This window comes from Homarus americanus, unplaced genomic scaffold (genome assembly GCF_018991925.1).
Source record: "Homarus americanus isolate GMGI-L3 unplaced genomic scaffold, GMGI_Hamer_2.0 scaffold1024, whole genome shotgun sequence".
In the NCBI taxonomy this organism is placed as follows: Eukaryota; Metazoa; Arthropoda; class Malacostraca; order Decapoda; family Nephropidae; genus Homarus; species Homarus americanus.
The window spans coordinates 8,256,400-8,328,488 of record NW_024715228.1 but is presented as its reverse complement, the minus strand read 5'-3'; the positions used below and the strand labels follow the sequence as shown (position 1 = coordinate 8,328,488).

The window sequence follows — 72,089 nt, the reverse complement described above, 5'->3', positions numbered from 1 at the left end:
CTGCCCGCCCGCCCACACACACAGTCGCACGCCCACACACACAGTCGCACGCCCACACAAGAGAAAGAGAGATGTACTCTACAACTGTACTCTACAACCTCGTACTTAGTGATTACTGTACTGCACTAACCTAACCTAACCTACGCATAAGCTACCTAACTCTACCTATTTCTTAACCTAACCTAACCCAAACCATGACCTGACCTGACCTGACTTAATCGAAACCAAACTTAACCTAATCATAACCTAACCTAACCTAACCCAACCTAACCTAACCCTAACTGATACAGGAGTGAGGGATAAAATTTTATTCTCCGTTATTTTATTTCTCTTCTTCTTCTTTCTCTTCTCTTCTTTCTCTTCTCTTTCTTACGTTTCCATGTCTCCATATAATATCTTATTGTTTGTTTGTTTTTATTCCTCTTTATTCGTTTCCACTTCTCATTTTTGTTTCTTCTTCCTCCGTTTTCTAATCTTTCCTTTCTCCACTTCCTGTTCTCTTCCTCCTTCTCCACCTCCTGTTTCTTCTTCCTTCTCCACCTCCTGTTCTTCTTCTTCCTCCTCCACCTCCTGTCTCTTCTCCTCCTTTCTCCACCTCCTGTTCTCTTCCTCCTTCTCCACCTCCTGTTCTCTTCCTCCTTCTCCACCTCCTGTTCTCTTCCTCCTTCTCCACCTCCTGTTCTCTTCCTTCTCCACCTCCTGTTCTCTTCCCTCCTCTCCACCTCCTGTTCTTCTTCCTCCTTCTCCACCTCCTGTTCTCTTCTTCCTTCTCCACCTCCTGTTCCTTCCTCCTTCTCCACCTCTCTTGTTCTCTTCTCCTCTCCACCTCCTGTTCTCTTCTTCCTTCCACCTCCTGTTCTCTTCCTTCTCCTATCATATCTTTCTATTCTCAGTATTTGTTCCTTGTTGTGTGTTCTTGTCCTACTGTGTTCTTCTCTTTGCTTTTCTTCCTTTCCCCTCGTTTATCTGTTTCTTCCTTCCGTTCCTCCTTTTTACTTTCATGTTTTTCATTTTCCAATGCCTTCTTTGTCCTTCTTCTTTATTCATCTTTCACTCCTTCCCTTCTCTTTCCTCACCCCTTTCTTTCCCCTTCTCCCTCATCGCCTATTTTTTTTTGTTTTCCCATTTCTTTTCTCCTTCCTCCTGCTCCTTCTATCCTCTTTCACCTTCTTCCCCCTCCCTGTCCTTCCTTCTTCCTGTCGTTCCCCTCTCCTCACTCGCGTCTCCTCCTCCTCTTTTCCACCTTCCCCTTCTTTTTCTTCCTATCTTCCTCCTTCTCCTCCTCCTTCTCCTCCTCCTCCTTCTTCCAGCATCCCACGGGATAGTATCAGTGTGTCACGCCAGGACGGGATTAATCAAGGATGGAGGAGGGGGTGGTGAGAGGCACTCTGTGTCCTCTCCCCAACCAACACCTCCCTCCATCTCACCACTACCCCTCCCATCTCTCCCCACTCCCCAACCCTCCCCCACTCCCCCCCATCCCCCCACCCCCCAGCCTCTCCCAGCCTTCTCCCCCCTTCCCCACCACGCCATCACTAACACCTCGTCCGGGTGTTCGTCTCTCATGGTGTCCGAGGGAAAGGTATTGTTGGAAGACCAGTCAGGGGAGAGGAAGGATATATATATAGAGATTACAGGAAGTTGTTGCCTCTTTTTGGCGTGTCTGTCTTGTTGAGAGAGAGAGAGAGAGAGAGAGAGAGAGAGAGAGAGAGAGAGAGAGAGAGGACAGGTGTGTGTCATGTTATGTCATGTCAAAAACAGAAGTCTGACAGAGCCGACAGTCATCCCAGAATGAAGTTATCAAACAGCTAGATGGACAGTGTGTGACAATGGTTGTATTGTAGCAGACATACACCCTTGTCTTGCTGCCCTCCCCTCCCCCTCCCCTCCCCCCACACGCATATATAATCCTTCTCCTTTGTTCGTTTAGTAATTATTGTATTTATCTATTTATCTCTTTGTCATTTATTAATTTTCCTCAGGTATTTCTGTATTGACGGGGCTAATAACTCTAATTAGCTTACCTGGTTTACATGACTGTTACCTGTGTGGATATGTAGGTCATGTGGTGTACCTGTATGTGTGGTGGACCTGAGTCTTAATTTGCTTCTTTTCTTGCAGGTGAGGAAGACAGTGGCGGGTGTCTTCAGGATCCGGTGTACCTGTGAGTGCTTGTCTTCTCTATTGTGTGGTCTTGTTAGGTCCTTTTTCCTCTTCTTCTTCTTCTTTGTGTGTATGAATGTATGTATGTATGTCTGTATGTATGTATGTATGTATGTGTTGTGTAGTGCATATATTTGTTTTATGTATAAGTGTGTGTGTGTGTGTGTGTGTGTGTGTGTGTGTGTGCACATAAGAAAACTGTCACGCCCTTCAACCAGTAAATAAACACTGAAAAAAAATAATAATAATAATTGGTAACAAAAATTTCACATGCCAAATTGTTCAGTGTGAGAGAGGCTATGAACTGTGACACTCGCCCACCCCGTGTATGTCCCCGTGTTTCTGGTAGCAATTAAAACCATCTCATTCTTTCCTAACTTGCATAAAAAAAAAAAAGATTTCACACTGGTATTTCAGCTTAGCTCCTCATGAAGTACAATATGTCAGTTTTAGACGGTATTAAGATTTACTTATTCATGTGGCTTAATGTTATCACTAAGTATATTTTATGGTGGTGTCGTGAGTGTGTATTCTAAAGGTCATATTCAACCATCACTTATCTCTCCCAGGAGTGAGGTCTCGTTCAGTCATCTTACACAAGTGGTCCAACTCCCTATATCTTGACATTTATTTATTTATTTTTACCTGCAAATATTCACATAAATTCGTCTATTCATTTTATTACTTTTTAACTGTGGGTGATATTAAGATAAGTCTTTGCTTTACGGCATCGGTGTGAACTCTGCGATGGTAATAGTTCTTGAGGATTAATGAGAATCAAGTCTGGATGTGTCTCTAGCCAGGAGGAGCTGTGTGGTTCAATAATTACTTCAATGTTGCTTATTGCCTTACACCCACCTAGTGACACCCTGCCCCCCCCCCCTTACACCCACCTATGGTTTAAAAGTAACACCCTCCTCCCTATGTAACCTGCCCTTCAAACCCCCTTAATTCTGTACCCTAACCTAACCTAACCTAACCCCCTTAGTTCTGTAGCCTAACCTAACCCCCTTAGTTGTAACCTAACTAACCTAACCTAACCTAACCTAACCCCTTAGTCCTGTAGCCTAACCCCCAGTTAGCCTAACCCCTAACCTAACCTAACCTAACCCAGCCTGTTATCTGTAACACCTCTGACCCTAAATTAGAGAATTCCTTGATATAATGAACCTCTCTTACTTCCTCCCTCTTTCCTCCCCCCCACCTACCCCCTCTTCCCTCTTCTCCCTTCCCTTCACGTCCCCCATTCTTCCCCTCTCTTTCGTTCTCTTCCCTTCCTTCCTACCCTTCCTTCCTCTCCCCCATCCCTTCTTACCTTCCCTTCCCTCTCCTTCCCTTCCTCTCCCTTCTCTGCCTCTCCCTCTCCATCCCCTCCCTTCCTTCCCCTCCTTCTCCTACCCTTCCCTCTCCCTTCCTTCCTCTCCCTTCTCTTCCTCCCTCCATTCCATCCTACCCTCCTCCTCCTCCACCCTTCCTTCCCAAACACAACTCGTCGGACAGTTAATTAGCACTCCTTATACCCCTTGAGAGATCAGCTGACACCCCCCCTCACCCTCTCTCCAATTCCCCCTACCTCCACTTCTCTCCGCCACTCCCGCTCCCTCCCTCTCCCTCACAATCTTACCACGCTTCACTCTCCTGCTGGACGCTACTGAGAAAGGTCATTTTATCCCCTGTGACTAGAGAGTGAACTTGTGATAGGAAGCGAGTAAGGTGTCAGTGAAAGCTTTGAACCTCCTTGGGGGGTGTGGTGAGGGTTTTTTCTTTTTACGTGGAATTTGTGAGGTCAGTTCCTCTCGGCTGATGGGGAATCTTGGGTCATGGAAGGTGAAGGAGGTGATATTTTTCTTTCTTATTTTTTCTTTTCCTCTCTCTCTCTCTCTCTCTCTCTCTCTCTCTCTCTCTCTCTCTCTCTCTCTCTCTCTCTCTCTATTATATTTATTTATTCATTTATTTTTATTTATGTTTTCATTTATTTTAATCTGGGGTTGATTTTTTACGAAACATTAATATTATTTTAAAACTTTCCCATTATTATTATCTTGGCTTGGCTGTGTGTGTGTGTGTGTGTGTGTGTGTGTGTGTGTGTGTGTGTGTGTGTGTGTTGGCGCGTATATATGGTTAATTGTTTTGACATGTTTGTAAAAAACAATAAAAATAATGTATACTGTATAATGTTAACATTATTTCCTGTTCTTCATAAACAACGGAACAATAACACGTTGAAAATAGGTTTGTTTTGTAAAATTAAATATACATGATATTTTTTGCGTGTTGGTATTAAAAAATATATATATTTCTTTAATTAAATAAAATTACATCCAATATTATTTTATTTTATTTTTTTTATGGATTGGGTTGGAAATGTATATCAGTTATTGATGGTATGATTACGTCAATACACACTCACACACACACACACACACACACACACACCGTTAACGGTCAATAAACCGTTAATTATTATTATTATTACACAAACAATACCACATGTTGTTATGTTCCTTAAGTTTTACGCCAGACAACTGAAAAAACAGACAGACGGACGGAATGACGTACGGACTCTCCCCAAAATTGATGTACCGCCGTATTAACAGACGCACTGACATGATTACTTAAATATCCCTCATTATTGAAACACATTAAAAAAAAAATATTGAAAATTAGAACATTAAGCTCGAATAAAAATCATATACCCCTGTAATCCTTCACTATATTTTTTGTCCTGCATAAGACAAGTGCCAACTGTGCCATAAAATACTAATAGTGCCACAGGACCAGTTGTTAGTGCCACCGTAAACTTCTTTTTTTAAGCTTAGGTCGTCCAGAATCACCACCCCAGCTTATATCACCTGAAGATTAATCACTCTAACTCTAATTTGGGGGATGAGGGTAGGTTAGGTTAATTGAGGTTAGGATAGGCTAGAACAGTTTAGGATAGTTTAGGTTAGCATTGTTTAGGTTAGGATAGGATAGTTTAGGTTAGGATAGGATAGTTTAGGTTAGGATAGACTAGAATAGTTTAGGATAGTTTAGGTTAGGATTGTTTAGGTTAGGATAGAATAGTTTAGGTTTGGATAGTTTAGGTTTACATAGGATAGTGGTTAATCTTCAGGTGGGGTAAACTGGGGTGGTGATTCTTCAGGTGATCCAGAAGATCTTAATCCTAGTACCCAGAGACAAGAGAGAGACGAGGGTGGAAAATGAGAGATTTTTTTAATTGGCCGGAACGACTTGGTGTGTTAATGAGCTGGTTAAGGATGGTTGTCTAGCTGGTTTGGTTGTCTACTCTAGCTGGTTGTGGTTGGGTAGGGTTAGGTGAAGTGAGAATAAAGATGGATTAGGTTAGGTTAGGTTATAGTGTCGTCATAATATGTTAGTAGGTCAGGTTTGGTTAGGTTAGGTTAGGTGTCATAGCGTTTGGTTAGGTGCTATAGCGTTAGGTTAGTGCTATAGCGTTTGGTTAGGTTAGGTGTCATAGCGTTAGTTAGGTGCTATAGCGTTTGGTTAGGTTAGGTGTCACAGCGTTAGGTTAGGTTGTGTCATAGCGTTAGGTTAAGTGTTACAGCGTTTGGTTAGTTAGGTGTTATAGCGTTAGGTTAGGTGCTATAGCGTTTGGTTAGGTTAGGTGTCATAGCGTTAGGTTAGGTGCTATAGCGTTTGGTTAGGTTAGGTGTCATAGCGTTAGGTTAGGTGCTTAGCTTGGTTAGGATTAGGTGTCATAGCGTTAGGTTAGGTGCTACGTTGGTTAGGTTGGGTGTCATAGCGTTAGGTTAGTGTCAGTTAGAGGTATAGCGTTAGGTTAGGTGCTATAGCGTTTGGTTAGGTTAGGTGCTCATGTTAGGTTAGGTGTTACAGCGTTTGGTTAGGTTAGGTGTCATAGCGTTAGGTTAGCGTTTGGTTAGGTTAGGTGTCATAGCGTTAGGTTAGGTGGTGTTACAGCGTTTGGTTATTGGTGTCATAGCGTTAGGTTAGGTGCTATAGCGTTTGGTTAGGTTAGGTGTCATAGCGTTAGGTTAGGTTGGGTGTTACAGCGTTTGGTTAGGTTAGGTGTCATAGCGTTAGGTTAGGTGCTATAGCGTTTGGTTAGGTTAGGTGTCATAGCGTTAGGTTAGGTTGGGTGTCATAGCGTTAGTTAGGTGCTATAGCGTTTGGTTAGGTTAGGTGCTATAGCGTTAGGTTAGGTGCTATAGCGTTTGGTTAGGTTAGTGTCATAGCGTTAGGTTAGGTTGGGTGTCATAGCGTTAGGTTAGGTGTTATAGCGTTTGGTTAGGTTAGGTGTCATAGCGTTAGGTTAGGTTGGGTGTCATAGCGTTAGGTTAGGTGTAGCGTTTGGGTTAGGTGTCATAGCGTTAGGTTAGGTGTTACAGCGTTTGGTTAGGTTAGGTGTCATAGCGTTAGGTTAGGTGCTATAGCGTTTGGTTAGGTTAGGTGTCATAGCGTTAGGTTAGTTGGGTGTCATAGCGTTAGTTAGGTGCTATACGTTTGGTTAGGTTAGGTGCTATAGCGTTAGGTTAGGTGCTATAGTTGGTTAGGTTAGGTGTCATAGCGTTAGGTTAGGTTGGTGTCATAGCGTTAGGTTAGTGTTAAGCGTTTGGTTAGGTTAGGTGTCATAGCGTTAGGTTAAGGTTAGTGTCAAGGGTTAGGTTAGGTTGGTCATAGCGTTAGGTTAGGTGCTATAGCGTTTGGTTAGGTTAGGTGTCATAGCGTTAGGTTATGACAAGTAGCAGTCAAACCAAACTTCTCGCTTAGTATAAAAAGAGAAATAAAATTCACTATTACAATAATCCGCCTCCATGTTTGTGTTGACCTATGACTCTCCTCACATTGGTTAACGTAACAGCCAATCAGACATCTCCATCGTTCCCCCTAGTTGATACCTGTTGTCCTGGAGCGCTCATGATAATAGGGAACCAGTCAACTGTAGGGTCGCGTGTACTTTTTTTTTCTTTTTTTTTTAAGTAAAGGACATAGTAGTGGAGTTTTTTACCCCACGTGATTGGTTCTCAAGGTGTGACGTCACCATGGTCAGGTAGGCGGGCTCAGGACAGGTAAGTTACCTCCTGGCTGGCGGCTCCAACGTGACCAGCTGACGTCACTCTCTCAGAAACCAACCAGGTGTGCTCTTACTTGAGGCTCCACCATTACTGTGAGGGAGAACTAAGGAGGCTCCACCATCACTGTGAGGGAGAAATAAGGCTCCACCATCACTGTGAGGGAGAAATAAGGCTCCACCATTGTGAGGGAGAAATAAGGCTCCACCATCACCGTGAGGGAGAAATAAGGCCCACCATCACTGTGAGGGAGAAATAAGGCTCCATCATTGTGAGAGAAATAAGCTCCATCACTGTGAGAGAAATGACTCACCATCACTGTGAGGAGAAACCCACAAAAACAAAACCCACCACCCCATCACTGAGGGAGAAATAAGGCTCCACCATCACTGTGAGGGAGAAATGAGGCTCCACCATCACTGTGAGGAGAAATGAGGCTCCACCATCACTGTGAGGGAGAAATAAGGCTCCACCATCATGAGGAGAAATGAGGCTCCACCATCACTGTGAGGGAGAAATGAGGCTCCACCATCACTGTGAGGGAGAAATGAGGCTCCACCATCACTGTGAGGGAGAAATGAGGCTCCATCACTATGAGGGGGAATGGAGGCTCCACCATATGTATGTGTTGACAGACTATATATTAATGTAATATGTGTTTACATATATTATGTTGACATTGAGTGGTGTATATGTATATTAATGTGTGTGTGTGTGTGTGTGTGTGTGTGTGTGTGCGCTTAAGTGGAATGTAGCTGAGTGTTGGGAATGGTAGAATTAACTTAAGGCACAATCTTAGCTCAATTAAGGAGAGGTGAGGGAGATGGATGAGGATGGTGGTGATAGTGAGGGAGATGGATGAGGATGGTGGTGATAGTGAGGGAGATGAATGATGATGGTGGTGATAGTGAGGGAGATGGATGAGGATGGTGGTGATAGTGAGGGAGATGGATGAGGATGGTGGTGATAGTGAGGGAGATGGATGAGGATGGTGGTGATAGTGAGGGAGATGGATGAGGATGGTGGTGATAGTGAGGGAGATGAATGATGATGGTGGTGATAGTGAGGGAGATGAATGATGATGGTGGTGATAGTGAGGGAGATGGATGAAGATTGTGGTGATGAAGATGAATGGTGAGGTTGATGGTGATGGTGAGAGATGTGTGGTGAAGGTGGTGAGGGAGTGTGTACTGATACACATGGTGGTGGTGCAGGTGTGGGAAGGTGTAGTACAGGTGTGGGAGGGTGTGGTACAGGTGTGGTTGAGAGGGTGTGGTGCAGGTGTGGGAGGGTGTGGTACAGGTGTGGTTGAGAGGGTGTGGTACAGGTGTGGGAGGGTGCGGTACAGGTGTGGAAGGGTATGGTACAGGTGTTGGAGGGCATGTCGCAGGTGTGGTTAAGAGGGTGTGGCGCAGGTGTAGGACTTAGATAATGTTGATAGTGAATGATAGATCAAGTATGCAAATTATACATAAGCATTATATTAAGTAGTCAGGTTATAAAGTGATATGTGGGTGTATAACTGTATTTGTTATTCATTGATTTCTTTGTTTGTTTACTTATTCATTGTATTTTTCTTTGTTTTTTTATTTGTTTTGGATAAGGAATTTTTTTTTTGATCCGGTTCCCTGACGCATAACGTATGGATAGCTGGTATCTCTCTCTCTCTCTCTCTCTCTCTCTCTCAGCAAGGTGATTGACGTCTTCCCTTCCCCACATACACACACAAAAAGCGAGTGACGTCCCGCTCTCACACACAAAGGAGAGAAAGATAGAGAGGGAGAAGTAGGAGGAGGTCTCTGTTGTCAACTGGTCACTGGCATGTCCCTCACTAGGAGAGAGATTCCCTCAACACACCACTGGCGATTTTATTTCCTCTCTTTGTCCTCTGAAAATAGACCACCTTCCTGGATTTTAAAGTATGAATGTTACTCTGAATGTTGGTTACGTGTGAATGTTGAGTGTGAAGAATGTTGCTGTTGAATGTTGTCAGTGTGAAGAATGTATAGATTGTTAGTGGTGAAGTAGGAGTGTGAAGGGTGTTAGAATGTTAATGTGCCTCTTGAATGTCATTAATGTGATGAATGTTTTAAATTTGTGTGAATGTCGGCAGTGGGCGAAGTTTGACGACGTTCGGACAAGACACACCCAGACCGACAGACAAACCCAGACATCCTAGACATCCACACAGACATACATCCAGACAGGCAGACATCCACACAGACATCCACACAGACATCCACACAGACATCCACACAGACATCCACACAGAGAGACAAACGTGTAGTCTTCCTATTTTAGTATGAACGTCATTGGGTGTCTAGACGCATAATGTTTGTTTGGTTTGCTGTAACAAGGGGCAGGTGTTACAGGTGGGCCATTACAGGTGTTACAGATGGGCCACGACAGGTGTTACAGGTGGGCTACTACAGGTGTTATAGGCAGATCACTATTGAAGGTACAGGTGTGCCACGACAGGTGTTACAGGTGGGCTACTACAGGTGTTATAGGCAGATCACTATAGAAGGTACAGGTTGGCTATTTGTGAGTTACATTGTGAGTGAACATCAAACGCGCTTAACGAGGATAATTGGGGTGGCGCGAGGTGATAACGAAATCATTAATCACGACATAAACGAAGGTAAATGACGGATAGTGATGGTGGCAGGTGGTGATAGTACTACTGTAACGGCAAATGGTGGTGATAGTGAGAAATGGCGGTGGTGATGGTGGCATATGGCAATGATGGTGGCATATGATAGAGGTGGTAGTGGTGGTGGTGATGGTGGCATATGGCAATGATGGTGGCATATGATAGAGGTGGTGGTGGTGATGGTAGCATATGATCGAGGTGGTGGTGGTGGTGGTGATGGTGGCATATGGCAATGATGGTGGCATATGATAGAGGTGGTGGTGGTGATGGTAGCATGATAGAGGTGGTGGTGGTGATGGTGATGGTATATGGCAATGATGGTGGCATATGATAGAGGTGGTGGTGGTAATGGTGATGGTGGCATATGGCAATGATGGTGGCATATGATAGAGGTGGTGGTGGTGATGGTGGCATATGGCAATGATGGTGGCATATGATAGAGGTGGTGGTGGTAAGGCGATAGAGGTGGTGGTGGTGATGGTAGCATATGATCGAGGGGTGTGGTGGTGATGGTGGAAATGATGGTGCATATGAAGAGGTGGTGGTGATGGTGGTACAATGACTGAGGGTGGTGGTGGTGGTGGTATATGACCGAGGTGGTGGTGGTGGTGGATGGTGGATATGGCAATGATGGTATATGGTAGAGGTGGTGGTGATGGTGGCATATGATAGAGGTGGTGGTGGTGATGGTGGTGATAGAGGTGGTGGTGGTGGGATGGTGGCATATGATAGAGGTGTGGTGGTGGTGATGTGGCATATGGCAATGATGTGGCATATGATAAAGGTGGTGGTGATGATGGTATATGATAGAGGTGGTGGTGGATGGTGGCATATGATCGAGGTGGTGGTGGTGGTGGTGATGGTGGCATGAAATGTAGGTGGCATATGGTAGAGGTGGTGGTGGTGATGGTGGCATATGATAGAGGTGGGTGGTGATGGTGGCATATGATAGAGGTGGTGGTGGTGGTGGTGATGGTGGCAATGATAGAGGTGGTGGTGGTGATGGTGGCATATGGCAAATGATGGTGGTATATGATAAAGGTGGTGGGTGATGATGGTGGCATATGATAGAGGTGGTGGTGGTGATGGTGGTATGATCAAGGTGGTGGTGGTGGTGGTGATGTATATGGCAATGATGGTATATGGATGTGGTGGTGGTAATGGTAGCATATGGTAGAGGGGTGGTGGTGATGGTAGCATATGGTAGAGGTGGTGGTGATGGTAGCATATGATAGAGGTGTGGTGGGATGATGGTAGCATATGGTAGAGGTGGTGGTGGATGGTAGCATATGAGAGGTGGTGGTGATGATGGTGGCAGGTAGAGGTGGGGTGATGATGGGGCAAGGTAGAGGTGGTGGTGGTGGGACAGGTGGCGGTAGAGGTGGTGGTGATGGTAGCATATGATAGAGGTGGTGTGGGAGACTGGTAAGCGGTAGAGGTGGTGGTGGTGATGGCATGATAGAGGTGGGGTGATGATGGTATATGGTAGAGGTGGTGGTGATGATGTGCATATGGTAGAGGTGGTGGTATGATAGTAGCATATGGTAGAGGTGGTGGTGGTGATGGTAGCATGATAGAGGTGGTGGTGGTAATGGTGGCATATGATAGAGGTGGTGGTGGTAATGGTGGCATATGGTAGAGGTAGTGGTGATGATGGTAGCATATAGTAGAGGTGGTGGGTGATGGCTGCACATGATAGAGGTGGTGGTGGTGATGGTGCACAATGATAGGGGTGGTGGTGATGATGGTGGCATATGGTAGAGGTGGGTGGGTGATGGCATGGTAGAGGTGGTGGTGATGATGGTAGCATATGCAGAGGTGGTGGTGATGGTAGCATGATAGAGGTGGTGGTGATGATGGTAGCATATGGTAGAGGTGGTGATGGTAGCACATGGTAGAGGTGGTGGTGATGATGGCAGAGGTGGTGGTGGGAGGGCACATGATAGAGGTGGTGGTAATGGTGGCATATGGTAGAGGTGGGATGGTGGCATATGGTAGAGGTGGTGGTGGTGATGGTAGCATATGGTGGGGTGGTGGTGGTGATGGGCATATGGTGGGTGGTGGTGGTATGGTGGCATATGATAGAGGTGGTGGTGATGGTAGCATATGGTAGAGGTGGTGGTGGTGATGGTAGCATATGGTAGGGTGGTGGTGGTGATGGTGGCATATGGTAGACGTGGTGGTGGTAATGGTAGCATATGGTAGAGGTGGTGGTGGTGATGGTGGCATATGGTAGAGGTGGTGGTGATGATGGTGGCATGGTGGGGTGGTGGTGGTGATGGTAGCATATGGTGGGGTGGTGGGTGATGATGGTAGCATATGGTAGAGGTGGTGGTGGTGATGGTGGCATATGATGGTGGTGGTGGTGGTGATGGTAGCATGCATGGTGATGATGGTGGCATATGGTAGAGGTGGTGGTGGTGATGGTGATATGGTGGTGGTGGTGATGATGGTGCATATGGTAGAGGTGGTGGTGGTGATGGTGATATGATAGAGGTGGTGGTGGTAATGGTGGCATACGGCAATGATGGGTGATGGTATGGTAGAGGTGGTGGTGGTGATGGTGGGTAGAGTGGTGATGGTGCATATGATGGTAGCATATGGTGGAGGTGGTGGTGGTGGTGATGGTGGCATATGGTGGGTGGTGATGGTGGCATGGTAGAGGTGGTGGTGGTGGTAATGGTGGCATATGGTAGAGGTGGTGGTGGTGATGGTAGCATATGGTGAGGGGTGGTGGTGATGATGGTAGCATTGGTAGGGTGGTGGTGGTGACGGTGGCATATGATGGGGTGGTGGTGTGGTGGCATACAGCAATGATGGTGATGGTGGCATATGGTAGGGGTGGTGGTGATGGTGGCATATGGTAGGGTGGAGGTGGTGGTGATGGTGATGGTAGCATATGGTAGAGGTGGTGGTGGTGATGGTAGCATATGAGTGGTGGTGGTGGTGGTGATGGTGGCATATGGTGGGGTGGTGGTGGTGGTGGTGGCATGGGTAGAGGTGGTGGTGGTGGTGGTAATGGTGGCATATGGTAGTAGTTGTGATGGTTACAAGTAGTGGTGGTAGTGATATTACTGGTGGTAGGTGGTGGGGATAGTGGTAATGATGGAAGGTTAGTGTTGGTGGTACTATTGGCAGGTGATAGTAATAGTTCTGGTGGGAAGTAGCAGTGATGGACTAGTAGACCCAGGTGAGTGAAGGTAAGGAAAGAAGTTAGCGTCGGCTCACCTGGTGGCTAATGAGGTTAATTAGGCCACCGACTGACGCTATTGTTAATGATGATAATGAAGGAGGTCACCTTGTTAATGAGTAGATAACGGGGGAGTCTACTGGCGAACCTCCTCCTCCTCCTCCTCCTCCTCCTCCTCCTCCTCCTCCTCCTCCTCCTCCTCCTCCTCCTCCTCCTCCTCTAACCAGTTCATTGACCCTATAATCCTGCATATCAGCCTGTGAACCTCCTCCCTCCTTCCCTGCCCTTCCTTCCTTCCTCCTCCTCCCTCCTCCCTCCTCCTCCACTCTCTCTCTCTCACGTGTCGTTTCCTTCCTTATCTTTTTCCTCCTCCCCAACCACTCTTCACCAACCACCCCCTCCCCTCACCCATCTTCTGGGTTTTCTGCTGAGGTAAGCAAATGGAGGAGGAAAAGGAAGGAAAGAGAGAGAGAGAGAGAGAGAGAGAGAGAGAGAGAGAGAGAGAGGAGAGGAATGGAAGAAAGGTCGAGGGTACAATTGACGCACACACACACACACACACACACACACACACACACACACACACACACACACACACACTCCTCCGCCCGTTCCTTTCTTATAATTATTTGGTCAAGATAAAGAACTAATATTTAGGATCTTATCTTTTATCAGCCTTTAGTGACGTCATTACCCTTAGCAGACGTAACTCACGGATCACTTAAGGACATATTGTGCAGCTGGTTGTCTGGAGCTTTTTAAGGGATAATTATTGCACGCATGTAAATATTTTCGTAGGCTTCCACCATCAACGAAAGGTCGGGGGTCACTTTTTGTCATATACAGTACAGCACTGGATTAATTTTGTCTCTCTCGCTCTCTCTCTCTCTCTCTCTCTCTCTTTATTTTTCTTATCTATCCTCGCTTTTCTAACTTCGTGTAAAATAAGGCTCTCGGTTGATGTCGCTGAATTATCTGTAATTGTAGGCACTGATGCTTCTCTTGGTAGCGAAGTTGTGAATATTACAGGAGGCCGTGGCTGGAATCTGTGAGATCGTATTACAGGAGTCCGTGAGGTCGTATTACAGGAGTCCGTGAGGTCGTATTACAGGAGGCCGTGAGGTCGTATTGCTGGTGAGTTGTGGGAGGTCGTATTACAGGAGTCGTGAGGTCGTATTACAGGAGTTGTGAGGTCGTGGCTACAGGAGTCTGTGAGGTCATGACAGGAGTTGTGGAGGTCGTGCATTACAGGAGTCTGTGAGGTCGCTGGACAGGAGTCCGTGAGGTCGTATTACAGGAGTCCGTGAGGTCGTATTACAGGAGTCAGTGAGGCCGTATTACAGGCGTCCTCGTGAGGTCGTATTACAGGAGTCCGTGAGGTCGTATTACAGGAGTCTGTGAGGTCGTATTACAGGAGTCCGTGAGGTCGTATTACAGGAGGCCGTGAGGTCGTATCAAAGGAGACCTTGAGGTCGTATTACAAGAGGGCGTGAGGTCGTATTACAGGAGGCCGTGAGGCTGTATAAATTTCTAGGTTGTTTAGACTTGAGGTTGTTTAACCTTCATGAGGTCGTTAGCAGCTCTTGAGGTCGTTAACAGCTCTTGAGGTCTTTAACAGTTATTGAGGTCGTTAACAGTTCTTGGGGTCGTTAACAGCTCTTGAGGTCGTTAACAGCTCTTGAGGCCGTTAGCAGCTCTTGAGGCGTTAACAGCTCCTGAGGTCGTTACGAGCTCTTGGGGTCGTTAACAGCTCTTGAGGTCGTTAGCCGCTCTTGTGGTCGTTAGCCGCTCTTGTGGTCGTTAGCCGCGCTTGAGGTTGTTAGCCGCTCTTGAGTTCGTTAGCCGCTCTTGAGGTCATTAGCCGCTCTTGAGGTCGTTAGCCGCTCCTGAGGTCGTTAACAGCTCTCTTGGTCATTAACAGCTCTTGATGTCGTTAACAGCTTTTGAGGTCGTTAACAGCTTTTGAGGTCGTTAACAGCTCTTGAGGTGTTAGCCGCTCTTGAGGTCGTTAGCCGCTCTTGAGGTCGTTAGCCGCTCTTGAGGCCGTTAGCCGCTCTTGAGGTCATTAGCCGCTCTTGAGGTCGTTAGCCGCTTTTGAGGTCGTTAACAGTTCTTGAGTTCGTTTTCCGCTCTTGGGGTCGTTAGCAGTTCTTGAGGGCGTTAACAGTTCTGGAGGTCTTTAACAGCTCTTGAGGTCGTTAACAACCCTTTGAGGTCGTTAACAGCTCTTTGAGGTTAACAGTTATCGAGGTCGTTAACAGCTATTGAAGCCGTTAACAGCTCTTTGAGTTCGTTAAAAGTTCGAGGTCATTAACAGTTCTTGAGGTCGTTAACAGCACTCGAGATCGTTAATAGTTCTTAAGGTTGTTAACAGTTCTTGGGGTCGTTAACAGTTCTTGAGGTCGTTAACAGCTCTTGAGGTTGTTAACAGCTCTTGAGGTAATTAACAGCTCTTGAGGTCGTTACCAGCTCTTGAGGTCGTTAACAGCTCTTGAGGTCGTTAACAGCTCTTGAGGTAATTAACAGCGCTTGAGGTCGTTACCAGCTCTTGAGGTCGTTAACAGCTCTTGAGGTCGTTAACAGCTCTTGAGGTCGTTACCAGCTCTTGAGGTCGTTAACAGCTCTTGAGGTCGTTAACAGTTTTTGAGGTTGTTAACAGCGCTTGAGGTCGTTATCAGTTCTTGAGGTCGTTATCAGTTCTTGAGGTCGTTAACAGTTTTTGAGGTCGTTAGCAACTCCTGAGGTAGTGAGGACCTTCCAACTTCAGAAGGTCATGTGAGGTGTTTGGGAACTTTTGAAGCCTCAGACATTTCCTCTCATCCGTCAATTCGCTTAATTAACCCTTGGGTACTAAGATTTTAACCCCTTGAGTACTAAAACTTTAACCCCTTGTTTACGATGCCTATAACCCTTTGAGTACTAAGACTTTAACCCCTTGAGTACTAAGGCTTTAACCTCTTGAGTACGATACCTTTGACCCCTTGAGTACTAAAACTTTAACCCCTTGAGTACTAAAACTTTAACCCCTTGTTTACGATGCCTATAACCCTTTGAGTACTAAGACTTTAACCCCTTGAGTACTAAAACTTTAACCCCTTGTTTACGATGCCTATAACCCTTTGAGTACTAAGACTTTAACCCCTTGAGTACTAAAACTTTAACCCCTTGTTTACGATGCCTATAACCCTTTGAGTACTAAGACTTTAACCCCTTGAGTACTAAGACTTTAACCCCTTATTTACGATGCCTATAACCCTTTGAGTACTAAGACTTTAACCCCTTGAGTACTAAAACTTTAACCCCTTGTTTACGATGCCTATAACCCTTTGAGTACTAAGACTTTAACCCCTTGATTACTAAGGCTTTAACTTCTTGAGTACGATACCCTTAACCCCTTGAATACGATGCCTTTGACCCCTTGAGTACGATGCCTTTAGCCTCTCAGTACGATACCTTTAACCCCTTGAATGCGATGCCTTTGACACCTTGAGTATAATGATTTCTTAACGCCCATCAACTTCCTTAATTTATCGTACTCAAGGTTGAAAGTCCTCGTACTCTTGGTGTTAAGAAGACTAATATAATCCTCTATCGACAAGTTTGATTTTGGGGAGGAATACAAAAATGGCGTCCAGATTTAGCTGACAAGTATCGTGGTATAATGAGAGGAAGAATTATCGTGGCTAGTGAGGTGTAGTGTAACCGATTGTAATAATGAGGTCTCGTGTTTCCTCTTTTAAGCGAGGGAGTGTTCGTATCATGGGGAGGAAAGGAGTGAATTATGATTATTTTTCCCTCGAAAGCTGTGGTCGTTAACGTAAAGGTGATTATAATTGAGATGGTTAAGCCAAGCGACACCTTGTTGTATGCTGTTTTATATATATTGTATAATTATAATGTTTTGTTAGACCACGTGAAGATTAGGCACCCTAGCTTATTTCACCTGATGTTTAAAATATCTTAAAGTAGCCCAACCTAGTGCAACCTAACCTAACCCAACCCGACCTAACCCAACCCGACCTAACCTAACCTAACCTAACCCAACCCGACCTAACCTAACCTAACCCAACCCGACCTAACCTAACCTAACCCAACCCGACCTAACCTAACCTAACCTAACCCAACCCGACCTAACCCAACCCGACCCAACCAACCCAACCCAACCTAACCTAACCCGACCTAACCTAACCTAACCCAACCCAACCTAACCTAACCCAACCCGACCTAACCTAACCCAACCCGACCTAACCGAACCCCTCTAGGTAGCGTTAGGGTGTTTTATCATCAGGTTATATAAGGTGGGGGATTTCACGTGATCCGTAATTTTAATGGTGAAATTCATTAGTGTTAATGAGTTAATTGCCTTGTTGAACTCTTTGTGGTGACTTGTGTTTATCCCTGTTCCTACCCCCTGAAGGCCACGCCACCACGAGCCATTTGTTTCCCCTGACGGCAATAAATGTTTAACTCTCCCCGCCCACAGACAAGGGCAAGGGGGGGCGTTAAACCCTTAGTATTATTGCTACACTGGAAAAACTACAAAGTAATTTATGGCTCTTTTCTCTGTTACCACACACACACACACACACACACACGCATTTTCTCCCATTTTTTTCTTTTTACTACACATTCTCTTTTATTCTCTCTCTATCATTTCTTTAGCCCCATTTTCTATTTCTTTCTATTTTCTGCATCTTTTGTCTACCTATCATTAATCTCTGTAGCGATCTCTCTCTCTCTCTCTCTCATCAGGATAAACTACAGGACCACTATGAAGAGATCAGGATTCACAGGAGGAAGGAAGCCCCCCACCTGAGTCCCCTTTATGAGATGACGGGCTCACACAAAGGTCTCGGGAATGCGTTGCTACAGTATCCTTCCCTCTACAAGACAGATGGATTCCGAGTCATAGATAAAGAATCAGAACCCCCTCCTCCCATTCACGTCTTCCCTCCTCCCCTCCCCCTCACCCGTCACGTTCCCCTCCTTCCCCTGACTTCCCTCTCCTTCCTTCATTCCTTCCTTCCCTCCCTCTCCACCCCACTCGTTTTCTCTCCTTCCTTCTCTCCCCACACCACCCCTCCTTCCCTTCTCACCGTACCCCTTTCCTCTCCTCCTCCCTCCCCCCACTCCCTCTCCTCCTCTCCTCCCCACCTCTCCCTCCTACCCTCCCCCCCAGCAACATGATCCAACATTCCTGGACGACTACGCCGCCTTCTCCCGGTACCTGTTGCTGCAGCGAGCACAGACTCCATTTGATTACGGCCCCTGGTCCTGACGTGGAGAATCGGGGGGTGTGGTTTACTGGCCCCTGGCACTTGCTGACAGGAGGAGTTAGGGGGTTGGTGTGCTGGGTTAGTAGTGAGTTAGGGGTGTATGGGTTAGGGAGGTTTGTTTTATGTTAGGTAGGTTAGTGTGCTGGGGATAGGGATGGGTTTGTTTTATGTTAGGGGTGGGTTAGTGTGCTGGTTAGGGATGGGTTTGTTTTATGTTAGGGGTGGGTTAGTGTTTATGTTAGGGTAGGTTAGTAAAGGTTAGGGATGGGTTTGTTTTTTATGTTAGGGTGGTGTTAGTGTGCTGGGTTAGGGATGGGTTTGTTTTTTATGTTAGGGGGTGGGTTAGTGTTTTATGTTAGGGTAGGTTAGTGTGCTGGGTTAGGGATGGGTTTGTTTTTATGTTAGGGTGGTTAGTGTTTTATGTTAGGTGGAGTTAGTGTGCTGGGTTAGGGATGGGTTTGTTTTATGTTAGGTAGGTTAGTGTGCTGGGTTAGGGATGGGGTTTGTTTATGTTAGGGGTGGGTTAGTGTTTTATGTTAGGGGTAGGTTAGTGTGCTGGGATAGGGATGGGTTTGTTTTATGTTAGGGGTAGGTTAGTGTGCTGGGTTAGGGATGGGTTTGTTTTATGTTAGGGGTGGGTTAGTGTTTTATGTTAGGGGTAGGTTAGTGTGCTGGGTTAGGGATGGGTTTGTTTTATGTTAGGGGTGGGTTAGTGTTTTATGTTAGGCGGTGTGTTAGTGTGCTGGGTTACCAATACACATGGAGTAATGGATTCATGATATTTTCGGTAATAAATGGTTAATGGTTCACCTAGATGTATTTTTTTTTGTCTTTCGCGTTACTGGAATATAACTGGATATGTATACACAAGAATCTACTACGGGAGGTAAAACAGAATAACCCTGCCAGTGTGTTTACAATAATATCTGTGTTTATTCCAACAAGATGTAAACAAACCAGGGTAACGCTGGCTGAAAATATCGCAATTTAGTAAGCCAACAAACGGGGAAGAAATTTAAACCAATGAAACGTCAACACTCGCAGAAGCGTAAATAAACACGGGAGTTAAACCGCTCCGTTTTCTATGATGTTAGTCGTCGTGAATTCGTATCATTCATTAAGACGAAGAGATGCATGGCAAGAGGCGGGCGATGTGCAGCGTTGAGAGCACCTCCCTGGCCTGGCCCTCCGCGTCTAACCTTTTCCAATATTAAACTTGTGTTCTCTGTTCAAACACCTCGGCCATAACTAATCGGTTAGTTCTCTCTTACCTGTATTGTTTTACGTTAGTTAGTGGGATTAACAGTATTTGTCATTAATTTAGTTTATTATGAGTATTATTTGCGTGATAGCTCCTTCCTCTTTTCTCCCCTATCCTCTCTCCTACCCCAACCCCCATCCGCCCCCTCCCTCATCCCCCCTTCCTCCTTCCCTCCCCCCTTCCCCCTTCCTCCCTAAGAGCAACGGTGAGCCTTATCTTCACTCCTGAGCCTCTCGAATCTATTTTAAGATGCCTCACCTGAGCAGGTTTTCATAAGGGTGCTGAAGGTAAGGTTAATGACCAGCTTCCGCCCTGATGACGTGTGATGCTTTCTGGAGCGGCGATCCTAATGAGATGATGGAGAGAGAGAGAGAGAGAGAGAGAGAGAGAGAGAGAGAGGACAAGACGAAAACAAGTGGAGAGAAACAGAAAAGACAGACAGACAGACAAAGAAAATTAGTAATAATAAATTGAATGATCATCAGGAAGGGGGACGTGGAAACAATACACTGGGTGCGTTAAACTATGCTCAAGATAAACATTCCTCACGTGAGAAGATTATACATCAGTTAAGTCAGGAGAGGCGGTCACTTGGGTACTCTTATCGTAACCAAGAAGAATAGATAGATGGGCAGGTAGGTAGGTCGGTATGGAGAGAGGGATGGATACATAGAGATGGACACATACATACATACATACATACATACATACATACATACATACATACATACATACATACATACATACATACATACATACATACATACTCCTTCATACCTTACATTGTTTTGGTCAGTTATAGATGTCGAGGAGGACAGAGTGACCCTTGTAGTGCCACGCCTTCAGGAGGAGGTCCTCCTTGGAGTATGAGTATAAGGGCGGGTGAGTATGAGGGCGGGTCAGTAAGAGAGCGGGTCAGTATGAGGGCGGGTCAGTATGAAGGCGGGTCAGTATGAGGGCGGGGGGCGGGTCAGTATGAGGCGGAGTCGAGTATGAGGGGCGGGTCAATGTAGAGGGCGGGTCAGTGAGAGCAGGTCAGTATGAGGGCGGGTCAGTAGAGGCGGGTCAGTATGAGGCAGGTCAGTATGAGGCAGGTCGGCGTGTGGGGCGGGTCAGTACGAGAGCGGGTCAGTATGAGGCAGGTCAGTATGAGGGCGGGTCCAGTATGAGGGCGGGTCAATGTAGGCGGATCGGTAGAGAGCGGGTCAGTATGAAGGCGGGTCGAGAAGTATGAAGGCGGGTCAGTATGAGAGCGGGTCAGTATAAGGAAACGGGTCAGTATGAAGGCGGGTCAGTATATGAAGGCGGGTCAGCAGTATGAGAGCGGGTCAGTGTGAGGCAGGTCAGTACGAGGCAGGTCGAAAGGTATGAGGCGGGTCAGTATAAGGGCGGGTGAGTATGAGGGCGGGTCAGTATGAGGGCGGGTCAGTATGAGGGCGGGTCACCATAAAGGTTACTAAACAGTTGATTAATATTCCTCGGTGTAAATGGATGCAGTTCCAGAATTAAAGTTGGGAAGAGATTTTGGGGTGGATAGTTTAGTACTGGGAGGAGGAGGAGGGTTGAAGGTGATAGATTGGGAGGGAAATGATAGCGAGGGAGAATAGCTAGAGAGTATTAAACCGTCAGAGGAGGAGGGAGAGGATTGATCCCTGGCAGCAACAAAGGGAGAGTAGTGCGCGAGGGAGGGGAGAAGGAAAAGGGAGTAGAATGCGAGGGACGGGGTAGGGAGAGTAGAACGTGAGGTAGGAAGAAAGTAAGAGAAGGAGGGAGATTGTAATAGAGCGTGGGGTAAGAAGGGAGGGTAGGGAGAGTAGAACGCGTGAGGTAGGGAGGGAGGGAGGGTAGGACGTGAGGTAGGAGGGAGGAAGGGAGAGTAGAACACGGGGTAGGAGGGAGGATAGGGAGAATAGAACACGGGGTAGGAGGGAGGATAGGGAGAATAGAACACGGGGTAGGAGGGAGGAGGGTAGGTATATATATAGAGAGCTAATAAGTAATTCACTCACCACTGACGTAATCCGCCTGACCTGCTGCTTTGCTTTAACATTACCTCCCTACAACACTGAGCCTCTTGTGTATTACTGGAGCGTCAGTGTAGCGGTGAGTCGAGTGTGCCCCTTTAATGTTGACAGTGTAGCTTGATCAGTGTGTCTTGATGGTGTTGAGAGTGTAGCTTGATCAGTGTGTCTTGATGGTGTTGACAGTGTATCCTGGTAGTGTTGACAGTGTATCCTGGTAGTGTTGACAGTGTATCCTGGTAGTGTTGACAGTGTAGCTTGACAGTGTGTCTTGATGGTGTTGAGAGTGTAGCTTGATCAGTGTGTCTTGATGGTGTTGACAGTGTATCCCCGCAGTGTTGAGAGTGTATCCTGGTAGTGTTGACGGTGTAACCTGGTGGTGTTGACAGTGGTGCTTGACAGTGTGTCTTGATGGTGTTGAGAGTGTAGCTTGATCAGTGTGTCTTGATGGTGTTGACAGTGTATCCTCGCAGTGTTGAGAGTGTATCCTGGTAGTGTTGACGGTGTATCCTGGTGGTGTTGACAGTGGTGCTTGACAGTGTGTCTTGATGGTGTTGACAGTGTAGCTTGACAGTGTATCCTGGTAGTGTTGACAGTGGGTGCTTGACAGTGTATCCTGCAGCATGATAGGTGTAGCTATGACAGTGTATCCTGGTAGTGTTGACAGTGGTGCTAGACAGTGTGTCTTGATGGTGTTGACAGTGTAGCTTGACAGTGTATCCTGGTAGTGTTGTGTATCCTGTAGTGTTATCTGGTAGTGCTGACAGTGTATCCTGGTAGTGCTGACAGTGTATCCTGGTAGTGCTGACAGTATATCCTGGTAGTGTTGACAGTATGTAGCTTGACAGTGTATCCATAGTGTTGACAGTGGTGCTAGACAGTGTGTCTTGATGGTGTTGGTGTTGCTTTTTGACAGGTATCCTGGTAGTGTTGACAGTGTATCCTGGTGTTGACAGTGTATCCTTGGTAGTGCTGACAGTGTATCCTGGTAGTGCTGACAGTGTATCCTGGTAGTGCTGGTGCTGACAGTGTATCCTGGTAGTCCCTGGTAGTACTGGCGGTATAGTAGTGTTGACAGTGGTGCTTGACAGTGTATCTTGTGTTGACGGTGTTGACAGTGGTGCTGACAGTGTATCCTGGTAGTGTTGGATATGTATCCCAGGGTGCTGATGTGTCCCTGGTAGTGTTGACAGTGTATCCTGGTAGTGCTGACAGTGTATCCCAGGTGCTGACAGTGTATCCTGGTAGTGTTGACAGTGGTGCTGACAGTGCATCCTGGTGTTGACAGTGGTGCTAGACAGTGTGTCTGATGGAAAGCGACAGTGTGTTGACAGTGTATCCTAGTAGTGTTGAGTGTATCCCAGAAAAGGACAGGTATCCTAGTGCTGACAGTGTATCCTGTACGAGTGTATCCAGTGTATCCTGGTGCTGACAGTGTATCCTTGGTAGTGTTGACAGTAGGCATCCTGGTAGTGTCGATTCCTCGGTCCTCTCATCTACCAGGAAGTACAGTACTCCACACCCAGGGTTCATCACCGGTCAAAGTACTCTGTCTGCCACCCACTATTGACGATAATGCACACACACACACACACACACACACACACACACACACACACACACACACACACACACACACACACCCCTTTCTTCCTCCTCCTCTTCTCTCAATTCCCTTCCTTCCTCCTCCTCCTCCTCCTCCTCCCCTCCTCCCTCCTCCTCCCTCCTCCCTCCTCCCTCCCTCCTCCCCTCACCCCTCTCCCTCCTCCTCCCTCACCACCTCTCCTCCTCCTCTTCTTCCTCCTCCTCCTCCTCCTCCTCCTCCTCCTCCTCCTTCTCAACCCTCCTTCACCCTCCCTCCTCCTCACCCTCCTCCTCACCCCCCTCCCCCCCTCCTCCTCCTCCGAACCCTTCTCTGAACTGTGTAATAAAGTTAATGTCATTTCTGAGTTAATGTTTGGTTAAAGCTGAATAATAAACATAAAGGTCATGGTTAAGAGATGAAGGCCACTCCGGCGTTGACATTGTGGCTATAACGTAACCAAACAGCATGAAGCCCGCATCGCCGTGGATTATAATCACCTGATAGTTAACACCCCACATTTAGGCATAACCCACATATTTTTTTTTTTTTCATCAATGTAATTTTTACTCTTTTTAACTCGCATGAAATATATATTGTACGTTTGTGTATATAAAACCTAAACTTTAAATGTGTGTTGAATGTTTGACGAGCTGGATTCATTATATCGTGTGGGCACTCAGCGGCGCTTTGACCGTGGGAGATAATTTTGGACATGGTGTAGAGGTGTGATTATAATTTCTCTCTTGTAGCTGTTGAGTATTTCTTCGCTGACGACCTCCGAGCTGACATTTTTTGCTGATGCCTGACATTTGTTTCGTCAGCTCAGTTGGTGATGATACCTGACATAATCACAACCATCCTATATGCGGTTTGCTTATCGCTGACGGTTATAATCTGAAGGAAAAAAAAATATCTGCCTTTCTTACCGATAACATTTTTTTTTTCTGTAACTGACGTCTCACTTCTGTACTTCCTGACAACCCTTATATGGAGCTCAACTTACTGACAGTGGTTAGATGTACTCACCTAAAAGTGCTGTTGGCAACGTCCTGATGCGGCAATTTTTTTTCCCCTCACACCCAGACCAAACTAGATGCGTAGATACAGTGTCAGCCGTGTCCTTGAGGGGCCTTAGCAATGTAGAGGCCAACCGCAGTCCCTTTGTGCCTACCTGCTTCGCTACGCCCTGCCCTCACCTGCATGTTGCTAATTAACGCACCTGCCATTAGCCTAGATGAACCCTCGTGAGTAGGACGTCCTCGTACTGTGTGTGTGTGTGTGTGTGTGTGTGTGTCTTACGTCTCCTGTCTGTATCTGTCGTATGTTTATGTACTGTCTGTATGTATGTATCAGTATCTATATGTATGTATATTTGCGCTATAATTCGATATAGGAGACAGCTTGGCATATATATGTATGTATTATTCTCAGAGCAGTGTGTCGGGGCGTAAAAGTGTTGGTATATATATCACTGAGGAACCCTGCCATTACCTGTGTGTTAGTACAGTCGTCACGCCATCTACCTGTGTGTTGGCTTTATCTGTCGGCTTTACCACCTCTACACACCTGTCTGTCTGCTGCACCACCTCTACACACCTGTCTGTCTGCTGCACCACCTGCCCACACACACACACACACACCTGTCTGAACCTACACTGCTCTTCTCCACACCCACATCCGTTGCCCCGTCTTTCCTCCTCCTTCTCCTCCACCTCCTCCTCCTCCTTCCTCCTCCTCCTCCTCCTCTCTATCTCTCACTGTCTTCGTAATTGCCCTTCAGTCCTCCCTGTCCCCCGTCTCTTGCCTCTCAACAGCTTTTTTTCTCCTACTTTTCCAAACTTACTTTATTGATTCCCTCCGCCTCTTCCATCTCAGGCATCTCCCCTCCCTCCCTCCCTCCCTCCCCTCCCCCACCACCACTCTTCTCCCCTCTCTTCCCTTCCCTACCTCCCTCCTTCCCTCCCCCCTCACCTAGCACCACTCTGCTCCTTCCCTTCTCCCTCCTCCTCCCCATCTCAAACACCATTCTCTCTCCTCTCCCCTCCCAAGGACAATACCCCTCTGTTCATCCTCCCCTCCCTCCCTCCACTTCCCCCCCTCCCTCCCAGGACTTCCCTAGCTGCTCTTTCATTTTCTCTATCCTTCCTTCCTTCTTTTCTTCATCTTTCTCTTTTCTTCATACCACTTCATATATTCTTTCTCATTTCTCTTACAGCTTCTTTTATTATGACTTTTTTCCCCAAATAATTCTCTTCCGCCGTTTATTTTCCTCGGTTCTTTTTCCTCCTGACCTTCTTTTCCTCTTCTCTCTCTCAGGTGGCAGGGTTTAATAATTACCTCACCTTCTCGATAATTACTGTTTGTCAGGTGAGTCCGGTGTCTCTAAGGAGCCCCCCCCATCACCCGCCTCACCCCCCCACCCCTTGGCCTTCCCTCACATTACCATCACTGACCTCCCTCCCCTCCACCTGAACCTTTTCTTCCACTTCCTGACCTGACCTCCCATCACCTGTTGCCTTAACTCCCATCACCACCTGGTCTGAACCCCCATCACCACCTGGTCTGCCCCCCATCACCACCTGGCCCAACCCCCATCACCACCTGGCCTGACCTCCCATCACCACCACCTGGCCAGACCTCCCATCACCACCTGGCCTGACCTCCCACTACCACCTGGCCCAACCCCACACCACCCGGCCCGACCCCTTACAAACACCACCACCACCTCTTGAGGACGATAACTTAACCTCTTGAAGACGATAACTTAACCTCTTAAGGACGATAACCAAACCTCTTGAGGACGATAACCTAACCTCTTGAGGACGATAACCTAACCTCTTGAGGACGATAACCTAACTTCTTGAGGACAATAACTCAACCTCTTGAGGACGATAACCTAACCTCTTGAAGACGATAACTTAACCTCTTGAAGACGATAACTTAACCTCTTGAAGACGATAACTTAACCTCTTGAGGACGATAACCTAACCTCTTGAGGACGATAACCTAACCTCTTGAGGACGATAACTTAACCTCTTGAGGACGATAACTTAACCTCTTGAGGACGATAACTTAACCTCTTGAGGACGATAACCTAACCTCTTGAGGACGATAGCCTAACCTCTTGAAGACGATAACCTAACCTCTTGAGGACAACTTAACCCCTTGAGGACGATAACCTAACCTCTTGAGGACGATAACCTAACCTCTTGAGGACGATAACCTAACCTCTTGAGGACGATAACTTAACCTCTTGAGGACGATAACTTAACCTCTTGAGGACGATAACTTAACCTCTTGAGGACGATAACTTAACCTCTTGAGAACGATAACCTGGTACTCGGAAAAACTGGCACCGGAAAAATGGCACAGGAAAATATGGCACAATTTTCATACTCGGAAAAAATGGCACAACAAATTTCACTTCGAGCTCACGAACCACAAACGAGCTAACGAGCCTATGTTTGAAACTATCCAGCGCATTAAAGTTAATGATGATGTTTGGTAACTTGTTATATCACCTTTATTTAGCCCTGACTTCCACCTCTATCAGGTCGCCCCTCACTCTACGTCTCTTGAGGGAGTGCAGATTAAGATGCTTTAACCTGTCTCTATACTCAAGGTTCCTAATGCCCGGGATTAGTCTTGTCATTCTCCTCTGAATTCTTTCAAGGGATTCTATGTTCATCCTGTAGTACGGTGACCAGTACTGAACTGCATTCCAAGTGAGGTCTCACTTAGCCCAGTATGGGCCAATAGGCCCGCTGCAGTTCCCTCCATTCTTATGTTCTTGTGTGTCTCTCTCTGTCTCGTCTCTCTCAGGACCAACACTCAGTCTCTTCGTGATGGTGAGGAGATGGCCCAGGGGAAATGGTTATAGATCCTTGATGTTCTTGTGTAATTTTCCTAAGTTTATACAGAAGAAGCGGAAAGGGGCTTTTTGACGTATATCCTGAAGGTGGCGGTGCTGGGGCGTCTGGGGGAGGTGGAAGGGTGTGGGGGGTCTTGGGGTGGTGAGGGGTGGAGTGTCTCTATTGTCCTGAGGCGAGGATGAAATCTGCCGCTTTTATTTTCTTTTGGTGGTGGCTGACGCGGGGAGGGGAAGGAGGGGTCAGGGGTCCAATGTAGTCTGGAGGTCGGGGGACGGTAAGAGTGGTCGGGGGGCTGGGCATGTAGAGGGTGGTCGGGGGACGGTAAGAGTGGTTGGGGGCTGGGCAGGTAAAGTGTAGTCGAGTGGTCGGGTGGTTAGTAAGTGATCAGGGGTGGTCGGGGGAGAGTAGAGTGTAGAGAGTTGACAGCCCACTGTCCAAACCAATCACCTCGGAAGAACTCAACACAGTCATCTCCAATACCAAAAATAAAGCCCCTGGTTATTCAGGCATCACCAAGGAGATCCTCAGCCACATAAACAACCCGGCCATGGAGAGACTGAGAACCACAATGAACGCTTGCCTGGCCTCGGGTTACTTCCCAACTAAATTCAAAGAGGCCATTATTACCCTAACACCAAAACAAGGAAAGAACCCTGCCGTCCCACTAAACTACAGACCGATCTCCCTCCTCGAAGTACCTGGAAAATTCCTAGAAAAAATCATCAACAACCGTCTGAGAAATCACCTGGAAACAACAAACAGAGTCAACTGCAGACAATTCGGGTTCAAGAAAGGGAAGTCCACCACAACAGCGATAGCCCTGGCATGTGAAAACATAGCCAGAGCCGCGGCGAGTGGTAGACAATGTAATCTAACTCTCCGGGATGTAGCGAAGGCATTTGACAAAGTCTGGCACGACGGTCTAAAATATAAGATCATCCAACTCGGATTTCCCACCAACATTGAAAGTTGTTTTGTAACTTTCTTGACGGCAGAAATGCTAGACTGAGGGTAGGACAACACACGGGAGAGACCTTCCCACTCATGAGCGGAGTCCCTCAGGGGAGCGTCCTCTCCCCCACCCTATATATTATCTACTCAAATGACACCCCGCCACCCACTAAAATAGGTAACGAAGATATTATGTATGCAGATGACATCACTCAAATAACAACACATCAAGGAAAATCGCGAGCGTTACAGGCCGACAACACCAGGCGGGAATTAGAAAGGGTAAATAATTACGAAAAACAATGGAAAATCCAAACCAGTCTCCCGAAATTCATAGTGATACCCTTATGCAGAAGGAAAACCCATCCATTAGTAACCAATAATGCCCAGATAGAATACAAAAGCAGAGGCACCCTCCTGGGCCTGCATATATCCACGACATATATCCCATCATGTCCACAGCAGGAAGGAAAAGGCAAGAAGAGAGCTGAGAAAACTATTCCGCTTTAAAGCGCTTCCTAAGAAAATAAAACTCCGCCTGGTGACATCATTTATCACACCGATATTAATTTACCCAGCAGTACCTCTTTATACTATGAGCACCACTCAAATATTAAAATTACAGGTGGCCCAAAATGAAGCCCTAAGATTCGTCACAGGTGAAAGATACCCCTTCACCAGAACCACAGCCGAGATACATAGAGACCTGAGAATAAAACCCATCAACCAGCAGCTGCACACCCTGGCCAGCAGAATCTGGCAAAAGATAGAACGATCAGAGCAAAAACTCCTTCAAAGACTCCCACCAGATAACGACAACAACCATACATGGTTCCCAAAAAGTTACCAAATCTCAAAAGGTCCATTACTACCCCCGATCTACACGGCCAGGCAATAGACAACCTCCCTAGACCAGCATCCGCCAGTAGGGTCGGCGGAATATGAAATAGGGCCCTTAAAACACCCATATATGGGACAGGGTAGGATGTCTAGTGCCTGTACCGACAGACAATAGCTAATCCATTAGGTTAGCTAGGCGGTCAGCCCGCCCTCTCTTACCTCCTCCTAAATTTCTTCAATTTCCGAACTATAACTTCCTTCCCCCACCTCCAATCTTCTTTCATCCTCCTTTCCCTAAAAAAAAAAATGTACTGAGGGGGGTAAGGCATGTGTAGTAATCGAGGACAATAATTGTTATATAAAGTTGACAAGTCCTCGGGATGAAGGAGACTACTGTGTTGGGTCTGCTGTTGCTGCTGTGTTGGGTCTGCTGTTGCTGCTGTGTTGGGTCTGCTGTTTGTTGCTGCTGTGTTGGGTCTGCTGTAGCTGCTGTGTTGGGTCTGCTGTTGCTGCTGTGTTGGGTCTGCTGTTGCTGCTGTGTTGGGTCTGCTGTTTGTTGCTGCTGTGTTGGGTCTGCTGTAGCTGTTCTGTTGGGTCTGCTGTTGCTGCTGTGTTGGGTCTGCTGTTGCTGCTGTGTTGGGTCTGCTGTTTGTTGCTGCTGTGTTGGGTCTGCTGTAGCTGTTCTGTTGGGTCTGCTGTTGCTGCTGTGTTGGGTCTGCTGTTGCTGCTGTGTTGGGTCTGCTGTTTGTTGCTGCTGTGTTGGGTCTGCTGTAGCTGTTCTGTTGGGTCTGCTGTTGCTGCTGTGTTGGGTCTCTGCTGCTGTGTTGGGTCTCTGCTGTTGCTGCTGCGTTGGGTCTCCTGTTCCTGCTGTGTTGGGGTCTGCTGTAGCTGTTCTGTTGGGTCTGCTGTTGCTGCTGTGTTGGGTCTCTGTTGCTGTGTTGGGTCTCTGCTGTTCTGTTGGGTCTGCTGTTGCTGCTGTGTTGGGTCTCTGTTGCTGTGTTGGGTTTCTGTTGCTGTGTTGGGTCTCTGTTGTTGTGTTGGGTCTGCTGTTGCTGCTGTGTTGGGTCTTCTGTTGTGTTGGGTCTCTGTTGTTGTGTTGGGTCTCCTGTTGTGTTGGGTCTCTGCTGCTGTGTTGGGTCTCTGTTGCTGTGTTGGGTCTCTGTTGTTGTGTTGGGTCTGCTGTTGCTGCTGTGTTGGGTCTTCTGTTGTGTTGGGTCTCTGTTGTTGTGTTGGGTCTCCGCTGTTGTGTTGGGTCTCTGCTGCTGTGTTGGGTCTCTGCTGTTGTGTTGGGTCTCTGCTGCTGTGTTGGGTCTCTGTTGCTGTGTTGGGTCTCTGTTGCTGTGTTGGGTCTCTGTTGCTGTGTTGGGTCTCCTGCTGCTGTGTTGGGTCTCTGCTGCTGTGTTGGGTCTCTGTTGCTGTTGGGTCTCTGCTGCTGTGTTGGGTCTCTGCTGCTGTGTTGGGTCTCTGCTGCTGTGTTGGGTCTCTGCTGCTGTGTTGGGTCTCTGCTATTGTGTTGGGTCTCTGCTGCTGTGTTGGGTCTCTGCTGTTGCTGCTGCGTTGGGTCTCTGCTGTTGCTGCTGCGTTGGGTCTCCTGTTCCCCTTTGTGTTTGGGTCTGCTGTAGCTGTTCTGTTGGGTCTGCTGTTGTTGCTGTGTTGGGTATCTGTTGCTGTGTTGGGTCTCTGTTGTTGTGTGTTGGGTCTCTGCTGTTGTGTTGGAGTCTCTGCTGTTGTGTTGGGTCTCTGCTGCTGTGTTGGGTCTCTGCTGCTGTGTTGGGTCTCTGTTGCTTATGTTGGGTCTCTGTTGCTGTGTTGGGTCTCTGCTGTTTATGTCTCTGTTGCTCTCTGCTGTTGTGTTGGGTCTTGGGTCTCTGCTGCTCTGCTGTTGTCTCTGGGTCTGTTGTGGGTCTCTGTTGCTGTGTCTCTGCTCTGTTGCTGTGTTGGTCTCTGCTGTTGTGTTGGGGTCTCTGCTGCTGTGTGTGGGTCTCTGTTAGTCTCTGTTGCTGTGTTGGGTCTCTGTTGCTGTGTTGGGTCTCTGCTGCTGTGTTGGGTCTCTGCTGTTGTGTTGGGTCTCTGTTGCTGTGTTGGGTCTCTGCTGCTGTGTTGGGTCTCTGCTGCTGTGTTGGGTCTCTGCTGCTGTGTTGGGTCTCTGCTGCTGTGTTGGGTCTCTGCCTATTGTTTGGGTCTCTGCTGCTGCTGTGTTGGGTCTCTGCTGCTGCTGCGTTGGGTCTCTGCTGTTGCTGCTGCGTTGGGTCTCCTGCTGCTGCTGTTGTTGGGTCTGCTGTGTTGGCCTGCTGCTGTGTTGGGTCTCTGCTGCTGTGTTGGGTCTCTGCTGCTGTATCTCTGCTGCTGCTGTTGTTGCTGTGTTGGGGTCTCTGCTGTGTGGTCTCTGTATGTTGGGTCTCTGCTGCTGTGTGGGTCTCTGCTGCTGTGCTGTGGTCTCTGTTGTGTTGGGTCTGTCTCTGCTGCTGTGTTGGGGTCTCTGCTGCTGTGTTGGGTCTCTGCTGCTGTGTTGGGTCTCTGCTGCTGTGTTGGGTCTCTGCTGCTGTGTTGGGTCTGTGTTGGGTCTCTGCTGCTGTGTTGGGTCTCTGTGCATGTTGGGTCTCTGCTGTGTGTTGGGTCTCTGTTGCTTGTTGGGTCTCTGCTGCTGTGTTGGGTCTCTGCTGCTGTGTTGGGTCTCTGCTGCTGTGTTGGGTCTCTGCTGCTGTGTTGGGTCTCTGCTGCTGTGTTGGGTCTCTGCTGCTGTGTTGGGTCTCTGCTGCTGTGTTGGGTCTCTGCTGCTGTGTTGGGTCTCTGTTGCTGTGTTGTTCTGCTGCTGTGTTGGGTCTCTGCTGCTGTGTTGGGTCTCTGTTGTGTTGGGTCTCTGTTGTTGTGGGTCTCTCTGCTGCTGTGTTGGGTCTCTGCTGCTGTGTTGGGTCTCTGCTGCTGTGTTGGGTCTCTGTTGTCTGGTTCTCTGCTGCTGTGTTGGGTCTCTGCTGCTGTGGTGGGTCTCTGCTGCTGTGTTGGGTCTCTGCTGCTGTGTTGGGTCTCTGCTGCTGTGTTGGGTCTCTGCTGCTGTGTTGGGTCTCTGCTGCTGTGTTGGGTCTCTGCTGCTGTGTTTCGTGTTAGTGATGTTTTGAGACTTTGTATTGTTTTGTGCTGTATTTTTCTTGTTATGTACTGCTGTGAAGTATGGTGGTGGTAATAGTAGTAGTACCGTAGTGTTACTTGTGTTAGAAGTACCGGTAGTAGTCTTATTATTATTATTATTATTATTATTATTATTATTATTATTATTATTATTATTATTATTATTATTATTATTATTATTATTATTATTATATTTGTCAATTCTCTTCAGGCTTTCAATTACTATATACCTGGTGTTTACAGGTAAGACTGAGTGCTGGAGACCCCGAGGTTACTGTCATCACCACCACCTGTACCACCTGTTCGCTGCTCTTCTGTATCGTAAGAAACTTTTTAAACCAATATATTATAGCTCATACTTTGTTAAGCGGATGTATTATAAGGAATTATTGTTAGAGCTAATTTATTTTTATAACGAGTTTTTGTAACAAATTTGGTGTAAGAACGACTTCGATTTAATTGGTGTTTATACATATGCAGGACGTGTGTGTGTGTGTGTGTGTGTGTGTGTGTGTGTGTGTGTAGTATGCATGTATAGTGTGTATGTTCTATAAAAGTCTATGAACATATGTTGAATGCATGTGTGTGTTTATTCTGTTTGTGTGGTTAAGAGTGTAGAAGTGGTGACGTGGGTCTTCAGTCCCATGATGGCGTGGCGTGGCGTGGTCATGGAGCCATCAACTTTAATAACGCGGCTGAACACCGTAGGGGCAGGCAGTTCAAGGCCAACTCCTCCAACATGGATAACTTGGACCACCATATACCGTGGGTCGGTCAGTGAGGGCGGGAGCTCTTCTCTTGTCAACAACCTTTGTATTTCGTCGCGAGAGATCTGTTTTATGCAGTGGCATATCCGTACAGGTGTGTGTGTGTGTGTGTGTATGTGTGCATGCGTGTGTAGGTATATGTGCGTGTGTGTGTGTGCATATGTGTATGTGTATGTGCTTGTGTGTATGTATATCTGTATGATAATAATAATAATAATTAAAGGTGTGTGTGTGTGTGTGTGTGTGTGTGCGCGCGCGCAAACCCGTGTATATATAACATAAGAACATAACATAAGAAAATAAGGAGTCTGCAATAGGCCGGTTGGCCTGTGCATGGCAGCTCCTGTCGAGAGTGACTACCACTCTCTATCATCCATGAATCTATCCAGCCTCCTTTTGAAACTTCCCAGCGTTCCAGCACTTACTACAAAGTTGCTAAGCTTGTTCCACTCGTCCACCACCCTATTTGTGAACCAGCTCCTTCCTATCTCCCTCCTAAACCTAAACTTATCCAACTTAAATCCGTTGCTCCGAGTCCTATCCTGCTCGGATATTATAAGAACTTTATCTATATCCCTTTTATTGATTCCTTTCACCCACCTAAATACTTCTATCATATCTCCCCGCACTCTTCGTCTTTCTAGGGAATGCAAGTTAAGTTTCTTTAACCTATCCTGATATGGAAGGTTTCTAAGTCCCGGAATCATTTTCGTCATTCTTCGCTGCACCGACTCTAGTGAATTTATATCCATTCTATAATAGGGGCACCAGAACTGAACCGCATAATCGAGGTGCGGCCTGACTAGCGCAAGATATAGTTGCAATAAGACCTCTGCACTCTTATTACTTACACATCTAGATATAAAACCCAATACTCTGTTTGCCTTATTTCGAACATTAACCAACAGGTGTTGGTTCAGAAGTTGCTGTAGAGAAACGAATAATTTATTGTCGTCATATTCTCCATAATAATCAAAGGGTTAAAGGTGTTGTACTGTAAAGGCATTATACTCAAGACGTTATTTAGTCATCGTAAATCGAGGTGTTAAGCCATACGAGATCCTACTCAGTATACTGGGGCAGGTTGGCAGCGTTAAAACACCTCTTTAATAATTTACTCACTAACAAAACCAATGGCCCCTCAGACACCTCACCCACTCTACTGTAAGGAACAATTATTGTCAATTCGTCTGTCCTGCACACACTATAACACGATATTAGGTCAGGTCAGGTCAGGTCAGGTCAGGATATTGGAGGTTTATGACAAGAGGCCAGGTATGTCCTCCCGAAGACAAAGGATCAGTAGGTGTATTTATCTTTCATTTTTTATTTAGTGTTTGCTTAGAGGAGTGGGGAGGGGGAGGGGGGTGTATCGAAGCCTGTGTAAGCCCAGCTGTTTAGTATTCATGCCGACTGCCTCCTCCTCGCCTCTGCTTGATGTGATAGTTTATCTTCATGTTGTGGACTCCAGCTCATAATCCCGCCACCATCACCATGCTTTGTTCCCTCCCTCAATCCCTCCCGACCGACCGACGACAACAACCACGATCTTCCAATATTTCTCGAGCAGGCAGCAATCACCACCGACAAGCAAGGTAAATGTCGTGCTCTCGTGACTAGTATAAGCGTGTTTATTGTGGGTGGGGGTGATGATGCTTGTATTGTGTTAAAGGTTTTGTATGTCGTGTTAGGAATTGTCTTAATATTTAATTATTTTTTCTCACACACACACACACACACACACACACACAAAACATTATCTCGCCAATTTGACCCCCCCCCCTCCTAGGTACGACCCCTCCTGAAGGATCATGTAACGAGAATTACCCCTCCCCTCCTCCTTTAGGCATCAGAAAGTGGCACGTTCACACCGGCACATTCTCCACGTTCTCCTAACCTTCCAGCGTGACTCTGTACCGTGAGGAATGTCTGGCCTGGAAATTACCTGACCGGGGAAGATGAGAGGCTGAGGGTGTTGAAGAGATGAGGTCGGGTATAGGTTCAGGTATTGATGGGTAGGGGAGAGGCGGGTCATGGTAGTCAATCTCCTACGACATCCCTCACCACCCCCACACCCAGGACTCCCCCTCCTCCCATGTCCCCTTTCCCACCCCCAAAAAGGACCCCCCACCCCACAGCACACCCCAAAAAGAACGTCCTCTCCCCCACCACCCTCAAAATGACTCCACCTTCCTCACCACCCCCAAAAAGGACTCACCCATCTCCCCTAAAAGGACTCGCTCGTGTACCCGTATCCTTGGGGTCCCTGTGTGAGGTGATTACAGTGGGACATACATCAGGCTGGGCGGGGTGAGGATGGGGGGCGCGGCGGTGGTGTTGTGACTGTGGGCGTCTCGTTAGTGGCGGGCCATTGTGGGAATCACCAAGTCAAATGAGGCTCTGAGTCTCATGTCAGGTCAACTCGGGTTACAGTTAAATCGCCTCAGATCAGAATTTATCTAGGAAGAGTTGGGTTCGACTTGGGTGTGTGTGATATGATTATAAGAACGAAAAAAACACAAGATACTTCATTTAATAGTCAATATCCAATCAGCTGTTATGCAAAACCACGCGGAAAATATTCACAGAGGTAACACAGTCGTGTACTATTTATTGCGATGGGTTGTACTGGCTCTTTCGTCTTACAAGTCTCGTTATATTCGGTCATGTCTGGCGGAGTAACACTTTGTTTACCTGTTTTGTTTTGATCCCAGCCACCACTGAAGTGATTGCCTTACACAGATACGCCGATGACAGGAGGGCTCACTGGATTACTTTCTGTACACTGGCAGGTACTCCACCCAACACTTTGCCACAGAAGCAAACTTAAAAACTGCTCTGACCTGGTTTCAGGGACGACCTCGACTGCAATGTAAAAGGGATTCCTGGCAAGACTGTAATTGAATTTGCTTTCATTGATGTCAGGAAAACATCGATGGAACTCGTCCTCCAAAGCTTGAGGGTAACTCTCGTTCTCGACTCTAAGGACATCACTGAGGTTTTTGTCATTCAGGATTTCAGGACGAAGAAAAGAGACTTCCTTTGTTTGATGCGACGCCTCCACAGCTGCAGCTTGACGGTGAATGTTCAAATTGCATTATAGTTGCCAACAGTATTTACCTCGTAACTTACGGTTGAGGACATTTAAGACATCAAAAATCTCTGCCAGGTAAGCCAATAACAAACTGAGCTCCTCTTAATTAAAGGTGGTGAAGTAGTAATTTTCTTCAGTTTCAAGAACCAATCTCACTTCTTCTCAGCTCATACAAGCGACCCAAGGTGTTGCCCTCTGAGAGCCAGCGAACGTTAGTGTCTCGTGTCCTGCTCCTGAGTCACGACACAGCTGCACAAACAATCGGGTGTCAGACTCAAGTTCAAAACCAGTCTAGTTTAAGTAAATGTGTTGGTCGTTAGTCACGCATTAATTACCCTGCATTATGGAGTCCGTACCACTTCAGGGACGACACTAACGCTCCGCTGAGTCATGTGAGTCGTAATGAACCTAACTGTGTGTGTGTGTGTGTGTGTGTGTGTGTGTGCACGATCATGTCACCAGTTGCATCACATCGTTCCACCTGTGATTATTGTAGTTACTCTTAAGTAATTAAAAGCATCCTGATGACAGTAGTTGATCATGTTGTAAGCACCACTGTGTACACTACCTGTTATCTCGATTAAATTTTCATTAGCAGATTACTTTAATTTCTGACATTAAGACTTGGTACAGTTAATATAAATCCCAACCAGGTCATTATGTTGTTTGTAATTTCTGTAAGCGGCGGGAGACCTATAATGAGTACTGTTGTGAGGGATGATTATAGGGACTCAGGCGTCGTGTTGTTTCACTGTCACTGTTGATGTAACTGGTCCATAGTCTGTAAATATTTATTCATATCCACTAATATATTTTTAGAAGGAAAGGGAGGTGGTCTAGTGTTGGGGGTGGGGGTGGAGAGGTGGGATGGAGTAGGGTGGGAGTAGGGGTGGGATGGAGTGGGGGAAGTTGGAGAGGGGGGTGGGGTTCGAAGTGGAGAGGAGAGGGTAGGTGGAGAGGGGCAGGGGTGGGGTGGAGAGGAAGGGTGGGGTGGGGCGGGGTGGAGAGTGTGGGGTGGGTCGGAGAGGATAGGTGCGGCGGGGTGGAGAGGATAGGGGTGGGGCAGGGTGAAGAGGCTGGGGGCGTGATAGGAAAAGGTCAAATGTTTTTGTATTGCCGTAAGCAACACAAGGTGATGGGGAAGGGCAGGCTCTCTACCACCGACACGACAACAGCTAAGTCAGGGACAGGGCTGGCAAGGAAGGTACAGAAACCTGAATTGTTGTTGATTCCCAGGTACTGTACCTGAATAGAGCTTTCTGTGCTGAAAATAAAAATAGGAAAAGAGTGTGTTTGCCAGGATGGACAATATCTTGTTTGGTCATGGGAACAAACCCATTATCTGCCTCAGTGCAGGAGGCAATGATGTTGGCCTGTGTAGGAGTGAGGAGCTTCTTGATAAGTTCAAGACAGCTAAAGATCGTATTAGGACTAAGGGAGGGATCCCTATCATATGTGGTGTCCTGCCTAGAAGGATAGTTGGCAATGAATGGTTGTCAAGGGCAGTTGGTGTCAACGGCCGTCTTGACAGATATTGCAAGTCAATATCAGTCCCATTCGTTGACAACTGGGACAACTTTTACGGCAGAAGGGACCTTTATGCTGGCTGGGTCTCTAGAGGGGGCAGTTCAAAAGATATCGAAGTCTTCAAACTGCTAGGGGAACATATGAGCACGGGGGTGGAGGAGCCTGCATTGGGAGCGGGTAAACAAAGTGAAAAGTTAAAGAAATAGTGCTAGGGATGATGACATAACTAAATTAGGCAAGTAGTTAAAACCTAAACGCGACAAAGAGAGGACTCACGAGGAAGTATTTGTGGAGGTGGTGGAGGTGGAGGAGGAGGAGGAGGAGGTGGTGAAGAAGATGGTGGTGGAGAAGGTGGTGGTGGTGGTGGAGGAGGTGGTGGTGGAGGAGGATGGGTGGTGGGAGAAGGTGGTGGTGGTGGGAGGAGGTGGTGGTGGAGGAGGAGGAGGTGGTGGTGGTGGTGGTGGAGGTGGAGGAGGAGGAGGAGGTGGTGAAGAAGATGGTGGTGGAGAAGGTGGTGAAGAAGATGGTGGTGGAAGGTGGTGGTGGTGGAGGAGGTGGTGGTGGAGAGGATGAGGTGGTGGAGGAGGAGGTGGTGGAGGAGGAGGTGGTGGTGGTGGTGGTGGTGGTGGAGGTGGGGAGGAGGAGGAGGAGGATGAGGTGGTGGAGGGTCAGGAGGCGGTGATGGTGAAAGAGGTGATGATGGTGGTGGAACAGATGGGGGGGGGGGATGGGGAACCGGCTTAAGTTACTGGTGATGGTAACAACAGTGTGTAGAGTACCAGCCGTGTGTGTTTACCAGTCTTTGTTGGTAATCTATTCCTTGTTTATCGTCCGTATTGCCTAATTCTTGTGTTTATCGCCTTCATTCTGTCCTCCTCAGTTCGTAAGATCATCAGGACAAGGATTGATTGATTTGTGGTCAAGATCAAACACACTTCACTACCTTATAAAACAGTAAAAATCTTCATTGTGGGAATTAACACGCGTAAAAACTTGAGATGGGTGGGGAATTTTTGGGTGTGGTGGGGAAACTAGTGAAATAGGGAAAAACTATTGGAATAAGGTAAAAAAAATTAATGAGGTAGGGAAAAATAATGCGGTGGGGAAAAAATAATGAAGTATGGAAAAAATAATGAGATAGGGAAAAAATAATGAGGTAGGGAAAAAAAATAATGCGGTAGGGAAAAAAAATAATGCGGTAGAGAAAAAAACTAGTGAGGTAGGGGAAAAAATTAGTGAGGTAGAGGGAAACATTTTTAGTGAAGTGGAGAAACAAAACTCACGTTATAGACCACAATGTTTAATAATTTCTTCATTGTCAGACTAAAAGGATATATACCCCCATGACTTTAAAAAATTATTCATATTGACAATAAAAAAAAAAAAATCATACGAGTCAAATTAAGTTTCTGTATTTAACTCCGAGAATTAATATATAGATGTATTTAAATCGTGGACTCTGCTCTGTCCTTTGGTGTACCTCAGTGAAAGTCCAAGGTTAGTCTGTAGGCTTTTATATGCTATACTGTACAGGTAATTTACGTGTTAATTAGTAGAAACCACCACAGGAGCATCATGGGGTAGTGATGATAGGTCCTAATGTTTATATCACCTGAGAAATGTTGTATCTGTCTGCCACATCTTTCTCTATTGACAAGGGGAAGTTCCACATTCCCCCCTCGGCCAAGAGAGGTGGAATACGAGGGCAGTTCCACATTCCCCTCGGTCATAACATCCACACCATCCCCTCGGCCAAGAGAGGTGGAATACAAGGGCAGTTCCACATTCCCCTCGGTCAGAAAAGGTGGACTCTGAGGGAAGTTCCACATTCCCCTCGGTTATAGCATCCACATCATCCCCTCGGCCAAGAGAGGTGGAATACTGTACAAGGGCAGCTCTACAAACCCCGGTCATGACGTCACCGCTTGTAGCATCAAAATAGTCCGTCAATGTAACTTGTATTTTTGTGTAACGTCTATTGATCAGGGACTTTTGTGCTTCCTCGCTGGCTTTTTGTGTTTGAGTGTTAATATTGGTGTTAAAGGTCACGGTATATTGGCGTTAAGGATCATGTTATATTGGTGTATAAAGTTCGTGTTATATTGGCGTTAAAGGTCACGTTATATTGGCGTTAAAGATCACGTTATATTGGTGTTAAAGGTCACGTTATATTGGCGTTAAGGATCATGTTATATTGGTGTTTAAAGTTCATGTTATATTGGCGTTAAAGGTCACGCTATATTGGTGTTAAAGGTCACGTTATATTGGCGTTAAGGATCATGTTATATTGGTGTTTAAAGTTCATGTTATATTGGCGTTAAAGGTCACGTTATATTGGCGTTAAAGGTCATGTTATTTTGGTGTTAAAAGTCAGTTAATATTGGCGTTAAGGGTCATGGTATATTGGGGTTAAAGGTCACGTTACATTGGCGTTAAAAGTCACTTAATAATGGCGTTAAAGGTCACGTTATATTGGCGTTAAAGGTGAAGAGCTTGGACTTGTGTTTGGTGAAGGGTTTTGACGTTTATTCTAATTGATTAAGATTATTATAATTTATTATAGTTTATTCTGATTAATTATAGTTTATTCTAATTTATTATACAGTTTATTCTAATTTGTTATGTATTTTATTCTTTTTTCTTATACTGTTTCCTATGAATATTTGATTGTTATTTTTAAGGAGTTGTAAGAAATTTAACCACCAAACCTAACCTAACCTAACCTAACCTAACCTAACCTAACCTAACCTAACCTAACCTAACCTAACCTAACCTAACCTAACCACATCGATGGGAAAAGCTATAGGTCACTGGTTAAGGTAAGGAGAGAGAGAGAGAGAGAGAGAGAGAGAGAGAGAGAGAGGGGGGGGGTAAATGGTGGTGGAGTGTGATAAAGTGTGTAGGAGGGAGGTAGGAAGGAGAGGGTAGAAGAGAATGGATGATGAGGCGTAGGAGGAGATAGTGAGGTAATAGGTGATAAGAACGGTGGGAGAAGCAAGAGGAATAAGAGAAGGTAGGAGAAGAGAGAGGAGGAAAAAGAAGAGTGGGCAGAAGATCATGGAAGAGACAGAAAGGAAAAGGAATCGGATGAGGGACAGGAGGAGGAGATGATGACAGGATAGAAGGAAAAAGGACAGAAGTTAGAGATAATGATAATAACAGGATGGAAAGGAAAGGAAAGATAAAAATTAAGAGAAGGCAATGAATTAAGGGAAAGGTCTTAGTGGCTCTGGTGGAAAGGAAATGGGAAGGGAGGGTGGGAGAGAAGGTCCTAAACCCCCATCCCCCTATGAGATACTGTATAGGTAATCCTTGGGGTCGACGGTCATACTGTAGGCGTTTCTTTGTCACTTTAGTCGCCTCACTCTTGTTATTTTCACCGTGCTGAGGCGAGTATTATTTTAACCAAGTGTGTATATTTAAGAGGAATTATGTAGTGGAAGTAAATTATACATATTGCAGGCTATTTACATACATACATTCATAACATACACATAACAACATATTGGTATTCAGAGTCATACGAGCTATATGATTTGTTATGCTGGCTATTTACGTACACACACACACACACACACACACACACACACACATCTCTCTCATAACTGAGAATTAATAAAAGAGGAACTGGCATATAGGGTACGTGAGAGGGGTTGTGCAAGAAGGGGGGGGCAGAAGGGGTTGTGCAAGGAGGGTGGGGGGGCAGAAGGGGTTGTACAAGATGGGTGGTGGGGGGTGAGTGTGGGGGGTGGATGGAGGGAGGAGAGAAAGCACTGACAAATAGCAACGGTGATGATTTATGGGGTAGTGTTTGTCATAGTAAGAAGAATGGGGGCAAACCACCAGCAGGAGAAGCACCAAGTTCTCTCACACCACCAGCAGGAGAAGCACCAAGTTCTCTCACACCACCAGCAGGAGATGCACCAAGTTCTCCCTCCCCACCAGCAGGAGAAGCACCAGGTTCTCTCACACCACCAGCAGGAGATGCACCAAGTTCTCTCACACAACCAGCAGGAGATGCACCAAGTTCTCTCACACCACCAGCAGGAGAAGCACCAACACCACCAGTTCTCTCTCACAACCAGCAGGAGAAGCACCAGTTCTCTCAAACCACCAGCAGGAGAAACACAAAGTTCTCTCACACCACCAGCAGGAGAAGCACCAAGTTCCCTCACACCACCAGCAGGAGAAGCACCAGGTTCTCTCACACCAGCAGAGAGATGCACCAAGTTCTCTCACACCACCAGCAGGAGAAGCACCAAGTTCCCTCACACCACCAGCAGGAGAAGCACCAGTTCCCTCACACCACCAGCAGGAGATGCACCAAGTTCTCTCACACCACCCAGCAGGAGAAGCACCAAGTTCCCTCACACCACCAGCAGGAGAAGCACCAGGTTCCCTCACACCACCAGCAGGAGAAGCACCAGGTTCCCCACACCACCAGCAGGAGATGCACCAAGTTTCTCACCACCACCAGCAGGAGAAAGCACCAAGTTCCTCACACCACCAGCAGGAAGCACCAGGTTCTCTCCACCACCAGCAGGAGAAGCACCAAGTTCCCTCACACCACCAGCAGGAGAAGCACCAGTTCCCTCACCACCAGCAGGCGATGCACCAGGTTCCCCTCACACCACCAGCAGGAGATGCACCAGGTTCCCTCACACCACCAGCAGGAGAAGCACCAGGTTCTCACACCACCAGCAGGAGAAGCACCAGGTTCCCTCACACCACCAGCAGGCGATGCACCAGGTTCCCACACCACCAGCAGGAGAAGCACCAGGTTCCCTGACACCACCAGCCGGCGATGCACCAGGTTCTCACACCACCAGCAGGAGAAGCACCAGGTTCTCTCACACACCACCAGCAGGCGATGCACCAGGTTCTCTCACCACCAGCAGGCGATGCACCAGGTTCCCTCACACCACCAGCAGGAGATGCACCAGGTTCCCTCACACCACCAGCAGGCGATGCACCAGGTTCTCTCACACCACCAGCAGGAGAAGCACCAGGTTCCCTCACACCACCAGCAGGAGAAGCACCAGGTTCCCTCACACCAACGGGTCGTCACACACACACACACACACACACATCCAACTTCCACGTTCACTCCTCAAGTCATATAAATCAAATCACTTTTATGTCCTTGAGTGAGTCTGGATGAAAATGGTATTTGAGTTTATACAGTAAACATGTGACCTGTTATTACCTTATGGTGACAAAAATACTTATAGAAAAGAAGGGGCAGTTTCTTGACAGCCTGTGCTTGAGCCTTTGTTTATATAGGAATCAAAGAGAAGTAATATGAGTTATATAATACAAATCCTGTCTTCACGTCGGTAATAAACATCATAGACATCAATCCAAAGGGAAATATAAAGTAGAATATATATATACAGAATTAAAACTTTTCCATCGAGATTTATCAGAATGAAGGAAAAAAAAGGTGTATTAAAGAGAAACATTACCCATTTCCTCCTGTATAAAGTTCGTCGGGAATCAAATTGGAAATCAGATTAAGGGGAAGGCCATTACGAGGTAGATAGGGAGGTCGGCCGCAACACCGGTTACCCAAACATCACCTTTAACCGAGTGAAACCTTATCCGGTAGAGGCTTCGTCCGGTAGGGAGTCCCGTGCGGTGAATGGCTGCCGGCTCTTTCATATAGACTGTGGATATTTTTTGGTGGTTGTCCTTTTTTCATGTGGTTAACAGTTTTATAACGAGATAATGTAGTGAGGAAGTGGCTCTGCGGGTTTGGTCAGATGGGAGGGAGGGGGAAGGCTTCAGGCTTTGAGGGTGTAGTGAGGGGTGGGGGCTGAGGAAAGACAGAGGACTATTACCACAGTCTGGGGCTGGAAATGTTTAACCTTTTGGGGGCTGATAGCACATAGAGGGCTGATAATGTGTTTTTTGGGGCTGAAAGGGCTAGCCATAAAGGGCTAATTCTACATACAGGGCTGATAAAATTATTGCGGGGTTGGAAGTGTTAACCTTTTGGGGTCTATAAACACCACACACACAGGACTGATACAGGTGTGTGGGGCTGGAAGGGCTGCAGGCCATAATGGGTTTAGGCGTGACTGAGGGCTGCGACGCGTATAACAACATACTCAGGTAAGCTCACTCAGGTAACACAAACCCCCTAATGATGCACCTTGTAGTGGTAACCTATGTGAGCTAAGTAGTTTCCTCAGCCAGTACAGGTAAAGTGGCAGCTCAAGACGACGCCACGCGGCTAATTTTCTCTCATGTGAAGATAATTATTTTGTAGTTGCTCCACCTCACCTGGTAATACAAGACTGCTGTGTGTGGTGACGGTACAGCTTAGAGCCTAAGATAGGGGAGTCGGGCACCTGAATATTAACCATCCTAACGCTACCTGGGGGGTTAGCCTTACTTTAGGTTAGGTTAGCGTTAAGTTAGCATTAGGTTAGGTTAGCGTTAAGTTAGCATTAGGTTAGGTTAGCGTTAAGTTAGCATTAGGTTAGGTTAGCGTTAAGTTAGCATTAGGTTAGGTTAGCGTTAAGTTAGCATTAGGTTAGGTTAGCGTTAAGTTAGCATTAGGTTAGGTTAGTGTTAAGTTAGCATTAGGTTAGGTTAGCGTTAAGTTAGCATTAGGTTAGGTTAGCGTTAAGTTAGCATTAGGTTAGGTTAGCGTTAAGTTAGCATTAGGTTAGGTTAGCGTTAAGTTAGCATTCGGTTAGGTTAGCGTTAAGTTAGCATTAGGTTAGGTTAGCGTTAAGTTAGCATTAGGTTAGGTTAGCGTTAAGTTAGCATTAGGTTAGGTTAGCGTTAAGTTAGCATTAGGTTAGGTTAGCGTTAAGTTAGTTAGCGTTAAGTTAGCATTAGGTTAGGTTAGCGTTAAGTTAGCATTAGGTTAAGTTAGCGTTAAGTTAGCATTAGGTTAGGTTAGCGTTAAGTTAGCATTAGGTTAGGTTAGCGTTAAGTTAGCATTAGGTTAAGTTAGCGTTAAGTTAGCATTAGGTTAGGTTAGCGTTAAGTTAGCATTAGGTTAGGTTAGCGTTAAGTTAGCATTAGGTTAAGTTAGCGTTAAGTTAGCATTAGGTTAGGTTAGCGTTAAGTTAGCATTAGGTTAGGTTAGCGTTAAGTTAGCATTAGGTTAAGTTAGCGTTAAGTTAGCATTAGGTTAGGTTAGCGTTAAGTTAGCATTAGGTTAGGTTAGCGTTAAGTTAGCATTAGGTTAAGTTAGTGTGGTTAATCTCAAGTTTAAAATAAGCTTTGGTGGGGCTAATCTTCAGGTGATCCAGTGATATGTTCATTTGTTCAGCCCGGTGGATAACATTGTATGCGTGAGTGAGTGAATATAAGTAAGAGTGCAGGTGGAGTGTTGCAATACAGGTAGCGTGTTGCATGACGATGGTGCAACAATATGTCTGTGTCAGCGTTGTGCTGCTCAACTGTATATCATTGTCTGCTGTGCTGCTCAACTGTATATCATTGTCTGCTGTGCTCCTCAACTGTATATCATTGTCTGCTGTGCTGCTCAACTGTATATCATTGTCTGCTGTGCTGCTCAACTGTATATCATTGTCTGCTGTGCTCCTCAACTGTATATCATTGTCTGCTGTGTTCCTCAACTGTATTTCATTGTCTGCTGTGCTCCTCAACTGTATATCATTGTCTGCTGTGCTCTCTTTCCTTTGTCTGCCCCGTCGCTGTCTTCCTCTGTCTTCTTGTCTGGCTTCTGTATGTCTGCGTGTGTACGTATGCTTGCACACGCTTCCTGCTATGTATGTCTGTATGTACGTGTGTGTGTGTACAAGTGTGTGTACAAATGCATACATGCGTGTATGTGTATACCTTTGTCATGGCGATAACTGTTGCTAGGTGGTTATTTAACATCATCACTAACAACAAAAGGCCATTTTATGTAATTAGGATGAGGGTATAAACAACTTCCGTTTTCTTCAGTGAGGGGAGGACGCTTTTATTTTGTTTCATTGTTGTTGACGTGTAGTTACTGACCTAGAATCCTCCCCTGACGACTTTAGTTGTTCAGTTGTATTAATTCATTATACCGTCATCATCATCATCGTCATCATCATCACCCCCTAGCCGAGTTTGACCTGACCTCACACCCTGAAGGTCAGTGGACATCTGATTGACCTTAGTCTTTCGAGTTGTTTGATATCCGTATGTTTTTATCGTGTGTCTGATGTTAGTAATTAAAGTAATTAACTACTAGTGTGATGTTGTGTACAGTCTGTCCCTCTTAACCATGTGTAGAGTGTGTTACCCGAGTCATGTGTCACTAATTACATATATATATAGCTGTGCTGCAACACACCTGCTACAACGGGACATAAATAACAGGTTTTCCTTGCACACATCACCAGACTAACACACACACACACACACACACACACACACACACACACACATATGTACGTAAAAGGTTTTCCTGAAGAGGCACAAATATTTAAGCAGCTTCTAGGGTGTGGTGGAGAGGAGCAATTACCGGAGGATGAAGGGCGGCCTGGTCAGTTCCCTCCAACACTCTCTCTCTCTCTCTCTCTCTCTCTCTCTCTCTCTCTCTCTCTCTCTCTTTATATTAGCATCATATATATATATATATTTAACAAATGCCCATCGATGTGTTTGTTTAATGCATTTGTTTTGAATTAATGACCATGGGTGACCAGCACGTACGGTGTAACCAGCGTCCATTTGGGTGGTCGCGCTTGGAGTTGCTTGTTAGTTCAGGTATAATCAACCCGGATAATGATGGCACTGGGTCAAAGGTCATGTGTGGGGAACGTGATAATAACCGGAGTTCACCGCGTGCCAGAGGGGCTTATCTGTTAGTATGGGGGGGAAGCGGTGAAGGGTACGGATGAGAGACAAGAGAGAGAGAGATGATTAAAAGTGAAAGAGGGAGAGATAGAAGGGAGAAAGAAAGGTGAGTGAAAGAGGGAGAGAGAAAAGGATTAATAACAAAGAACAAATGGAGAAGAGCTGGGAAGAAGACACACACATACATGCACAAGGGAGAATTAACAAAACACAAAGAAAGAAAAAGGAGAGAGAAAGCAAAATATACAGTAGATAATATGAGCGAGAGAAGCAGGGAGAAAAAAAAGTTGATGAAAACTAACAAGAAAATCTCCATAAAACTGAAGACGTTTCGTGAGTGTGTGTGGAGGGAGAAGCCTATGACGTCACGCACTCGTCCTATAAGAGCAAAGAGTAGTAAAAATTCATTAGTGAGTACGGGGACCTGCTGCCTTTATAACCTAGAAGGGGCGGGGCGGGGCTTCTCACAACCCAATATGGTCTGCCCAGAAGCCCGTGTCCCCTCCCCTCCCCTCCCCCCAGAGAGAGCGTGGCCAAACTCATGATCCGTGACGGCCCATAGAAGAAGCGACACCTACTCACAAGCTCCTTCTCCCCCTCCTCCTTCCCCCTCCTTCCCTTCCCCCTCCACCCCCGCCCCTCCACCCCACCCCATCCTCCTCTGCCCCTCCACCCCCTCCTCCTCCCCTCCTCCCCTCCCCCCTCCTCCCCTCCTCTCCTCCCCCTCCTCTCCTCCTCCAGAGTGAGTCAATTGTGAGCTTCAGTCTGTTGGAGTCCTCGACGTGACTCTCCAGTCCGTCGAGTCCGCCATAATAACCCAACAAGCGAGCATTTGCCCTCAAGGAGACGACCCTTTCCCCACTACCTCTCCCTCCCTCTCCCATCTCCTCCTCTCACTCCCTCCCTCTCCACCTACTTCTCTCCCTCCCTCCCCGTTCTCCTATTTCTTTCCTTCCCTCCTTCTCCCACCTCCTTCCCTCCCTCTGCCACCTCCTTCCCTCCTTTTTCCCCACCTCCTTCCCTCCCTTTCCCCCCCCTCCGTCCCTCCTCCTTTCCCCCCACCTTGCCTCGTCCCTCCTCCCTTTCCCCCCACCTCCTTCCCTCCACCCCTTCCCATCCTCCCTTTCCAGTGTTGAGACTCTGCCCGAGTAACAACTTCGTTAAGTGGCTCAAGAGAGGTACCTACTGTTTGCCTTCCATGCCCCCACCCCCCCCCCTCAAGTACACACAGATGGAGGGGGAGTCCTACTTCCACGGTGCAGGGGGAAAGTACTGTACATGATGTGTTGTATCTCTTCTGCACTCCTCCTGCTCCTCTTCTCTTCCTCCTCCTCTTCTCTTCTACCTCCTCTTCTCTTCCTCCTCCTTTGTGTATGAACCTCTGTCCTGCATGGCAGTGAGAAGTGATACCACCCTCAGTGTCAAGACCTGACTGAATTACTCAGAATAGGCAAACTGTACTACAAGCTTTGTCAATAAATTTGTTAAACTAACTAAAACCTCCTCTTCCTCGTCCTCTTTTCCTCCTCCCCCCTTTCTCCCTACTCCCTCTCCCTCACCATTTCCCACTCCACAACACCTCCCCCATTCTGTACATCTTTCTTCCCCAATCTCTCATTCCCTGTTTCATACCATCCATCCCTCCATCCCTCCATCCATCCCTCCATCCATCCCTCTGTTTCTATGCCCGCTCTCATCACCATTCTCTCTCTCTCTCTCTCTCCTTCTCTCTCTCTCTTTCTCTCTCTCTCCCAGTACCCTCCCCACTCACTCCCTGGGGTGCCAAGTACGGACCCTCAGCTGAGAGCCGCCATCACTCTACCCAGCAGTGCCAGCACCACTTGACTCTCTCTCTCTCTCTCTCTCTCTCTCTCTCTCTCTCTCTCTGAGGTTTATCTGAGCAAGGAAAGTTTTTTTTCAGGAGAGTTTTTACTAACAACCTTTACCCTACAAAGGATTTTTTTTTTTTTTTTTTTAGGGGGAAGCGGAGTTTTTTACCGAGTTTTTTCCTTCGTAAAGCAGGAAGGAAGTCCTCTTTCTTTCTTTTTTTCATTTATAAAACATGATGGAACATTTTGCGTAATACGGATCATATTACCATTATTATTATTAGTAGTAGTAGTAGTACACTAGTACTAGTACTTGCAGCAACTGATGCTGCAAGTACCAGACAATTTGAAAAAAAGTAGCTATAGCGCAGGAGGTAGGCGCCTCGAACCGGGTAACTACGTTACCGATAAGGGCAAATGGTTTCAGTCTCAATAAACAAGAATTTACAGATGCCATTGCTCTAAGGTACGGTAGGCCAGTAGAAGGTTTGCCCTCCCAATACGTGTGTGTGGCTCTTCATATGACGTCGATCACGCCATGGTGTGCAAGAAAGGGGGCTTCATATGCATGAGGCATGACGAAGTAAGGGATCTCACAGCAAATATGTTGAAGGAAATGTGCCGTGATGTTAGGGTAGAACCGACCCTCCTTCCATTGGACGGTGAGAATTTCCAACATAGGACTTCAAACACATCCAACGTCAGTGCTCGAGGATTCTTGACGTGGGGACAGCGAGCCTTCTTCGACATCAAGATTTTTTTATCCTATAGCCGCATGTCACCGTAACTTAGCTCTCGATGCTGCACACAGGAGGAATGAGAACGACAAGAAAAGGGCATATGGGGAGAGAATTCAGAAGGTTGATCAAGGCAGCTTCACTCCTCTAGTGTTCACAACCTCTGGTGGGATGGGACCAAGTGCAAGATGTTTCTACGCCAGACTCGCGGAGGTGATCTCCGAACAGAAACAGCAGCCCAGAAGTTATGTTACAGCCTGGATGAGATGTCGACTGTCCTCTCTCCTTAGGTCGGCTTTGCTCTGCCTCCGGGGAACGAGAGCATCGGCCCCAAAGCCGACAACAGTTGCAGATATTGACTATGAGGCTACAGTCACTGAATGCCGCATAGATCTGCGGCTCAACTAACTCAACACAGCTAGGATAGCTACTTATGTATTAGGATATTTAATTTTAAGGTAATAAAATGGCGGCGAAGGTGTGGCTAGTGGGGGAGGCTGGAGGCAAAAAAAAAGTAGTACAGTAGTAGTAGTAGTAGTATCGTTATTCCTATAATTACAGTAGTTTCTATGATTATTACAAATGTTTTCATTATTATTATTATTATTTTTTTTTTATTTTTTTTATTTTATTTTTTTTTTTTTCGTAATCTCCACGTCTCGAGGAGTTGAGCCAATTATTAAATAAATCAAGAAGTGTGTCAGGTCATGTAGCAAAGGGACCCCTTCACTCTTCTCTCCCTGTTCTCCCCCCTCCTCCGCTCCTCCCTCTCCCACCTCCTCTCTCCCTCCTCTGCTTCTCCTCCACCCCTCCTCTCCTTCCTCCCTACCCCTTCTCCCCCGTCTCTGTCCCATTTCTCTTTCCCCTCCCCACTTCTCCCCCTTCTCCCCTCTCCTCCTCTCCTCCCCTCTTCTTCCTCTTTCTTCTCCCCCCCCTCTCCTCCTCCTCCTTTCTCCTCCTCTTCCCCTCTTTCTCCTCCTCCCCTCTCTTCCTCCTCCGCCTCCCGTGGTATGCCGTGTTCTTCCCTCGCTCAGAACTTCCCAGCCACCTCACTTGGCCACAGGGGAAACTACTCTCAAGGGGTCGCTTTCAGTGTACAGAGGTAGCCCAGTACTTATGGCTCCCGTGTGTGTGTGTAGGTGTACAGTGTGTTTGTTAGGCAATTAATATTTTTAGTTTTTAAAATAAATGGTCAGATGGTTTTTGTTCTCGGTATTGTTGTTGTTGTTGTTGTTGTTGTTGTTGTTGTTACAGTATTATTATTATTATTATTATTATTATTATTATTATTATTATTATTATTATTATTATTATTATTATTATGGAGAGGAGGAGAAGGGAGAGGAGGAAATATGGGAGGAGGAGGAGTAGGAGGAGAGTAAGGAAGAGGAGGTGGAGAGTAAAGAAGAGGAGGTGGAGTAATAAGGGAGAGGAGGAGGAAAAGAAAAAGAGGGACAGAGGAAAGTCACTAAATATTACTCCCTCTAAAACAGCGAAGTCTCCCTCCCCTCCTCCCCTCACCCCCTCCCTACCCCCTCCTTCCTCTCTTCCTCATCCCCTCCTCCTCATCCCCTCCTTCCCCTCCTCCCTTCCCTCATCCCCCCTCCCCCCCTCCCCTCCATTCCCCCTCCCCTCATCCCCTCATCCCTCCGTCCCCTCATCCCCCTCAACCCCTCCCTCATCCCCCCTCCTCCCCTCAACCCCTCCTCCTTCAGCCCCTCCCCTCATCCCCTCACCTCCTCCCCGAAGCGAGAGAAGAAAATAATAATAATATGAAATAGAAATTACTGTCGAGATGCAACTGTGCTCGACTCGTTCTGCTTGGATGAAAATTGGTTGAAATCTGTCGAAAAAAATAGTAAGGACTTGGGAATCTTCAGTGTGATGGAGGGACATTTTATTTTATTATAGATACTCATTTTAATTATTTTATTTGTTTGTTTGTTTGTTTATTTAGTTGGTTGGTTGGTGTATAGTTACTACTAATATCCGTTCGCCTTTCCCTGAACCACGAACCTCCGAATCATTTATGCCCAGAATAATGTATCAGTCTACTGTTTCGGGTTCACGAGTCTGAATCGAGGGGTTAGTGATTCAGAGGCGGGAGGTGAATGGATATTAGTAAGTTGACTGTACTTGTGTTTTGGGTGTCACCTTGTGGTTAATTACAGGTACTAACAAGGATAATACTTGTTTTAAATAGGTATTGAGTAACGAGATCATTAAGTTGTCATATAAATTGTCTTGATTATGAAGAACTAAAACTAAACCTTAGATCTTAGTTGGTAAAGAGGTTTAAGTTTTGTGCGATCTAGATGATGTCATGATTACAAACGACAAGAACAGAACTTTACTTCAAGACCTGTACACTAAAAAAAAAAACAGATTAAGTCAAATAAGCAACAAAAAGACTCAAGAATCATGAAACGGAGAGACTTGATTTGAATTTGGAATGAGAGAAAGATTGAGAAGTAAAGAAAGAAAGAGATGAATCGTGATAAGGGGACAAACAAGGCATTATGAACCTGAGCCACGAATTTCTTCTTCTTCTTCTTCTTCTTCTTCACTTCTTTCTTCTTTCTTCTTCTCTTCTTCTTCTTCTTCTTCTTCTTCTTTCCTTCTTCTTCTTCTTCTTCTTCTTCTTCTTCTTCTCTATTTCTTTTCTTACTTCCTTCTTCTTCTTCTTCTTCTTCTTCTTCTTCTTCTTATTCTTCTTCTTCTTCTTCTTCTTCTTCTTTTTCTTCTTATTTACTTCTATTTCTTCTTCTTCTTCTTCCTTTATTTCTTCTTTCTTCTTCATTTCTTCTTCATTCTTCTTCTTCTTCTTTTATTTATTATTCTTCTATATTCTTCTACTACTTATTTATTTCTCTTCTTCTTCTTTTATTCTTCTTCTACTTCTTCTTTTTCTTTTTCTTCATCTACTTCTTCTTCTTTACTTCCTTCTTCCTGCCTATTCCTATTTATTTATTTATTCCTTTATTTACTTATTCTTCTTTATTTACTTCTTCTTTACTTCTTTACTTCTTCTTCTTCTTCTTTATTATTCTTACTTCTTCTTTACTTATTATTCATCTATTTCTTATTATTTATTATTTATCTACTTATTATTCATTTTCTATTTATTTTATTTATTTCTTTATTTATTTTCTTTATTTATTTATTTATTTATTTATTTATTTAATCTTCTTCTTCTTCTTCTTCTTCTTCTTTTCTTCTTCTTCCTTCTTCTTCTTCTTCTTCTTCTTCTTCTTCTTCTTCTTCTTCTTCTTCTTCTTCTTCTTCTTCTTCTTCTTCTTCTTCTTCTTCTTCTTCTTCTTCTTCTTCTTCTTCTTCTTCTTCTTCTTCTTCTTCTTCTTCTTCTTCTTCTTCTTCTTCTTCTTCTTCTTCTTCTTCTTCTTCTTCTTCTTCTTCTTCTTCTTCTTCTTCTTCTTCTTCTTCTTCTTCTTCTTCTTCTTCTTCTTCTTCTTCCTTCTTCTTCTTCTTCTTCTTCTTCTTCTTCTTCTTCTTCTTCTTCTTCTTCTTCCTTCTTCTTCTTCTTCTTCTTCTTCTTTCTTCTTCTTCTTTCTTCTTCTCCTCTCTGGAGAGGGAAAAATCCTCAGCACTTCTTCTGAATGCAGATGACGTGCCGAGACTGCAGGAAGATAGTGGAGGAGGGAAGAGAGAGAGATGAGGAGAGGAGGAGAGAATGGAGAAGAAGAGGAAATGGAAAACGTGGAAGGTGGAGTTAGGAAGGAGGAGAAGAGTAGGAAAACGTGGAAGGTGGAGTGAGGAAGGAGGAGAAGAGGAAAAGGCGAAGGAATAGAGGAGGTGGGTAAAGGGAGAAAAGGAGGAGGAGAAATGGAATGGAAGGAATAAAAGCGACAGGAAAAGGGGGAGAATGAGACAGGTGATGATGAAAAGGAGAAAGCGAAAGAGATGAAGAAACAAACAGAGGGGATAGGGTAGTAGGAGGAAGCGGGAGATGAGGAACAAAAAAAGTATGAGTAATTGAAAGAGGAGAAAGAAGCGACAGGAAAGGGTGAAAGATTTGATAAAAGTGGTAGAAGGAAGGAAGGCAGAATAAAGACGAAGATGACACGAGAAAAGATGAATGATAAAATAGAATAAAACGAATAAATACAAATTCGATGAAGGAGGAAAACTAAAAAATGTCAGGGATGATACGGCCGTGAAGGTGAGTTATACACATTGCTTGATAATGACGCTGGTGAGTCAGATTTGGATGATAGTGACGTTATGTTGATGTCAGACGCATGAAAAACGAGAAAAGGTGAAGTAAACTGCGGTGAAACATTCTCTCTCCTCTCTCTCTCTCTCTCTCTCTCCTCTCGTGGCTCATATCCAACCAAGGTTATTGCTGGATGGCTGAATCAGATCTAAGTACCACAAACTTCCTCAATCTAATTTATCCAGGAAATTGAGACGTCACCCCCGTAAGTCCTATTTCATTATGATGGTAGTGGTGGTGGTGGTGGTAGTAGTGGTGATGGTGATGGTGGTGGTGGTGGTGGTGATTGTGGTAGTAGTGGTGATGGTGGTGGTGGTGATAGTGGTGAACGTGTTTTACCTGAAGTTAACTAGTTGGGTACTTTCTTGCATCTTGACTCACGAGAACTGTTTCACCGTGTTAACTTGTGAGAATCTGGGCCTCTTATCGTCCATGTCCTCACACCATACTTGTGTCTCGGTGAATGACATGAGGCTTTATGATTCCCTCGTGTTCGAACTTTGCAACAGTTACCTAGTGTTCAAGACTTTGCAACAGTTCCTCGTGTTTAAGACTTTGCAACAGTTACCTAGTGTTAAGACTTTGCAACAGTTACCTAGTGTTCCAGACTTTGCAACAGTTACCTAGTGTTCAAGACTTTGCAACAGTTACCTAGTGTTCAAGACTTTACAACAGTTACCTAGTGTTCAAGACTTTGCAACAGTTACCTAGTGTTCCAGACTTTGCAACAGTTACCTAGTGTTCCAGACTTTTCAGCAGTTACTAGTGTTCAAGACTTTACAACAGTTACCTGGTGTTCAAGACGCAACAGTTTCCTCGTGTTCCAGACTTTGCAACAGTTTCCTCGTGTTCCAGACTTTGCAACAGTTTCTCTCCAGACTTTGCTACAGTTACCTATGTTCCAGACTTTGCAACAGTTTCCTCGTGTTCCAGACTTTGCAACAGTTTCCTCGTGTTCCAGACTTTAACAGTTTCCTCGTGTTCCAGACTTTGCAACAGTTTCCTCGTGTTCAAGACTTTGCAACAGTTTCCTCGTGTTCAACTTTTTGATTCTGTTCAACTTTCTACAGTGCAAAGTTCCAGACTTTGCAACAGTGTCCTCGTGTTCCAGACTTTGCAACAGTTCCTCGTGTTCCAGACTTTGGTTACCTAGTGTTCAAGACTTTAACGGTTCCTCGTGTTTAAGACTTTGCAACAGTTACCTAGTGTTCAAGACTTTACAACAGTTACCTCATGTTGTAGACTTTGCAACAAGTACACTCCTGTTTTTGTAGCTATGTCAGTTAAAAGACTTTGCAACAATATACTCGAGTTTATTTTTTTGCAACAATTGCCTTCTAGTCAAATTTGCAACAATAGCTTCTGGTTGCTCTTTATATCACTGCTGTTGTGTATATTCATTTGTTGACTAATTGCAGTTTGGTTTTTGCTTTTGTTTCTTTTGTTGTCTTGTAGTTGAATTGGGTGTGTGAGAACAATAAACAAGGCGGTGTAGTACCGAAATTTATGCCTCATTAACCTGGAATTTATTAACACTTGATTACCTGTAGTTGTTTATAAACCTCCCCCCAACACACACACACACACACACACACACACACACACACACACGAAGCGCAAAACTGTAAAGTCAATCCAGCAATTTATTTATTTACTTTTAGCTGTTATTGTAAAAACTTGGTTGAACAGGAAACTATAATCTGATGGGGAAAAAAGTCTGATTGGGTTTTGGGAAAGTTGAGTTTGACAGTGACAAATGTTTCTCCTTCAGTATAGCGCAAACCCGATGGTGGAATAACCTGAACTTTATATCGGGTGATGTAGGGATGGCGGCCCTGGGCTGTGTTGAGAGAGTGTGTGGGGGGGCGCAAAGAGAGAGAACTGTGAGAAGGAGAAAGAGGACAGAGAAAGAAAAAGAGAGAATGTTGAGAAGTTAAGTCAAGAGAACGGTCGCACAATAGTCTCTTTTGGATAACCCGGATATAATATCTTGAGAGAGAGAACTAAGTGTGTGTGTAAGAGTCTGAGATACAGAAAGAGAGTGTGAGAGAGAACATTCAGCACTTACTGTAGGTCGAACGGTCCCCTCGATCTTCACTTATTAAAACGACCCGGAATTCATATCATAATATTTGATATGCGGAATCAGTATCTCAACTTTACATAACGTTTTTTGTCAACATTGCTGTACCGACGTCAAAGGAAATGTCGACTTGAAACCTGATAACTTCTTTAAAATCCTTCTCTCGTGGTGCAGTATGGTGAGCATCCTTCTCTCGTGGTGCAGTATGGTGAGCATCCTTCTCTCGTGGTGCAGTATGGTGAGCATCCTTCTCTCGTGGTGCAGTATGGTGAGCAAATGTCTGTCTGTCTTGTTGTTTATCCCTGTAGAGATGTACGGGTGTGAGCTGCCTCGTGTTATAGCTCAGGAAAAATAAATTAGAATGAGCGGAGGTGAGAGGGAAACACCTTCAGAATAAGGTGAAGTGAGGCGAGGTGAGGAGAAAAACAAAACCCCATCAGGGACCTTCATCGTCTACCTGCATCCTGACATCACCTGCAGGTAACCCCGTAAGAGATCTTATTCACACCAAACCCTCTTTTTTTTTCTTCATTGGGCAGTGGACAGATATTTTCAAATTGGTTATGCGAAGCGGTTCCGTCTTTTTTTTTTCCATAGGGATTCGTTCATATTCCATTCAGGTTAGCCAGCCAGCTGTCCCGCCTGTCATTTGAACGGCAAGTTGTTGATATTGCCGGGCCTTTAAACCTTATGGACGGGAGAAAAATTGTACCGAGGACGTCAGGAGCCAGAAGAGGGGGAACTGCCGCTTATGTTCTAAAATCATTTCCATCAACAAAATTCTTTAGCTGGAGTGAAATGTGAAATTAACTGCATGAGTTGTTAGTGGAGCCCGCTATTCTGGCCTCAGACCTCCCCATCCTGGCCTCTCACCCAACCATCCTGGCCTCTGATAAACCTCACCATCCCTACCTCTGATAAACCCCACCATCCTAACCTCTGATAAACCCCACCATCCTAACCTCTGATAATCCCTACCATCCTGGTCTCTGACCCAACTATCCTGGCCTCTGGAACTAACCATCCTGGCCTCTGATAAACCCTCACCACGACCTCTGATAAACCCCACCATCCTGACTCCTGACCCCACCACCCTGACCTCTGATAAACCCCACCATCCTGACCTCTGATAAACCCCACAATCCTGACCTCTTAAACCCCACATCCTGACCTCCGATAAACCCCACCATCCTGGCCTCTGATAAACCCCCCATCCTGACCTCTGATAAACCTCACCATCCTGGCCTCTGATAAACTCCACCATCCTGACCTCTGATAAACCCCACTATCCTGGCCTCCTGATGAACCCCACCATCCTGACCTCCTATACACCTCACCATCCTGGCCTCACCTGGACGCGACTCCAGGTAGGGTGAGGGAGGCTGGAACAGGCAGTGATTGGCCCTGTCAACCTGTTGTTTACCTGACTGATGGGGGGGCAGCCCTGGGGAGTTTGGGTACCGTGATTGAGTCGTCGTGGGGACTTGTGTCTGAGTGTCTCACTTACGAATCCATGGCTCTCTTCCTCTCCTTCAGTCAGGCCTTAAGTGTTTGCTGTTAGTACACATTGTCATATTCAAAATATTGGGGTTTGTTTCAACCCTGTTTTGTGTGTGTGTGTGTGTGTGTGTGTGTGTGTGTGTGTGTGTGTGTGTGTGTGTGTGTGTGTGTGTGTGTGTGTGTGTGTGTGTGTGTGTGTGTGTGTGTGTGTGTGTGTGTGTGTGTTGTTGACCGTGTCGTATTTTTCTTTTTTATATAACATGCTCCCATGTTGTTCCATATTATTCCTGTAATGATGTGTTAAATTTACTTTTATATATTCTAGTCACCTTATGCTGTTAAGGTTTTGTCATTATTTTGTTCAGCCCATCTTATTTCTTTATTTAGTATTGTAACAAGTATTCTTTGTTCTCTAACGACCATCTGCATCGTTAAACGACCCACCGGCAGGTCGCGTGGCAGGAGCCGACTATATATAGGACCCACCAACTGACGGGGTTAGTTCAGTCCTCTTGTCATACAGTTCACATCCTTTAGTGACACTCGTCACCTGTTACTTATATTAATTTATTTGTGTTGTTCCTGTCGCCACCAATGTGGTATATCTATGTGATACCTATTTATGTCTCTGTTTATGTCCATCAGTATTTGCTTAGTTACATTTAAGTAATTCAGTGTTGTTTCACGTTAGTTAATTTCAGTGTTAGATTTTATATGTTTATGCAGTGTTAACGTAATCAATGCTTTATTTTATTCTTTTGATGTTTCGATGTTTAGTATCATTTGTGTCTTAAAAGTTTCGATGGTGAATCAATTTGTTGTGACAGCCTACGAGGCTCTTTATTGTGTTAATTAATTAATTAAATTCTTAAGGTTTAATTCATTTATTTTTATTCCGTTTAATTTACTTCACTTTTTGTTGGTTACGCCTAGAACCTGGATATTGAAGTAAATTAAGAGACAACGTAACAGTGTGTGTGTGTGTGTGTGTGTGTGTGTGTGTGTGTGTGTGTGTGTGACCTAAATTAATAAGGTGTATCTCCTTAAGTAAGCTCTTATCATCTGTATTATAAAGTAAGACATAGTAATACTAACTACTAAACATAATAGTGTTATTAGTAAACATAAGAACATAAGAATGGAGGAAACTGCAGCGGGCCTATTGGCCCATACTGAAGTCCCATTTACACCCAACCCCTATTGTTCATATGTCCATCCAACCTATGTTTGAAGCTAGCCATCGTATTCGAGTTAATGATGATGGTTGGTAACTTATTCCATACATCTACTACTCTATTTACAAACCAGTGTTTACCTTTCTCGCGTCTAAATCAAAATTTGTCTAACTTAAAACCATTGTTACGAGTTTGCTCCTGGTTGGATTGTTTGAGTACCTTTGTTATATCACCTTTGTTTAGCACCTGACTTCCATTTATACACTTCGATCATAACGAATTAGTCTTGTCATTCTCCTCTGAATGCTTTCCAGGGATTCTATATCCATTCTGTAGGACTGTGGCCAAAACTGAACCGCGTAATCCAAGTGAGGTCTCACAAGCGCAAGATATAGTTTTAGGATGACCTCGCTAGTCTTGTAACTAACACTCCTTCGTATGAACCCAAGTACTTTGTTAGCCTTGTTTCGAGCAAATACACATTGTTTACTTGGCTTCAGATTCCTTCTTATCATTATTCTAAATTTTTCTCGCAGTCGGTTTCTCTATAACATCGTTGTTCATCTAGTATCTGGTTTATCTGTTTACATCTCTAGACTAATTACTTTACATTTGTCCACATTAAATTTCATATGCCATTTTTCAGACCATGCGAAATTTTTTTAGATCTACCTGTAGTTTTGCGGAGTCCTCGTCACATTTAATTACGCGCCTTATTTTACACCTGTGACCACGGTGGAGGGGAACATTTGGCTAGGAACACCTGTTACCACGCTTTGGTGCCCGTGTTTAGCTGTTTACCTGGGCTAATAACAAGGTGTAAGGTGTGTGGTGTGGCGAGGATGTTTCAGAAGCACTTGATAGCTGCTGACCTGAGGGTGATCGATTGGTCAGGTCATTGAAGAGGTCAAATAGGAGAGATTCATAGTTGGCAGGATGTTGATTTTTGACCCAACACAAACTATAAACGACACAAACAATTGAAACAAAATCATGCCATTAAACCATTAACCCCCACCCTACCCCCCAAAAATTAATAAATCTCACCCCCCAAAATCCCCAAACAAAAAAGAAAAATCCCCTCCCCCAAACACCTTCCCCCAAAAAAGAATAATAATGAAAAAAAACTCACCTGACTAATAATGGCGGTATTTATCAAGGTTAAACAGGAGCAACTCAGGTGGGCTGTATAATATGGCCCCCTGGCGACTTTGTTTAGGCACTCGTAAAGCAAGAAAGTTAGAGAAACCGGCCGACAGAGGCAGAGAGAGAGAGAGAGTCAGCCGGCCGACAGAGCGAGCGGAGGTCAGCCGACCAAAGCAAAGAGCAGAGAGGTCAACCGGCCGACAGAGCGAAACGAGCGAGCGAGGAGAGAGCCAGACGGCCGACAGGCAGAGCGGAGAGGTCAGCCGGCCGACAGAGCGAGCGAGAGAGAGCGAGAGAGAGTCAGCCAGCCGACAGAGCAAGCGAGCGAGCGAAGAAGAAGCCAGCCGGCCGACAGAGCGAGCGAGAGAGTCAGCCGGCCGACAGAGCAACGGAGAAAGTCAGCCGGCCGACAGAGCGAGCGAGAGAGAATCAGCAGCCGACAGAGCAAGCGAAAGAAGCCAGCCAAGCCGACAGAGCGAGCGGAAGAGTCAACCGACCGACAGAGCGAGCGAGAGAGAGAGCGAGAGAGAGTCAACCAACCGACAGAGCGAGCAGAGAGGCAGCCGGCCGACAGAGCGAGAGAGAGAAGAATCAGCCAGCAGACAGAGCGACGAGAAAGTCAAGCCAGCCGACAGAGCGAGAGAGAGAGCCACCCGACAGAGCGAGACAGCAGGCCGACAGAGCAGTAGTAAACAGAGCCGACCGACAGAGCGGTAGTACACAGAGCCGGCCAACAGAGCGGTAGTAAACAGAAACCGGCCAACAGAGCGGTAGTAAACAGAGCCGACCGACAGAGCGGTAGTAAACAGAGCCGACCGACAGAGCGGTAATAAACAGAGCCGGCCGACAGAGCGGTGATAACAGAGCCGGCCGACAAGAGCGATGAACACAGACCGGCCAACAGAGCGGTAGTAAACAGAGCCGACCGACAGAGCGATAGTAAACAGAGCCGGCCGACAGAGCGGTAGTAAACAGAGCCGGCCGACAGAGCAGTAGTAACAGAGAGCCGACCAGACAGAGCAGTAGTACAGAGCCGACCAGACAGGCGGTAGTAAACAGAGCCGGCCGACAGAGCAGTACTAGAGCCGGCTGACAGAGCAGTAGTAAACAGAGCCGGCCGACAGAGCAGTAGTACACAGAGCCGACCGACAGAACGGTACCCGCAGGCCGACCGGTAGAAGTACACAGAACCGGCCGACAGAGCAGTAGTACACACAGAGCCAAAGCCGACAGAGCAGTAGTACACAGAGCCGCCAGACGGAAACCAGTAATACCAAACCGACAGACAAACGGTAGTACCTGAAACCGCTGACAGAGCAATAATACCTGAAACCGAGCCGACAGAAGCAGTAGTACCAGAAACCGACCAACAGAAACGGTAATACACAAACCACCGACAAACGGTATTACAAAACCGTAAACAAACGACAATAAACAAAGCAAACCGACAAACAATGTACCTGAAACCGACTGACAAGGCAGTAGTAAACAGAGCCGACCGACAGAGCAGTAGTACACAGAGCAACCGACAGGCAATAGTACACAGAGCCGGCCGACAGAGCGGTAGTACGCAAACCGGCCAACAGAGCGATAAGTACACAGAGGCAGCCGACAGAGCAGTAGTACACAGAGCCAGCCGACAGAACGGTAGACGTGCAGAGCGGCCAACAGAGCAGTAGTACGCAAGCCGGCCAACAGAGCAGTGGTACACAGAGCCGGCCGACAGAGCAGTATATTTCAATATAATTTAACACTTTAAGTCTTACCTGAGTCTTGTATCAAAATCATTTTCAGAAGCGACGGAGAGAATAATGGAGGAGGGAGGAGTAATGAGGAGGTGGCTGGGAGGAGAGGAGAGGGAGGGAGTAGTGAGGGAGGGAGGTGGCTGGGAGTAGTAGAGAGGGAGGGAGGTGGCTGGGAGGAGAGAAGGAGAGGGAGAGGTAGTGAGGAAGGTGGCTGGGAGAAGAGAAGGAGGGAGGGGAGTAGTGAGGGAGGGAGGTGGCTGAGAGAGGGAGAGAGAAGGAGGGAGGGAGGGGTGAGAGTGAGGAGGGAGGTGGCTGGGAGAAGGAGGAGGAGGGAGTAGTGAGGGAGGGAGGTGTGGGGAGGAGAGAAAGGAGAGGGAGGGGGGAGTGAGGGGAGAGAGAGGGAGGGAGTGGTGAGGGAGGGGGGTGGCTGGGAGGAGAGAGAGGGAGAGAGGGATGGAGATGGCTAGAAAGTAGAGGAGAATGTGGCTGTTTGGGGAGAAGCAAGAGGAGGAAGAAGACGTTGGTAGTGGCAGCAGGAGGAGGAGAAGAGGAGGAAAGGGAAAGTGACTGGGAGCAGGAAATGGAGAAATGGTGGTGGTGTGGTGGTGGTGGTGTAGTGGTGGTGACATCAATATTTGGGACGATTTGACACACACCAGCACACACCACCACAACACCACACACACACACACACACACACACACACACACACCAGCACATATTTCTCTTTGATTTATTATCATTTGAAAATAGATTTATCATACAGCCGAGTATTGTCACTGAATATAATTTTCGCATTTGCTCTTTTCAGGTATGTGGGGCGCCCATGGTGTGTTCTGATTGCAGGTGTGGTGGTGAGTTACATAGATTCAATAATTAATATGTTTATGGGCTCTGGAACTGGCCCAGATGTGTGGGCAGTAAATTGAATTTTGAATTTTGCCACGTACATCAATATTTTTATTGTGCACCCTATACTCGTCCTGTGAGCGGTAACTCAAAAGGATTACAGAGTATAGGTCACAGGGGTGTTTATCAGACCCCGGTGGTCAGGATATTGTGACATTGAATGTTACGAAGCATTTCAATTATTTATTCACACCTGCGTGAATACCGCAGTGTGAGGCAATATGCCTGGCCGCACACTTTGTTATACACATTTGCGTGAGAGGTTTTCAGGCACTTTGTGTATTTGCTTCTATACATGGGAATTGACTTGGTTATTGAGTGCAAAACAGTGAAAACAATCTTAATATGTCAGCTATCTTGCCATTAGAGATAGTGTTAAGAACATAAGAATGGAGGAAACTAGGCACATTGGCCCATACTGGGCAGTCCCATTAACACCCAACCCTATTATATATCCCTCCAACCTATGCTTGAAGCTATCCAGCGTATTCGAGTTAATGATGATGCTTGCTAACTTGTTCCACTTATCCAAACCAATGTTTACGTACCTCGCGCCAAAATCTATTTTTTTTCTAATTTATAACCATTGCTACGAGTTCGCTCCTGGTTGGATAGTTTGAGTACCTTTATAATGTCACCTTTGTTTAGCCCTGACTTCTATTTATACACCTCGATCATATCGCCTCCTCTACGTCTCTGAGGAGTGCAAATTGAATCTTTTAACCTGTCACTGTAACCAAGGTTCCTAATGCCCGGGATTAGTCTTGCCATTCTCCTCTGGATTCTTTAAAGGACGGAACTGAACTGCGTAATCCAAGTGAGGTCTCACAAGCGCAAGATTTGGTTTTAGGATGACCTCGCTAGTCTTGTAACTAACACTCGTTTGTATGAACTCAAATACTTTGTTAGCCTTGTTTCGAGCAAATACACATTGTTTACTTGGTTTAAGATTCCTACTTATCATTACTCCTAAATCTTTCTCACAGTCGGATTTCTCTATAACAACGCTGTGTCATTTCACACACATTGTGCTTGGACCTGTCCCTAAGGTTTATCTTCACACAGTCAAGGACGTAGTGTTGGAGTGGGTGGCCATATGTCTGGCCACACACTTTACGTTTAGTTTTGTTCATATCTGCTTCAGGGATATACTGCCAGAGGTACAGTATTTACTGTACAGTATATTATAACCTTAGTCTAGCGGTTACAAAATCTTATTATCTATGACAGTTAGCGAAAACAATTGGCTAAGTGAGTGCGTGTCCCAAACAAACTTTCGTGCCAGCCTGACCTATACGTAACCCCTTGATAATGACGTGAGTTTTCGGACTTTTATTACAGGAAACTATGTTTACCTGTGTACGTCCTCCACAATCATAAATGTCCTCCGGTCCTTAACTCCTCCCCCACCACATCTCTGTGTTGTTGTCATCATACAGTCTACTCTTACTTGCATCTCTTCCAAAATCTATTCAGTGAAATTTTTCAGGCGTGTATTTAATTCACTTGACATTTTATTCAAAGCCAAGAGAGCTGCCCAAGTGTGGTCGACCAGCCCTCAAGAAAGAGGCCAACCAACTTGACGTTTTTTATTTAGTAAACTCTTAGACATTGAGCCTCCAGGAAGACGAAGATACATAAAAAACAAAAATAGTAAATATATTGGTCTATGGGGGTGTGGAGGACCGGGGTATGGAGGACGGGGATGGAGGACGGGTATGGAGGACGGGGATGGAGGACGGGGTATGGAGGACGGGGGATGGAGGACGGGTATGGAGGATGGGGTATGGAGGACGGGGTATGGAGGTGGGGATATGGAGGACGGGTATGGAGGAAGAGGGATGGAGGACGGGTATGGAGGTGGTATGGAGGACGGGGGATGGAGGACGGGGATGGAGGACGGGGTAGGGAGGTGGTGGGTATGGAGGACGGGGTATGGAGGAAGAATGGAGGACGGAGAGAAGAGGGATGGAGGACGGGGTATGGAGGTGGCGGTATGGATGTGGGGTATGGAGGTGGGGATAATGGAGGTGGGGGTATGGAGGACGGGGTATGGAGGACGGGGGTATGGAGGACGGGGGATGGAGGACGGGGTATGGAGGACGGTAAGGAGGAAGAGGGATGGAGGACGGGGTATGGAGGACGGGGTATGGAGGAAGGAGGAAGGGGTATGTAGGACGAGGGTGTGGAGGATGGGGTGGATGGAGGACGGGGTATGGAGAACAGGGTATGGAGGACGGGGTATGGAGGTGGGGAGTGGAAGGGGGTATGGAGGACGCAAATGGAGGACGGGGTATGGAGGAAGAGGGATGGAGGACGGGGTATGGAGGTGGAGAATATGGGGGTATGGAGGTGGGGAATATGGAGGACGGAAGGAGGACGGGGTATGGAGGACGGGGTATGGAGGAAGAGGCATGGAGGACAGGGTATGGAGGACGGAGTGGAGGAAGGGGTATGTAGGACAGGAGTGTGGAGGATGGGGTATGGAGGACAGGTATGGAGAACAGGGTATGGAGGACGGGGAAAGGAGGGGGGTATGGAGGACGGGGTATGGAGGACAAAGGAAGGAGAAAAAGATATGGAGAAAAGGGGGGGTGTGGAGGACAGGGGTATGGAGGAAGGGGATGGAGGAAAGGGGATGGAGGGAAGGGTATTGAGGAAAGGGGGTATGGAGGACGAGGTATGGGGACGGGGTATGGAGGAAGGGTATGGAGGAAGGGGGGAAGTGGAGGAAGGGGGATATGGAGGTGGGGGATATGGAGGACGGGGTATAGAGGACGGGGTATGGAGGACGGGTATGGAGGTGGGGGGGGTATGGAGGACGGGGTATGGAGGACGGGGTATGGAGGGGAGGCATGGAGGACCGGGTGTGCAGGTGGGGGAATGGAGGACAGGTATGGAGGACGGGGGTATATGAGAGAAGATGGATATGGAGGTGGGGGTTGTGGATGGGGGGTGTGGAGGAGGGGGGGTATGGAGGTGGGGGTATGGAGGATGGGGAATGGAGGACGGGGGTATGGAGGAAGATGGATATGGAGGTGGGGGGGGTTATGGATGTGGGCGGTGGAGGAGGGGGTATGGAGGTGGGGGGTGTAGGTGGGGATATGGAGGTGGGTGTATGGAGAAAGAGGTATGGGTGGGGGCATGGATTGGGGTATGGAGGTAGAGGGATGGGGTGGAAGTTTAGGATAACTATAAACAAACACCCCCCCTCATCATAACCACCATCATTAAAAAAAACTAAAATTTATTATCTAGTGACGGGATCTCCTCGCTTCTCACACAATCCATTAAACATCCAAGTGTTGTAGGTTCTCGGAACACGTAGGTAGCTATTGGCAGTCCCTACAGAAGAAAAATGATTCGTGTTTGAATGACTGGTGAAATTAGAACTTGTTGAAAGGGTTACTAGTGCATACATGGAAGTGGTTATGATTTGTAATGCTGAATATTTATAGAAATTATGCAGTATTATTAGAATTTGAACAAACACTCACACACATCCATAAAGAAAACAAAAAGCATCGTACTATCATCGAACACCTAGACTTAACCTCCTAAGACCTTACCTGAAAGAACTGAGAAGGAGATTACATGGTTGGCTGCCATAAGAAAAGACTCGCCTGTAGATAAACACTGAAAGATGTAAAATAGGTTGGTGCTGAAGAGAGAGAGAGAGAGAGAAAAAGATATAGATAGAATCACAGCAATACTCACCAATATTATTAGTCATACCTAAGTAAATGTTAAAATAAGTACAAGGTAATAAGATAAAAGCAAAGAATGGTAGGTTAAGTTAGTTTAGTTTTCCTTCCTTTAATCATCAGAAACAAAACGATGCTACTATGACTGGAAGTGGATAAATTGAAAAAGAAGAAAACAGGAAATGTAGTAAATAAAAAACAGAAGAAGGTGGATGCTCTGGGTAGTACAGGGCAAGCAGGGAAAGACAAGGCAGGGTCAAGGCAAGGTAGGTAAAACAAAGCAGGGCAGGGCAGACCAAGGCAGGCAGGGTAAAACAAAAGCAGGGCAGGGCCAGGACAGAACCCTCAAGGGGAAGATCCTCTGTCAGAAATAGAGAGTTTTGCCGCAGGTTCAATGAAGTTTTCTGAATTGAAACATCCATTTTTGGAGGACTTTTCAAATGCAGGAAGTGGAGGTCTTGTTGAAGGATAAAGTGGAGGGTCTTGGTGAAGGATAAGTGGAGGCTCTTGAGGATAAGTGGAGGGTCTTATGAAGGATAAGCAGGTCTGAGAAGGATAAGTGGAGATCTGAAGAAGGATAAGTGGAGAGACTTGGTGAAGGATAAGTAGAGTTAAGTGAAAGGATAAGTGAAGGTCTTGGTGAAAGTAAGCGGAGGTCTATGAAGGAATAAATTATGAAGGATAATGACTTGGTGAAGGATAAAGTGGACCCTTGGTTAAAGAATGGGTATCAAGCGAAGGATTTTTCAGATAAGGATGGAAGGCAGTGGCGTTACAACCTACTGTAAGGGTTGAAAAGTGAAACGAACGACGGAGGAAAACATAATGAGACAATGGAAAGGAAAAGCACGATTGAAATGACACTCTCTCTCTCTCTCTCTCTCACCCCCCCCCCCACCTGACCTTTGGTAATAGGAGCCCTAACCCTCCGACCAACCTAACCCCGTTCACTTTTACAATCGTCGGGTGAATGGTCAATTGTCACATACTAATAAGCTCAATCACATCAAAACATTAAGATCAAGGACACAGTCCCATGATGAGGCTGTTCGAATCCCATGCCATCTTTCTCATTGTGTTACTTAGTTCCTCAGTCACATTATTTACATTTTATCTACACCTCCCCCCCACTTCTCACCATCCCCCACCCCCTCCCTCCCCTCCTCCCCCTCCTCTCCCTCCTTCCAATCCCTTTTCCTGTCCATACCTCTACACCCCCTCCACCCCCCACCTCCCAAACAACACTTAGGGTTCCCCTGTTCACGATGCCCCCCCCAACATGCACATTTACCCCACTATTATCATTTGTGTTGGAACCCCTGAGGCTGTTTATGTTTGTCTCCCTGTTATCTTAGGGAGGTGTGTGTGTGTGTGTGTGTGTGTGTGTGTGTGTGTGTGTGTGTCCTTATGCAACCCCCATGAAAACTAAAGGGCACCACTGGGGACCTGACCCCACCGGCATACGAGTCTCTGATTATCTGTGCCGGAGGGTGAGGGATGGTGTGGGGAGGGTGTGGGGGAGGAAGGGTGTGGGGAGGGAGGGGGAGGGTGAGAGATGGTGTGGGGGGAGGGAGGGGGTGAGAGATGGTGTGGGGGAGGAGGGAGGGTGAGATGTTGTGGGGGGAGGGAGGGAGGGGCGAGAATGAGTGTGGGGAGGGAGGGAGGTGAGAGATTGTGGGGAGGGAGGAGGGTGAGAGATGGTGGGGGAGGGGGAGGGAGGGTGAGAGATTGTGGGGGGAGGGAGGGAGGGTGAGAGATTGTGGGGGGGGGGGGAGGAGGAAGGGTGGGAGATGTGTGGGGAGGGAGGGAGGGGTGAGAGATGTGGGGGAGGGGAGGGTGGGGAATGTTGTGGGGGGGGAAAGGAGGGAGAGATGGTGAGAATTGAGAAAGGGAAGAGGAGAGAAAGTAGGGAGAGAACAGTGAGAGGGAGAGAGTAGGAAGGGAGGAGGAGGTTAGCAGATGAATCAGGTGATTTCATGTATATAACATCCTGCCAAGTAAACCAATACATAATTGTTGACTCCAAATGTCTGACACATCGACTGTAAAATTACTTCTTGTTTTTATTATTATTCTTTGTATAGACAAACACAGCTGCTGAGAAGCCATAACCCGCAGTGATGAATCTAGGAGGGACATGCAACCCAGCGCTGATGTGTTGCGTCGTGCATCAGAGGCAAGGACTGGAGAGAAGGAGGAGGAGATAAGGAGAAAGTTGCATCAGTTTCATTGCCAGACTTTACAAAACTCCCCAGATGAATGTTAGTGGTGACCCAATTTAACGTCTGAAAACTCCTTCCTGGACTATTTTGTTTAATACGTCTGGGGGAGTTCATAAGCTCTTTGGCAGCAGTGGGTATTCTCTACTGCTGCGTGTTAAACCTCCTATCTTCCCAGTTGGGAGTTGCATGGTTGTATATGTTATAGCACAATGTCTTTATTTCATCAGTACTGATGACATGAAATACATATACATACATACATACCATACATACATACAGCTCTTCCAATTAATCATCATGCAAGTTTGATGATTCATATGCTGCTCTAAATAATAAATACCAAGCCCACATAATGAGACAGATTTACAATATATACAAAGGTACAATACTAATGCAATTATGCATAAACTGTACATTATACAAGACATGGTCTGGTGAAGATCAGGGTGTATGTGTCTATTATCCATCGATTCAGTGAGGCTGAATTACACAGACCGGAAAATACCCTGTGCATGACAAAGCAGTGTGTGTGTGTGTGTGTCAACAATGTGTGTGTGTGTGTGTGTGTGTGTGTGTGTATGCCGTGTCTGCAGTATGTGTGCAATATAAAAGCATGTGTGCACATGTCTGTGTGTGTGTCTCCGGAGAGAGGGTGGGGACAATGGCAGCAATAAAGCGACTCAACGAAAAAAATGGAATGGAAAGATGAATTGGTGAGAATAAAAAGGTGAAGAAGCGGAGAGAATTTGTTTACTATAATTGCATAATATAATATAATACGAAACAACAAAGCTAACCATTAATTGCTGTGGAACTAAGTAACCAATCGCGATACTTTTACATTCATTCATAATTTTGCTCCTTACTGCTATAGTATTAAGAAACAAAAATACTTGGGTTGCAGCTGTCTCATGGTGTTCGAAGAATCTTGAACGAGGACTATTACATAGGCCTTGTACCATGTGCTTTATTACTATTTTCTGTACTTTATTAGCCATGTATTATTATTATTATATTATTATTTATTATTATTATTATTGTGTATTATTTAATCCTCTTGTACATGTTTTCTTCGGTTTTCTCTGGGATTTGCCCACATTCTCGAATACATATTTTATTATTCTTCAAAATATAATGTGGGCAGCCATTTAATTTAGCAGTTTTTTGGTAAGTTCTTGACTCTCAGTGCTACAGTGGTGTGTGTGTGTGTGTGTGTGTGTGTGTGTGTGTGTGTGTGTGTGTGTGTGTGTGTGTGTGTGTGTGTGTGTGTGTGTTTTTGCAATTTAATAACTACAACAGAATATGGAGGCATTTACTCACAAGTCCACTGTTGCCTGGAAGCTAAAATATAGCAGGAAGGATCAAGGGAAAGAGGCCAGAGGAAGTCTGGGAAGGTTTGTGGGTGCAGGAGAGAGAGTAAGCTGGAGGAAGCTTAAACGCAACCGAGCACCCCCAGCGAAATCTCGGTTGATCATTGTCTGCTGCTTTGTAAACGCGACAGGTTGTGGTCAGGTGTGTTTGGCTGTCTGTCGTATTATACTATGTATGAGTTGTGATGTACTACCTGTCTAACTTCTGCCTCTGTATAACAATACCTACAACAACCACAACCTGCCTCTAATTACACACCTGACCAGACAATTCTCGCATAACGCCTCTCTCATCCAGTGTTGAGTCAGGTAGTCGTATATTATAACAAGATGGGATATATAACTACATCAGGCTCTGAACACCAATCATATTTAATTATTGGTATCAATTATTTGATTGATTCCAAGTATATTTGGACAGAAATGGGTCCTTGCAGCCTGACAGCAACGTTGAGGGCAGCGCGAGATGTGAAGAATTTTTATATTTTCGCACAGACACAGAGGCACTCTGCCTTCTCCCATAACATAAAACGATACCACGTAGAAAAGTCTCTAATGAAATAAACTAAGTAGATCATATGCTGAGAGATGAGAAATTATAATAGTAATGAAAATCCACTATAATAAATAACAATAACAATGAACAAAAAATAAAACAGAGAAAAGTATTATATGGACACACACACACACACCCACACACACACACACACACACACACACACACACACACACACACACACACACACACACGCCTCAAACTCTCCCCCTCCCTAGGGTACTGGAGGCGGCCAGCACCTCACCGCCAGAATATAACCTCATAAACAAGTAAACATCATAGGCAAAACGATATGTCTAAGCTCTGCACAGGTGTGTGTGTGTTTCTGTTTGTGAGTATAGGTGTTTTGTAAGTGTTTTTATATAAATAATAATATATTTTTTTTTTGGGCTCCCCATCCTTGAACTGTAAGGTGAAGCGCAAAAAGCCTTACACGACGTCAACAGGGAAGCATGCTAAGTTCATACTTACTTTATGTCTCCACATGATTAAGGCGTGAAGCCTGAAGTCAGGAGCAAAGCCTGAAGAGTCAATGGTTTATGTCATGAAGTTATTGGAGCTCAACAACTTGTCCTGATACCCAATTCGCAACTTTCAACACAACAGTTACCTACTTTAACCACAGATGAACAGGGACTATGGAGCTCAAGAAATATGTCAACTACCGGGAATCAAACAAATGACACTCTCGCTTTCGAAACATTCTCTACACCAACAATAATAATAATAATAGTAATAATAATAATAATAATAACAATAATAATAATAATATTGAAGTTTATTAAATCAAAAGTTCTGCCCAGCCCAAGGCACAAACAACACACTGGACAAAATGACACCAATACAATACCAAACCGACATAAGAGGTGTTGGTCGTTAAGCCTTCATTACTGAAGAAGAAAGGACTTCAATTAAACATACGATTACCATTATAGTTTACATTTGAGACACAAGGCTGGTCATGGAGACCACCAGGTGGTATGGGCGTGGTGTAATAACTTGTCGAAGATGTTGATATGAAGGACCTCACGGTTAAGTCTCATGTGGTGTGGGTTGGTGTCCACAGTATCTCCTCTCTGGGTGGTCTTAATTGTTATCTCGTAGTCACGGTGTGAAGCCGACAGTGCACTGTTCCACTAGGTGGACTCATTAGCACCTCCTGGTCAGGTGTTGTCAGTTCCCAAGGTGCTTAAGCACTCTCAGTGTAGAGTCCGGCTCTTGCGGTACTGTCTGGTGCTGAATTCACTAGCCTAAACCACTGTTCATCACTGTTCCATGCATCCGCTAACAGAAATTGTCACTTTTGATTATGTTGATATCCAGTGGTGAGGTGTGGTCGAGGAGAGAGGACTTGAGGAATGGGGCCAACATGGCCAAGGGGAACGATGCTCAGCAGCGCCTGTAGGTTTAACCCCTCCAGGTGGTAGTACACCCACACGACCTACCCACGCCACAACCCCTACACGACCAACCGCCCCGACACCCCACCACACCCCACCGACCTCCCACGACCTCCCCACGCCTCCCACGCCTCCCACGGCCTCCCCCGCCTCCCCAGCCTCCCCCACAGCCTCCCCCACACTCCCCACGACCTCCCCACAGCCTCCCCACGGCCTCCCGCCTCCCCCACGCTCCCCCACACGGCCTCCCCACGGCCTCCCCCACACACGGCCTCCCCCGACCCCCCACGACCTCCCCCACACGGCCTCCCCACACGGCCTCCCCACACATTGCCTCCCCACGCCTCCCCACACGGCCTCCCCACGACTCCCCCACGGCCTCCCCACGGCCTCCCTCCCCACGGCCTCCCCGACAGCCTCCCCCCGACCTCCCCACCTCCCCACGACCTCCCCACGCCTCCCCATGCCCTCCCACGGCCTCCCCACACACCGTCCTCCCCACACACGCCTCCCCATGACCTCCCCACACGACCTCCCCCACGACCTCCCCCACGGCCTCCCCCACGGCCTCCCCTGCTCCCCACGACCTCCCCCACGCCTCCCCCCCCCACGACCTCCCCTCAGCCTCCCCCACCGGCCTCCCCCACATTCCCCACAGCCTCCCCACGACCTCCCCCGGCCTCCCCACCACGGCCTCCCCACGACCTCCCCGGCCTCCCACGGCCTCCCGGCACTCCCCACAGCCTCCCACCGGCCTCTCACGGCCTCTACGACACCTCCCACACACTCCCGGCCCACGACACCCCACGACCTCTCACACATTTCCCCCCACACGGCCACACCCCCCGACTACGACACCCCACGCACCCCCACATACACGACACACGCACCCCACACACGGCCTCTCACGTTCACGTCCCCTCCTCCCCCACACACTCCCTCCCCACACGACACCTCCTCGATGCGCAGCATCCCACACCACTCCACCACACGACACCCCCATCCACACAACGCCCCTCTCATCCCCTGCCCCCTTCATCCACACAACACCCCATCCACACAACCCCCATCCACACAATGCCCCCTCATCCACACAACATCCCATTCACACAACATCCCCATCACACATCCCTCCCCACATACACACCTCCCCCACTCACACCCTCCCCACTCACTCCCCACACACACACACCCCCCCACACACCTCCCCCACACACCCCACACACCGTCATCTAGCTATCACATTGATACCCAGCGGAAAAAGGAAAAAAAACCTCCCATCAGGTGT

At 46.4% G+C, this 72,089-nt stretch overlaps 1 protein-coding gene across 1 annotated transcript; it reads right to left on the bottom strand.

The window, feature by feature from the left end:
* Window positions 1-29,256: 29,256 nt before the first annotated feature.
* Window positions 29,257-36,195, bottom strand: LOC121856977 (uncharacterized protein C2orf16-like). The gene is made up of 6 exons (XM_042352772.1): window positions 36,189-36,195; window positions 35,603-35,831; window positions 31,155-31,955; window positions 30,706-31,018; window positions 29,920-30,514; window positions 29,257-29,666 (listed from the first exon to the last, which is right to left on the bottom strand). Exons 1-6 carry the CDS (start codon window positions 36,193-36,195, stop codon window positions 29,257-29,259), a joined length of 2,355 nt encoding a protein of 784 aa, XP_042208706.1.
* Window positions 36,196-72,089: the final 35,894 nt, after the last annotated feature.

Coding starts and splice junctions, on each gene's coding strand:
- LOC121856977 (XM_042352772.1), bottom strand. Junction 31,019..31,154: donor GAGACCCAACACAGCAGCAG/GCCAACACAGCA, acceptor GACCCAACACAG/CAGCAGAGACCCAACACAGC. Junction 29,667..29,919: donor ACAGAAGACCCAACACAGCA/GCAACAGCAGAC, acceptor GACCCAACACAG/CAGCAACAGCAGACCCAACA.